Raw genomic sequence first — 72,089 nt, 5'->3', positions numbered from 1 at the left:
TCCTCCAGTAAAATTAATGGGCCAGGATGGAGCCAGTTACACTTTGTTTAAATTAACCCTATATCATAATTAAGTTACAAGATTGATTATTAAAGCTGAAAGAGAATAAATCAACAAAGAAAAAGACACTAATACTGACACAAGGTTGAGGAAATAGCCACTCACTGCCCTTTGTTAAAAACATACTTTACACCTTAGTCAATGCCTGCTCTTTATTATTTCGCATAAATCAGATGTATAGTTCTGTTTCGGCAATACTTTACCCACTTTTAATTTCTTAGGCTTGTCTTTTGCTTAGTGGAGTGGCTGAATTAAACATATTTGCTAAAAAGTTTTTAAAAAATTTAACAGCTTAATCTTTATATACAATAAAACAGATAAGACGTAATTAATTTAAAAAATTAGCAGAAGAAATATTGAAAATACGTATTAAAAATAAATTATAAGTGTCTAAGGAAATAATATTTTTTTAAAATGGAATGTTGAAAGTAAATTATAAGTATCGAAAAAGAAAATATGGAAAAATGAAAAGGGCGAGATGTTTAATAAAAGATGATATTTGAAAAATAATTATTAAAAAGAACAAAAAATATTGTGTAACATTTTCCCAATGACAGTCTCGGGCGCCCAAATGTAGCAAAACGAAACTCACAACTCACATGATAGATTTTAATATTCCCCTCTTGAATTATTTTTAATAAAAGAATGGATTCGATTTGACTGTATTTTTTAATAAAAAAAGACTTAAATAGGTGGGTTGGCTGGCATTTATATAACTTTTTAAATATAAACAAAGAGAATTAATGTCAAACTATTTTATAGTTATATTATGAAATCATGCATCTCTACATTGTAATAATATATATATATATATATATATATATATATATATATATATATATATATATATATATATATATATATATATATAATTGCTACCATTCTTCTGTCTTATTTTTAGTTTAGACATGTTAGTAATGCATATCAAATTTATTTAGACAAAATAATCAAATTAATTATGTTGTCTAATAAATAAATATCTCAAATTTATTTTGGAGCACTCACAATGGTGGTAAATAGGTATGGCAACGGGGCGGCGGGGTGGGTTTTATGTTCCCAGCCCCCGCCCCCGCAAATTTAAATCACTCCCGCCCCCGCTCCTGATACCTGCCGGGCATAAAATATGAGTTCCCATTCTCGCCCCCGTTCCTATTTTTTTTTTATTTTTTTTTCTTTTAAATAAATATAAATAATTTAAAAAAATAAAAGAAAAGTAAAATAATATAAATTTTTACATATAAATATTTATAATTTTGGTTTATATATATATATATATATATAATATTTTAATTATATTATTAAGCAGGGTAGGAGCGGGGGTGGGTATGGTCACATTCAAATCGAGGAAAATTACCCAAATCCGATAAATACGGGTTTTTCCCATCCAAATCAGGGCGGGTTCAAGCGGGTACCTACGGGGCGGGTTAGATTGTCATGCCTAGTGGTAAATGACGATAATGTAACTACGATGACAGTGATAACGACTATGATGATTGTTACGGAGGTATATATAATCATATTGATAACCCTTTGATGATGGTCACATCTATTTCTAAATTATAAGTGATCATAAGCTCTTATTAATAAAAAATGGTAGATAAGAGATGACACTTTTAAGTCTATCAAGGAAATAACTAATGACATGTTGAAAATCTTCTGACTAAACATTATTATTCACTTAGTGGTTAACTAAAATTTAATAGTATCTAATTTGATCAATAACTTTATTTACTGAATTAAAGACTAACTGAGCATCAAACGATAATAACTCTCCATATATGATTACAAATAGAGTGTAGATTCATATGAACTTAAATTTGTATGTAATCTAAGGGTTGCATCATAAAGAATAAAATCAAGAGTTTTACTTTTAATTGGAAAATTAAAGGACTAAAATTTAAACTTTATAATTTATTAAACATGTGCACATATTTTATAACAATCTTAGCCATGATTTTTCAATCAACAATTATAACTTCTCACAATTCACTCTAAAGTACAATTCCTGGTCTCACATTAGAAATGCAAATCTTTATGTAGGCACCCACTTAAAACAAAAAGTGATGTTCTTGGTTAAAATAAGAAGATAAATCCTTATGGATCAACGTTTTACAACACAAATATCAAAGGGGGCTAAATGTACAAGGGTACAAGGAGGAATGGTCCTTGTAGAAATATATATACAACTCATATGAGAAAGTTATAAGATATATATAACTCATATGAGAAAGTTATGATGGAGGAAGTTTAAGGTTTAGGGTTTAGGGTTTAAGATTTAGGGTTTAGGGTTTAGAAAGATAAAGGATAATTCATTTTGGAATCAGAGATAGTTAGGTGAAGAGTTATTGGAGGAAAATAAAATATCCAATATTGTATTCATTAGCAATATTTAAGGATACCAAGCTAGGAAAACTTAGTTCATGGTAAGGGGAGATTGGTGTGGGGATGGAGATGGAGATGATAGGAATTTATTTGAGTGGGAAAAGGGTTAGATGAGTTAGGAAGGGTCACTTGATGAATGGTTAATTGGTTATGAAGGGAAACAACTTGGAATGATACATTGTTAAATCAGCATACAAATTAGTAATGGGGAGGTAGTCATGGAATGGTGAGTGTTAGTCATGTTTGTCTTAATGTTTTTTGGTTGGTAGCTCATACTTACACATGTTGTAATGTTGTTGTAGCATATTACATATGTTATGCATATGTTATTAACTTTAACTAAATTATTTCTTTAAAAAAAGTTTAAATACATTTTTCATCTCTCAAGTATAATAATTATATAATTTTAGTCCCTTAAATTTTAATTAAACAAATTTAATTTCTTAAATATTTCATTTGTGCAATTTTAATTTTTTATTTTTAATTGAAAAATTTTAATCTCTAAAATATTATAATTGTATAATTTTAGTCTATCCAATAAGAAGAAAGAAAATTGGGTAACCACACAAAAATTTATCATAAAGAGAAAGAGGACAAACGTGGAATCCAAAACTCAAACAAAGAAGGTAAGTTTGCCTTGTAGAAATTAATACAATGCAAGTAAATATTCCGAAAGCAATGGAAAATCATTTACATAACATAAATTGGATAAAGAAAAACTAGTTGTTCTTTGGATAATGATAGCTGACTACTGTATAACAAGTCTGGATGATAGTGAGAAAAGTTATCAACGCAGCAGCAAAGTTGTAACCGCGCCTTAAAAACTTGTGAAGATCGTAAAGCCATTCTGGAAATCGGCTCAAATAATGCCACACAATTATGGGAAAGCCTATGACACAATTTGTTGCATTATAGGTATTGAGGGTATGAATCATGTTCCAGTAAGTTGAATGAACAAGGGCACGGTCAACTCCATTTGTGATGGAACGAAGAAGATCCATGAGATGGTGATTACTCATACCCAACTCATCTACGATGATTCCCTTGTTTTTAAGCAGTTGAACGTCGCTTGCACAGCATATCAAATCATCGTAGAGCAACGCCCGAACAGTGAACAAATCTCTTCCAACACTCTTTTTCCACCTGTTATTGTGAAGCTCCCAAGCAATAAAATTTCGCCACTTTGCTTCCATGGTTTGAGTGATATGCAAGGGAGGAACTTCTAGCACCCCATTGCTTCTGCTGAATTTTGGAATCATAGAATTCTCTTCAGTTTTGACTATAGTAACCCCAGCGGCTAAGAGCCTAGTGGCACAAAATTTGGGTTCTATTTGTTTATTAACATTAACTTCAATATCAAAAACACATGAACCATGGTGGCTTTGGGGATTGAGAATGAAGGAGCGAACAAGTTGAAGAATGTGAGAGGTATCAATGGGATGGGGAATAGAGGTAGAACTTGAATCACGAGAGTAGCCAAAAAGAGACAGCGCCAAATCTTGTGTAATACTATTGTAAATCTTACCGCGAAACGGTTTGTCATCAGGAACGAGATGGGGAAAAAACATAGCGAAGACGTTAAAAAGAACAAAAAAGGGTATCTTTGAATAAGGTGAGATCGCTCAAGATGAGTTCCATATTCCCGAGTTGAGCTGCTGGGCTAGGAGGGAATGTGTCATCGTTGGGTGGTAGCTTTGAATTCCATTCCACTGATTGAGAAATGAAAAGCTCTAAGAGAAAGCAAGCGTCGTGTAACATAATGGTGGCTAGACCGTAGCTGTCCAAATCGATTTGTTGCCCATAGCTAGTGCGAACAGCTGCGTCTAACGTCAAGATGTATCTCATATAGACTTGTATAGTTTCCATGGGATCAATGTCTGGTTTTCTATTTAAAAGGTGCAGCATGCAACGCAACTTGATCTCTTCCATTGGTAGAAGTTCCTTTCTTCCCTTGAACCGGGGCCCGATCGACACCACCTTTGGCTCGTACTCTTTCTTGCTCCATTTCCCAAGTTCCTCCCGAACAATGGGAATGCTGTGTGGCTGACAATCATTTACTAGTATGGCACCCAACAATACCCTTGTTGCGTCTAGCCATGTTTCCCAATCTTTGTCCATCGCCTGCAATTATGGAAAAACATAGTGAATGAATGAGTGGTTAGAAGATTGAATATTAGAGGTGAAAGGGAAAAAACACCCACACTGACACACAGTTGAGATAGAGTCACTGCCTTTTGTTATTCAGATGAGGCCACTTCATTACACCCAAGTGAATATATAGAGCTTGGACCCAATGCTGTAATACAGTACCATCTTTATTATTTTGCATACATCAGATAAAATAATTCTTCAAAACCCATGCCACTTATTGGACACAATGGACGAGATAAAAATATAAATATAATAATAATAATAATATGATGCCATTAGATATAGAGACAAATAATGTGCTGACTGCTGAGGGAGAATATACTTTAAGTGTAAAAAAATCAATACTCAATGTGAGTTACGGACACTTTACATACTCCTAGCTCGAAAAAGACATTTAATATCTACACTGTATTAAAATAATTTTTTTTTTGAATAATTATTTATGAGTAATTTAAAATATAAAAAAATGTGTAGTTACTTATAAGTAGTTTTATAATACGATAAATAAAAATAAAAAGAGACCCCAAGAAAAAGTAATTTAAGGATCAAATTTAAAGTAAATTTATTTTTAATTCTTCAAATTTATTTTTAATTCTAGTTTATATAGTTTCAAATAATTTTGTTCTAGTTCTTATACTTAAATTTTGTTAAAAAATTGTTAAATATTATTACATAAAATTTATCTACTAATATTTTTTTTAGTAAAAATATTATATATATTAAACTTAACTGATACTGTATAATTGTCTCTATTTATCACTTTCATAATGTTATTAGTGATTTAAAAAACTAAAATAAGATTTTTGAAAATGATAAGAATTAAAAATAATAATTTTAAATTTGAGAGACTAAAAATAAATTTATCTTAAATTTGATGAGATAAAAATATATTTCAACCAAAAATGAACAAAATTTAAAATGATTCATAATAAAATAGAAATCAAAAGGAATTATTGAAAGAAATATCTGCAACACCAATGAAAACAAGAAAAAAGAAGTATTATAAGTAGGTGATATGTTTTCGCAGGAAGAGAGGCATAATAAGAAATAATGAGCATTATATAAGGTGTGTAAAAGTGTAGAATGCACATCTTAAATTGTGTTTAATAAAATTAATTTATAACTTAGTTCAAAGTTTTAAAAGTAATAAATTAGAAGCTAAAATGTCAAATGTTTGACAAAATCAATTGATTAACGTAAAATAATATGATTATTAATTTGATAAAAGAAGTGAGAGACTAACATGCAGATAAAATTATTTATAAATTAAAAAAACTAAAAAATAATTTTAAGCAAATTAATAACTTTAAAAGAGAAATAGAAAAAAATAAAAATTTATATATAAATTATAAAATAATTTAATTAATTAATAGAAATAAATTATAAACTCCTCAAATCTCTTATAAAATTTGTAACACAAAAATATATGATAAATGAAATGAAGTAATGATAGATGAAAATAAATAATAACTGTTGATGGAGTATTTATAATTAATGTCGGGTCAAATATGACTATTCAAATAAGATATAGTTGACTCACTTTTAATTTATTATTGTTATCTTTTTATTTGAGTAGCTAAAGATTAAACTATAAAAAAAATTAAAAATTTAAACAGCATGTTTTTCTTATATCAAAAGGGATAAAAGTAATTGAAATAAATTGGATTAAGAAATCATACAAACATATTCTCTATCTCTTTTTTTTTTTTTTTTTCATTTTTCTCTCTCCATTCTCTTTTACGAATTCCTCGCTCTCTCTCTTTTTGTGCTCTCCTTTATTCTTAAGTTAAGTAATACACACATTCTCTTCTTTCTTTTTTCATTTCCTCTCTCCATTCTCTTCTCCAAATTCCTCCCTTTCACTCTTTACTATTTTTCTTCCGTGCTCTCCCTTTATTCTCTTTTCTAGCTCTTAACTCTCTCCTTAAGTTAAGTATTTCTTTACTTTTGTTTTAATTTTCTTTTGAATTTAAATAAAAAGTAAGGCAAATTTGTGTAGTTTATCAAGGATTCACACACATATTTCTTCCATATTTGTATGATATTATACACTTTCAGTCTAAACTCTCGTGAATTTTGTATCATCCCAATTTTTAAAAATAAAATAAAATAAAAATAAGTTGTGTTAATAAAAATTATATTGTATCAAAACAAGTGTCAGGGTTTGCAACTCTTGTTCATAGCGTGCGAGGTCTACCTTGTAACACGCATGATCAGACTTGTGTTATTGGTGAACATTAGCTAAGGTGAAACGCCCGATATTATATATATATATATATATATATATATATATATATATATATGTATGTATATATATTAAAATTAAAAGTATATTATTAATAATATTATACTTGTTAACAATGAAATATTTTTACAGATAATATTTACAATAATGTACTATTTTACACATTATTTTTTCTTTCACTTTGATTACAATATTTACATTGATAGTGGAAATAAATTTACAATAACAAATAAAATTATAATAGATTCATTAAACAACCTCCATATTCCAATTCCTTCCAAGGAAGACAACAACTATAACAACTGCAAAATGCTCTGAAATCCCAAGTAGATCCATTTATTTTGTAATATATTTAATTTAAAAATAAAGAAAATGAGGAGTAAGAATAATATTCAATAAATACAATAATTCAAAAGAATGTACAAAAATTTTTATAATCAATATTAAACATATATATATATATATATATATCATATAATAGATTTTCATATTACAATAAAATTTGAATTATATATACTTGTAGTGACTAGTCAGGATAAATGAGCATTATCATAATATCAACCAACAAAAAAGATATTTCACCTTAACCAACAAGAGGGTATTTTACCTTCATTTCTTACTCATTTAAATTCCCAAGGTCAAACCTCTAGCTACAATTAATTCAAACTTTATCTTCTATGGCCATAGAACAATATTTATCTTCATAAATACATGAAGGAATAACAAGATGAGTCCAATATATCAAAATTATATTATAGTTGATCATAAAATATATTTACAATAAATATATTTACGAAACAAGAATATATTAAGAGTATCAATCATGAAAATGTAATCATTATAGAATAATTAAAGAATATAAAATATGAACATCTTATTAATTATTATGAGTAAAAATAATATTAGGTTTTTTCACTCTTTCCTTCTTTCTTTCTTTCTTTCTTTCTTTCTCTCTCTCTCTCTCTCTGATGGAAATCTAATCCCCAAGGATCCCTTTGGAAGAGGTAAGACCAAGAAGGGTGAAGGTTGATCTAAGGAGGCTCACCCATGAAGACCATTGGGCCTTTAATTAGGTCCATGGTTAGGAGGCTTCTACAGAGGAGGTGCTTCTTAGACCTATGCTCAATACGATTATTGAGTATGATTCCTCTTATTAGTCTCTTGAGTTTCCATTGTACATACATTGTATAGTTTGTTTTCTTGTACCTTGTATATAGTAGATACTTGTATAGGTGTATTTTTGCCTTTGTATTTGTGAGGCACTTTATTTCCTTTTATTAGCTATTGTATATTGTTTCTAGGGTAGGTTACTTGGACACTTTGACTCCATTTAACCTAATCTAGAAATACACTCTTTTCTTAGTTTTCTAGTAGTAGGATTGGGAGTGACATTAGCAAGCTAGAGAGTGTAACTAGCAAGCTAGAGAGTGTTACTAGCAATTGGACCTAGAGATGGGCCTAGGCAAAATTTTACATATTAGACTCATTTTACTCCTAATTTTTCATAAATTTGATTTAGCTAGGTTTTATTCACATTGGATGAACCTAACTAAACCAAATCAACATTTTTTCAAAACCGGTTGGAGTAAAATAAAGTCCATGAGCCACCCACCTTGATTTGTGTTCACATTGCTTGTTCACACTCAAGCTTAGAAGCTTGAAGCACAAGCTTCTCCTTAGCTTGCTTACCAAGCAAGCTAAGTGAGTAGCTTGCTCTCCAAGCCTCTAGACCATGGATGGTTAGCTAGACCTTACCATGGTTCCTAGTGAACCATGGTTAAGGCTAGCTTGCTCTCCAAGCTTCCTACTTCTATATTTTCATTTTTCCTTCTTTGTAAAACACTTTTGGATGATATTTTTGAGTGAGATCAGAATTTGCACGAAAGTTCTCTCTTCCAAAAGTCTTTAACCTCTTTGATATTCATTCAATTCTCTTATCCCTTCCATAGAAGAGTGTGGTGAGAATTGAAGAGACTTATCTCTTCACCAAGGAGTGGCGTCTCTTAAGAGAGTTCCCCACCAAACCGTGGTGGTTCTAAGGTCTCTTCCTCCATTGGAGACCTTAGAGAAGCTTAAGAAGAATTAAGGAGCCAAAGATCTAGGGAGGAACTTGAAGAGGATTCTCATCAATCCGGATTCTCCAACAAGTTTTCCATCACTCTCTCTCTCTTTCTCTTTCTAGTTTTCACCTCCGTTTGATTTTTATTTTTCACTGCCCCTCCCTCCTATTTATAGAAGTCTAGAGTGGCTAGAACGGCCCGTTCTGGACCCATTCGTTCTGTGTAATATTTATCACTGAAACGACCCGTTCTCAACACCAGAATGACCCATTCTTAAACTAGAATGCCCTGTTCTAAGGTTAATTTTAACACATGTTGACCATATTGGGAACGACCCATTTCCAACTTGGATTTTAGGTCATTTTATTTGTCTGGAACGACCCGTTCCACTTTTTGGAACGCCCGTTCCGCTTTTGGGAATAGCTCGTTCCAGTTTCTAGAACGATCCGTTCTGGTCTTGAAAAAAAATTTCATATTAAAAAATCTAAAATGTTCTATAAAATGCCTTTAATTAATTAATAACTATAAGAAAATAAATTTCATAAATATAAAATAATAAGTAACTATTGTATAAAATTTGGGATGTTACAATTCTCCCCTCTTTTTATAAATTTCGTCCCCGAAATTTTCCTAAAAATAGAAATGGGTAAGCTCTTCGCATCTTGCTTTCTAATTCCCATGTAACATCACTATCTTATTGATGTATAACTCTATCAATCTCTCCAAGGAATGTCTAATGTTAATAAGTACAGGGTGAGTAAATTTGGTGAATCTATCCGTTAACCAAATAAGATCAAATTTCTTAAGTATATCATACATAACTACAACTAAGTTTTTCATAGATAAAAAATCTTACTTCCAAATTAGGACGTCTAAAGGTTGTAAAAATCTTAAAGACTTCTAGTGTTTCACCTTAGACTTTTGGCATACTATATACGAGTACACAAATTTCTTCACTTCTCTTTTCACCTTAGGCCACCACACGCTTCCGCTACGCTACTTTGATACATTTTAGTAGCTCCAAAATAAATGCTAAGAGTAATCTTATGTCATTTCTCTAAGATCATCTTCCTTAATTCGGAATTACTAGGCACATAGATTCTATCTTTGAACCCCAAAACACTATCAACTTCCACTCGTAACACTAGTGCAAAAAAGAGCTATTACGTCACCCAATTTACGTCGCAAACTAGAAACCCCGACGTTGTAAAAACGCGGTGGCAGTTTCGTAAATATGTGGAGACTAATTTACGTCGGACAAAAGGGGGTCCAACGTAAATTAGGGAATTAACGTCGCAAGTGCCATTGTCTGACGTAAATTAGGGAATTAACGTCGCAAGTGCCACTGTCCGACGTAAATTTACGTCGGACCCCCCCTAGTCTGACGTAAATTTACGTCAGACCAACCCCATCCGACGTAAATATTCCACTAAACTGGCCAACGTCTCATTTTCCATTCTGACGCTCACAGTGTATACGAAATCTATTAGCTTTTCTATGATTTTCTAAGTCTCCCACTACGTTTATTTCTACATTGGACGTTTCCAAGTCTCTAAGTGTCTGCACGTTGCTCGTTTGAGGTTAGTTTCTTGTCCACGCAATTTTTTTGTTTATTTTTTGCTATTTGTTTTTCTGGAACGGGCAGTTCTTCAAGCAGTACGGGTCATTCTGCTTGCAGAACAGGCCATTCTCCTTGCAGAACGGGCCGTTCTACAAGCAGGACGGGCCGTTTTGCTTAAATTTTTGGTTTTGTAAATTGTTGATCTGGAACAGCCCGTTCTGGATTCAGTACGGCTGTTCCAGATGCATTAAATATTGAGTTTTTTAGGCATTGACCTTTAGTTTACCATCGTATTAGTAGAAATATTTATAGATTTTATCCAAAATTACTATCGATTTTTTAGGTTTGTAGTTTAGGTTAGAAAAATTATGAATAACTGAGTCAATAGTTAATTTGTGTTAATATATAGATAATGAATCGAAGTTGGATGAATGCAAGTCGCATTAGTCAAGAGTACAGAAATGGAGTTGAAGAGTTCTTACAATTTGCAAGAGAAAATGGGAAACCCATCAAAGGGGCATATTATTGTCCATGTGTTCGATGTTTGAATCAGATACGTCAAGAAGTTGGAGAAATACGTGATCACCTGTTTATATATGATATTGTGAAGAGTTATACCGTATGGACATGGCACAGATAAATATTAAACATTCCAACAGTGTCAGCAATTGAAAATTTTGAAGGGATGGACGATAACTTAGAAGAGATGATACGTGATGTTGGTGAAGAAAATTTTGAAAGAGCACATGTGTTGATACCTTAAAGTTTGATTTTGAGCAACCATTGTACCCAGGATGTAGTATGTTTACAAGATTATTAGCAACTTTAAGATTGTTTAGTTTAAAAGCAAGAAATGGCTGGACTGATAAAAGCTTCACAAAATTGTTGGAGTTATTGAAGGAGATGCTCCCAGAAGATAACACGTTACCTAATCGCAACTATGAGGCAAAAAAGATACTATGTCCAATGGGTTTGGAGTATAAGAAGATACACGCGTGCCCTAATGATTGCATATTGTATACAAATGATTTTGCTACACTGAAAGTGTGTCCCACATGTGGATTGTCGCGGTTCAAAAAGAAAACTGATGGAAGTAGTGGTGAGGAAGAAATAGAGGGTCCCCCTGTTAAGGTCTTATGGTATTTGCCAATAATACCTAGGTTTAAAAGATTATTTGTCATTAAAGAGGATGCAAAAAACCTCACATGGCATGAAAATGGTAGAAAATGTGACAATTTTCTTCGACATCCAGCTGATTCTCCGCAATGGAAGAGGATTGATGAAACATTTCCAGAATTTGGTGCAGGGTCAAGAAACTTGAGAATTGGTCTAGCTACAGATGGCATGAATCCTTATGGGAACTTAAGTAGTAAACACAGTTCATGGCCAGTTTTGTTGGTCATTTACAATTTGCCTCCTTGGCTATGCATGAAGAGAAAATATATTATATTGTCTATGATGATATCAAGTCCCTGACAACCAGGAAATGACATAGATGTGTATCTTAGTCCATTGATTGATGACTTGAAAATGTTGTGGGACACAGGAGTGGAGGTCTTTGATGCATATCGTGAAGAAAAATTTACCATGCGTGCAATGTTATTTTGCACAATAAATGATTTTCCAGCATATGGTAACTTGAGTGGGTATAGTGTGAAGGGTCGTTCTGGCAAGGCATCAGGCCCAAATGTTGCCAAGTTTAAGAGCTATTTGGGAGTCCTAGCTCGACGACATGTTTCTATTATCATTCCATCATGGGATGACGTTCAGGAGGCTGACAAGATTCTCATGTGGCAAGATATTCAGGTATATACTTTCACATCCCTTCAATATTATATAACTTAAATACATTATTTATTATTTTTTGTTATTTTCATAGCAAAATTTTGACATTCCCAACACTGAGGTCATGAGGAGGAAGATGTTATCTGCCCTTTCCACCAGGTGGAGAGACTTCAAGACTTTCTTGACACGGGAGTATGTATTTGGAGAGCGACAAAATGAGACTCCCTGTCTAAAGTACCAGATCACTGATGAGGAGTGGATGCAATTTCGTGCCACTCGATTGGACCCTTCGTGGCAGGTTAGTTATTGATAACTCTTACATTGACACAAATACTTAAGATATATTTTAATTAATCTCATTTTCTATTTTGTACTATTGCAGGCTAAAAGAATAGCTGCCCAAGAACGACAGGCCAAGAATGATGCACCCCATCTATTGTCAAGAGGAGGATATGAAAGAAAAAGAAGGAAATGAAGAAGGCTAGGGCAGAGGCAGCAGGGGTTGAGTCTGTTGACCGTGTGGAGTCACCTCCCCGCCATGAGATGTGGATAGCAGCCCGAGCAAAACCAGATGGGCAAATGACTTTTGAGTCTCTAAGGGTCGTTGCTGATAAAATAGTAAGTAAAAATATATAAACTAAGACTCTTCATTTCAACTCATTTAATTCATAAGTGTAGTTTAGGGTATACTTATTATTAATATGTTGCAGGAGAGTTTAGTTGAGCATAGCACCCAGGGCTCATTTGTTTCCCATGGTCGGGATGATATCCTCACAACGGCCATAGGAAGGCCAGAGCACGCAGGCCGTGTGCGTGGTGTTGGTGGTCCTTGGAGCCACCGAGATTTTTTTGGTGCACGATCATCTAGGAGCACTGTTGACTCTTGCAGTCAAGAGGCTATGTAGAGAATGGAGATGCATTTTGAAGAGAAATTGAAGAATATTCGAGAAGAGTTTGAACAGAAGTTCAAACTTTTGGCTCGTTCTCAACAACAGACTGCAGCTGCTCATGACCCCCCACGATTAGTGGCTATTGGCCGAGTATTTGAGGGTGGCTCAACCATCCATGGTGTCCCTCTACAGCCAGACTGGACACGAGTTATGGTTGACCAAGTTCAAGATGCTGCTGCTCTAGTGCCTTTTCCCAATACAGAGGTTCAACTAGTGGGGCAGGCAACCAGCACATTCTTAGCTTGGCCAAAATGTTTGGTCATGCCGCTTTCAGCACGGGTAAAGGTAATTATATTATTGCTCTTTTATATTCTTATAATTCTATTATTTTTTAACTAATTTTGATTATTTCTTTAGGATTTTATCAATCGTGGTAAGGAGGTCATGAGAGAACCTCATGTTGATGATGCTAATATCGCAGAAGCTGAGGATGATCCCATATCTAAGCTTCTAATCATATTACCACGATTAAAGAAGAAGCCAATTCAATTACAGTGGGACATTAGAGTTTTTGGAGTTGATAGCTCTGATGTTCCACTATACATATCTCTGCCTGATGCATTAGAGATTGTTGGGGTAAACTCCATGTTAAATATTTCTATCATACAACTGTGGGCCATGTAAGTCATATTTTCTTTTATGAGTCTAAATTTACAATAATTACATTTAACTTATAATAATTGTTTGTGTTAGGTACATGGACAAATTGAGTGTGGATCAAGCACAACCACAAGTATATGGATTTATTGAGCCTCAATCCATCCAAAAATCAGGAAACACTCAGGTCCAGATCCAACAATATATGCAAACATGGATGAGTGACTCACAAAGAGATATATACATGGCTCCATACATTGACGGGTTAGTTTTTTAATTGGTTTTTTAATCATGGTAATTTTATACCTAATTTGTTTGTCATACAATGTAGGTCCCATTGGCAGTTAATGGTGATCATTCCTAAGGAATACACCGTGGTGTGGTTTTGTTTACTACATCAAAAACCAAGCCACGAAATTAAATGCCAATTACAAGGGTAACTAAATTTTTTCATTATGTTTTAAAACTGTAATTATATATATTGGCTAACATCTGTTTTTATTTCAATTAATTAGAATCGTGTCTGGAGCTAATATTTTAAGTGGAAGAGGCAGATCATCAAAGTCATTGCATTTCATATACCTTAAGGTTAGCAAATTAATTCATACAGTCAATAATATTTAAATTTATTGACTTTGGAAATAATAGTTATTTGTTTCTCATTTTAGTGTAATAAGCAACAAGACTCGTTTGAATGTGGCTATTACATCATGTATTGGATGAGAGACATAGTTTCTGTGGGTATTACTGATTCTTGGGCGCAGGTAATTCATATCAAAATTTATTTAAGTATATTTACCTTTACGCTAATTAACATTGCATATTAATGATACTTAAATTAATGTTTCAGGTCTTTCAAGATCCATCTCCATTGCCCGAAGATGAGATCATCAAGATAAGAGAACAATGGTCAACTTTTTTTCTTCAAAGTATATAATAGTTAGATTTTTAATTAAGTTTAGTTAGTTAGATATTATGTTTCTAGTTTGATAGTTAGTTAGTTTAGTTAGTTAGATAGCATTGACAAACATATGTTTTATAGCTTTTTTAGGATAATAGGATTTACATTGTTATAATTTATGCTTTTTAAGATTTATATATAATTTTCTTTTTATCATTCAATGTTGAAATATAATTTGAATTTCTATTCTGGACTGCCTGGTTTAAGTTTGATTCTGGACTATATATATATGCAGGTGTTGGGTATATCAAAAATTAAAAACGTTTTAAAAAAAAACCCCCAGAATTTACGTTGAACAAGACCATGTTTGACGTAAATTCTGGCGTGTTTTTAGGCCCCTTTATACGTCGGGCTATCTAAATCTCCGACGTAAATTTACGTCGTCTTTGACAGGTGACATAAATTTACGTCTCCCGTATTAACTTTGGTTGCATTTACGACGTAAAAAGCTTCAAATACCCGACGTAAAAAGGGTCTTTTGTACTAGTGTAAAGGGCTATTTATACCCCTATCGATCTTTTTCACTTGGTTCACTAAGAAAGGATCTAACTCCTGGGTCCTTTAATCTCATGCATTAATCTATTAGTCCTTTTAACATACTCAATTCAATGTTCCTAAAGGTAAGTTCACACGTCACGCTTAAGTATCTAACCTCCTCAATCTAATCCAATCCTTACATCATCAAAAATGATAGATGAATGATCATCCTACTTAAGGAATTTGTCACCGTATTAGCTTTAATTTTATGATCCTCTCCAAGGATTAGGCGCCTAAGTGTAAGTTCACTACGTACTCATACTCGGTCTTCAAGTCTTACCACTTTATTTATACCCCAAACAAACTCTTATCCAATACCTTGTCCTATAGCCTCATTCCTTGCCACCAAAATGAATCGACTACTTATGCTTCTTCAATACCATTCAAAAATTCACTCGTTACTCGAGTCATACATAGTTTCCCATTACTAGGAGTAATTTCATAAGTCAAACTTAAATTCCTAATGTGAGCCAAAAAATATATTTCTTTAACCATAAAGGAAGATAAATATAGAGGTTTCCTACTCAAAGCATCGACCACCACATTAGATTTACTCAGATAACAACTAAGATTAAAATCCTAGTCCTTAACAAATTTCAAACTATTTCTTTTGTCTCATATTCAACTCCTTTGGGTCAAACAAATATTTAAGACCCTTATGATTACTAAATACCTCAAGCTTAGAATCATACCAATAATGTCTTCAAAATCTTAAGTGTAAATATTACAACCTTTAACTCAAGATCATGGGTAAGTTAAATCCTTTCATGAATTTTCCATTACCTAGATGCCTAGAAACATAAACTACTACCTTTCCTTCTTGCATCAAAAATCCACCCAAACCCGTCTTTGAAGCATCATTATATACCACATAAAAATTACTAGAGTCCAGTAATATTAACACTAGCCAATTTTTCCTTAAGAGTTTGAAAACTACTTTTACACTTACTATTCCATAAAGGCAACTCTCTCTTCCTGGTTAATCCAGTCAAAAGTAATGTTATCTTATAAATTACCTCAATAAATCTCCTATAATAATAAGTTAATTTGAGAAAACTCATATCCACACTAACTGACTTTAGTATCTCCTACTTAAGCACAACTTCTACCATAGATAGATCTACATTATATCTCCACTAGAAATTACAAGACCTAGAAAACTCACTTCAGTCAATAAAAATTCATACTTAGATAACTTAGCATAAAGCTGTCTTAGATATATTTTCACCCCCAACTCCAATATAATGATATCACATCCTAAGGTCAATCTTACTAAATACACAAACACCAACTAATTGATTCATAAGGTCATCTTTCCTCATATCAACAAACATGCATATTAAATGGCCATGAAGGGCTGAATCATTGAGGATTGGTTGGATGTAACTACTAACTCTTCTCCTTCTTAAACATATATATATATATATGCATTTCATTTTCATTACTTGTGCTTGATTCTTCTCTTAATGCTTATATCGGCTTGATCACCCGTTGTATGATTTTTGGTTTTTGAATCTGGTTGAAAAACGCTTTTAAAAACCCGAACTGAATCTTGCATCTAAACATCTCTTGCTCTAGGAATAGACTTGATTTTTTTAGTCACCTTGTTCAAGTCATTGTTCTTAATGCAAAATGTTAATCTCAAAACATAGAGGAATCATGTTTTAGATTAATCACTTTAGGATTCAACTTTGAGGGATCTTGTTGAATTACTAAATGAACGTGGAAGTCATGAAATTGAAATCATATTTATTTTAAGAAGATTTAAGAGTTAGTAAGTGCTTCTGAATATATCCTTGTTTCTTAAAATTGTATTTACTAATTTTATTTTATTGTGTTGTTTAGTTCATCTTTATTCAATTACAATCACATCAACATTCTCACTTAAATCATTAGAGTAAGAATTACTAATCTCCCAAATCCTTGAGGACGATACTGTATTTCTACAACGAAACTTGGTTCGCTTGCCAAGTGGAGTGTTTGCAAAAACCTCATCAAGTTTTTGGTGCTGTTGCTGGGGATTTGGTGCTATTTAGTAATTATTATTCTTGTGATTTTGTAATTTTGTAAATAATTTAGTTTGTGAATATTTATAATATGTAGATATATTTGTTTTGTCGTGTTTTGTGGATTCACCTATCTGTATAGTCTTCTTGAACTTGCATGCGAGGCCTACCATGACAAAAATATTGTGAGAAGGAACTTCCAACCTGGTCAATCAGTGTTACTGTTCAATTCAAGATTGAAGTTATTTCCAGGAAAAACTCAAATCTAAGTGGTCAGGCCCTTTCTTAATCAAGTCAATGAAATCATATGGAGCCATTGAGCTTGAAGATTTTGCCTCTAGAAGGACCTGGGTGGTAAATGGTGAAAGGCTCAAACATAATTTGGGTGGTTAAGTAGAAAGACTCACTACCATTACTCATTTGAAGGAGCCATGACCATGCAGAGATTGTCAAGCTAAAGACATTAAATTAACATGTTCTTGTTTTAATTTCTGGTTTAAATTCTGAGTTTTGTGTTGAATAGTGTGTAGTTAAGAGTTTTTGGTTTATAAAATTACTTGATTTTAGACTGCATGTTGTTTGATGATTGGAATCTTTTTAGATCATGTTAAGATTGCTGATCTTGTTAAGGTTCTGTTTGTGTTTTGCGTGTCACGATATGAGAAGTTACTTTGATGCTTTAGAGTGGTTATGTAGCATTTTGAGTTTTGGGTTTGTGATTATTTTGATGCTTTGTTGTGGTAGTAGAGTTTGTATGTTGAGTTTTGAATTTCATATTTGACTTCAAGAGGTGTTGATGTTTAATGTTTGGTGTTTTGAATGTTATGTAGTGTGTTAAAACTGTTGATCATATTGGTTGCGTGTCTTGTGCTTATTGTGTTAGTAGGTAGGAAATTATTTTGATGTTTTATCGTTGGTTGTGCAGTACTTTGAGCTCTATGTTTGTGATCATTTTGATGCTTTATAATGTGCAGTAGAATGTGTTTTGTGATGTGTAGTGGAGTGTGTTGATGATTATAATACTTTGTATTGTTTTGAGTTTCATGGTCATGTTGGCTGCATACTTATTTTGTAAAGTTTTAATTTGTGAGATGCTGTTTTTGGATGATTTATAGTTGCTTGGGTAGCTTTGAGTGTTGCGTTGTCATAAGAAATTTGACCATTGGTTGGGTTTCTAAGTTGGTGCTCTATGTATGTGTTTGGTAAGTGAATGCCTTGAGGATGTTTTCTTTTGAGTGGTACGTTCATGGTCAATGCTAATCATCTTTGAAAATTGATAGAAATTAATATGAGCTGGTTTAAAGTGTTAAACTTCAAACTCTAAGTCTCACTACTTTAGCGTCACAATCTCAGTTATGGCGCCACCTTTCTGCCAAGATTTATCATGTGAGAAAATTCTCACCGCTACAACGCTGGATTTCGCAGCTATAGCGCTTATTCTCGGATAGTGTTAATATATTCACCACTATGCGTCAAGTTCTACAACCATCACTCCAACTCTTTGCCCATGTTGTTGGTGCAATAAAAATCCCACTGCCCCAGCGCCAGCTCTTACAGCCATGGCGCCAACTTCCTGGAACTCTCTTTTAAATTCAAACTCTAAATCTCCACGGCTCCAACGCCAATTTTCATGGCCATGGCGCCAGCTTTCAGCCAAAGTTTATTGTGTATAATATTTCCACAGCTTGAGCGCCAACTTTCATGGCTAAAAAGGATATTAAGTCATTCCCATGTAATAATAGATACAGTTTGTTAGCTGAGTTGGCTTAGCAGTTTTCTGTTAGCTTCTCTTCTTAGGTGTATATATATAACTCTTGTATTCCTCTCTAAATACACAATTTTACAGATTCTTATTCAATCTTCTTCCTTCCTCTTCTCTGATTGTTTCTAACATGGTATCATGAGCGCTTGAATTTTTCCTCCCAGGCTTTATCATGGCTTCCGCAAAATCTACACATTTCATTCCACGAGCCTTTTCTACTCCTATCTCTTCTAAACTCAGTGAGGATAATTTTCTCACTTGGAGGCAACAAGCTGAATCTACCATCCGTGGGTATCATTTAAAGAACCATATTCTTAGAGCTAGTCATGTTCCATCTCCGTATGTGGCTGACGAAGACAAAGAAAAAGGGGTCATCAATCCAGAATATGAAAATTTTGATCAGCAAGATAACCTGCTCAAATCCTGGTTACTAGAAAGTATGGAACCTCAATTCAAGGTTCGGATGGTTGGATATGAGTGGTGCCATCAGATTTGGAGAAATCTTGAAACTTATTTTGCTTCTCAAACCAAGGCTCGTGTGAAACAACTCAAGATTCAGCTGAGAGCAACAAAGAAATCCACGGCCATAAGTCAATATCTTCTTGAAATCAAGAAAATTGTGGACACTCTTGTAGCAATCGGGTCACCGCTCCAAACAGCCAAGCACATAGATGCTATTTTCGATGGGTTGCCAGAAGAATATGATCCCTTCATCACTTCTGTTCTTACACGAACAGATGATTACTTTGTTGAACAAATTGAAGCCTTGTTAATGGCTCAAGAAGAACGGTTGGAAAAACACAAAAGAAGTGACAGTGTCCCGCTTCAAGCCAATTTGGCTCAAGGTCATTTCCAAACCAAAAAGCAGCCTCACAATCAGAGAGGGGGTCTTACCAACAATGGTCCTACTGGTAGAAGTTATCAACAAGGAAGAGGTCGTGGCAGATCTAATCAGAATTTTGGTAGAGGAAATAGACCACAGTGTCAAGTTTGTGGCAAGTTCGGTCATATAGCCTTCCACTATTGGCACAGGTATGATCAACAATATACTGAACCAAATTTCAATAATCTCTCTGATTCTTCCAACTCAGGAAACTAACAACAGATGCAAGCTATGTTTGCTGGTTCCCAAACCATGGCCTATGATGATTAGTGGTATCCAGATTTAGGAGCCACCAATCATCTCACCCCTAACTTGACTAATCTTGGTTCAAGAACCACAAATTCAGGCCAAGACAAGATTCATATGGGTAACAGTCAAGCAATAAATATTCATCATATAGGTACTTCTTTCTTTCACACTCCTATGTCCTCTAAAGTGTTCACTTTAAAGGATTTATTGCATGTACCTCAAATAACTAAAAACCTGTTAAGTGTTTCAAAGCTCTGTAGAGATAATGAGGTATTTGTTGAGTTTCACACCAATCATTGTCTTGTTAAATCTCAGGATTCGAAGGAAACTCTTTTGCAAGGGACTCTTAAAAATGGCTTGTATGTCTTTGATGAAGTCAATTTTCTGCAACCTGATACTTGTGTGAATACTACTACTCATGTCTTTACTACTCCTACTGTTCTAAATGTTCAAATATTTGACAAATCTTATGATATATGGCATACTAGACTGGCTCATGCCTCTAGGAAAATTGTAGAAGCTGTTATGAAATCCTGTAATATTTCTATGCCTGTTAATAGTAATCAAAATTCCTCTGTTTGCAAATCCTGCTGTATTGGAAAATCTCATGCTCTTCCCTTTCCTAATTCCACTACTATATATCATGCTCCCCTTGATCTCATTTACAGTGATGTTTGGGGCCCTTCTCACTATGTTTCTAGAGAGGGGTTTCGATATTATGTTCACTTTACTAATGCATATTCAAAGTTCACGTGGATCTATTTTATGCAAAATAAGTCTGAAACTGCACATCACTTTAGACATTTTAAAACTATGGTTGAAAATCAATTTGGAAGAAAAATCAAGATGTTTCAATCTGATGGGGGAAAAGAATTCACATGTCTTACAAATATGTTTAATGAAAATGGCATAGTTGTCCTCATACTCACCAACAAAATGGGACAGTTGAAAGAAAACATAGACACATCATAGAAGTTGGTCTAACTCTTCTATCCTCAGCTGGTCTCCCTCATTTATTTTGGACAGATGCTTTTAGTAATGCTATTCATGTCATAAATAGACTTCCAACATCTACCCTTAAATTGAAATCTCCATATGAAATTCTTTTTAAGAAGCTGGCCAATTATTTTTTGCTAAAACCATTTCGTTGTGCTTGCTATCCTCATTTAAGGCCGTTTAACAGTCACAAAATGGATTTTCGATCATCTCAATGCATTTTTATTTGGATATAGTTTACAACATAAAGGGTATAAATGTCTTACAAACAATGGGAAAATCATTATATCCAGGAATGTGATTTTTGATGAAGTCACATTCCCTGGTACTTCTGTTTTCAGTACTAACCAAGTTGCAGGTAAGTCAACAACTTCTTTAGCCCAAGGTGTGCCAACAATACCTACTTTTCCATCCCAACTACCTATTTCACCTAACCTCCAACCTGCCCAACTTCCTACTATTTGTAATACTCAATCCACTGGTCAACTTACACCTATCATTTCCTCAAATTCTTCGTCAACAGATACACACACCTCAACTCTATTACAAATTGAATCTCACACTCAACCCCAATCTGCTTCTCCTGCACAAAATTGTCACCCTTTAACCACTAGAGCTAAAGCTGGCATTTTTAAGCCTAAAGTATTTTTGGCAACCTCTGAACCAACAACTATTGTCCAAGCTCTTGAAACCAAACACTGGAAACAAGCTATGCAAAATGAGTACAATGCTCTAATGAAGAATCATACCTGAGATTTAGTTGTTTTACCTCCAGGTAGGAAAGTAATAACGTGCAAGTGGATTTTCAAGAACAAATACAAACTAGATGGCTCCATCCTCAAACATAAAGCTCGATTAGTGGCAAGAGGTTTCAATCAACAACAGGGGGTGGATTATACAGATACCTTCAGTCCTATCATCAAACCTATCAGTATTCGTGTGGTTCTTGCTCTTGCTGTCTCTAAAGGATGGCCAATTCACCAAATAGATGTGGACAATGCTTTTCTTAATGGTGATCTAAAAGAAGAGATATACATGCATCAACCACAAGGATTCCACCAAGGTAATTCAGATCTTGTTTTCAAATTGCGTAAAGCCATTTATGGTCTCAAGCAAGCTCCTCGAGCTTGGTTTCAAAAACTGACTGTCACTTTACTCCAGTTGGGTTTTACTCAAGCAGGATCAGACCACTCTTTATTCATCTCTACCTCCAGCACCACTTCCATATACATTCTCATATATGTTGACAATATCATCATCACCAGCAATTCATCTCTCGCCATACAAAATCTGATTCAGACTCTTTATCAATCCTTTTCTCTTAAGGATCTTAGCAAACTTCATCATTTTCTAGGCATCAAAGTTAATTCTGATAATGCAGGTGGCATTCATCTTTCTCAAACCAAGTATCTCACAGATATACTTGATAAACTGAACATGTCTACGGCCAAGCCAATTAAAACTCCAATGGCCCCTTCCTTGAAACTTATAAGTGATAGTACTCAAGTATGTCATGATCCTAGTCTTTATAGGTCAGTAATTGGCTTTCTTCAATACCTTACAATCACTAGACCAGACATTGCTTACACAGTAAATAAGTTATGTCAATTCATGCATAACCCTTTTGAAGTTCATTGCAAAGCGACAAAGCGTCTACTACGATATCTCAAAGGCACTCTTCACCATGGTTTACACTATAAGTCCTCTAGTGATACAGAAATAATGGCTTACTGTGATTCGGATTGGGCAAGTGATCAAGATGATATGCGATCAACATCAGGAAATTGTGTGTATCTGGGTTCAAATATAGTATCTTGGATGGCAAAGAAACAAAGAGTGGTCTCAAGATCCAGCACAGAGGCTAAATTCCGTAGTTTGGCAAGCTTGGTTACTAAAATTCAGTATATTCAAAATCTTCTTTCTGAGCTTCATATCAAAAGTAGTCAACCACCTTTAATCTAGTGTAATAATCAAGGAGCTGTTCTTCTCTCTGCCAATCCTGTTATGTATACCAAAACGAAACACTTTGAGTTAGATTTATGGTTTGTTAGAGAAAGAGTGGCCCGTTGTCAAATTCAAGTTAAACATATTCTTGGAAGATTTCAAGTTGCAGATCTCTTAACCAAGTCCCCCAGTTTAACAATATTTTTAGATCTTCGAGACAAACTCACTGTAGACAGATACTCCACATTGAGTTTGAAGGGGGATAAAAAGGATATTAAGTCATTCCCATGTAATAATAGATACAGTTTGTTAGCTGAGTTGGCTTAGCAGTTTTCTGTTAGCTTCTCTTCTTAGGTGTATATATATAACTCTTGTATTCCTTTCTAAATACACAATTTTACAGATTCTTATTCAATCTTCTTCCTTCCTCTTCTCTGATTGTTTCTAACAATGGCCATAACGCCAACTCTCTAGAGCCCAATTTTAATTTAAAATTTTCACCGCTGTAGCGATGTCTTGTCACTTGAGCGGTGGGGCACAGAGACAATCTTAAATAAAAGGGAAAAGACAATTTTGGGTCATTTTTAAAATTGACTTCCCTTCTCTACCTCTTCGTCTCTCTTTTTCTCTCATCCATCAAACCCCTTCACCTCCCACGTCTCATCCCCTCTTCCTTATAATCTCCATCAAGATTTCATTTTTCCTTCATTCCCCACACTTTTGAACAAACAAGCACCCATTTTAGATGTGAACGTACAATTGATGATTTGTTCACTTCTTGGACTATTTTTTTTTTGAACTTTTGGGCATCTAAACAGCCCACATTACACATGCACGACCATTTCCTATCCTTGCATGCTAAGTGCTTGAGAAAATGTATGAGTAAATGGTGATTTCATGTTTTAAATTTAACTAACCCTGTGGTAGGTTGGTCACTTCATTGATGGCTTTGTTTGAATACATGTGAGAGATTCTTGTGGAAGTATTTGCTTGTTCATTGGTGGCTATGAAATAACTTTAGTGTTTCACATGTTAGAATGCTTATTGATCATTCCTTATGCCCCATGAAGAATTGTGTTTTGTTTGTATGATCAACTTGGTTGCAATAATTGGTTGTCAAATTTTCAGATGGTTAGTTCAAGAGGTGGCGGTTCAGGTGAAAGCTCTAAAGCCACTCATAAAATCCCAGCTGCACCAACCCCACCACCACCATCTGAAGTGGCTTGGGACAGTCCTATATTTTTTGGAGGGGGTGGAGATTAAGGAGATCAAGGTGAATAACTTCATGGTGGGGAGGAGGAGCATGAGCCGGCAATGATAAAGAAAGAGATGGTGGAGGGTCATTGTCACCCTCGTTCTGCGGAAGAGAAGTTCCACTTTAATTTTATGCCATTTGAAATTCCAGCTGTTTTAGTTTCTGTTTTGTTAATTGTTTGAACTATCTGGTGGTTTATATACTTTTTGTGAATTAACAATTAACAAAATTTTTTTGGGAAAAATTGAAAATCATTCTTGAAAGGTAGGAAATGAAATGGATTTTAGATCAACAAAAAGCGAAAAACACATATTTTAATTCACTTAGAAATGGTTTGTTTTGAGCTTGATTTGAGGTTGCACTCACCCAATTTATTTGATCATGAAGTTGTGAGACATTTGATTAACATGATATAAAAGATTAGTATTTGAACATTTAGCCAAGCTGGTGAGTGAGAGAGACTAAACAATGCATATATCATATACACTTCTACTTTTGAGAGCCATCATCATAATATATGTGTTTTCATTGATTGAGTCTTGAATGATTACTCTTGTGAGAAAATTTGGACAGGATCAAGGCATTCTAGTGTGCATAATTAAATTTTTCTTAAGCCTATAGCCAAACAGTTAGCCATAATTGAATCCCTTCCTTGAAACCTGTTTGAGCCTTAACCTTCAGTCAACCTTAAGCCTATGCCAAATACCAACTCTGCACCATAACCAAACTCTTGAGAGTGTAATGAAAATGAATTGGAGATTAAGTTGGGGGAGTTGTTAAAATTGCCAAGGTTGAAAGAAAGTATTGGAATCAAGTTAGTGCAAAGTATAAAGGTTGAAAGAAAGTATGATAGACTATGGCCAAGGCCAAGGAATCCAAGAGGTGATATCTTAAAAGAACCAAGAGGAATGGGATGATATTAAAGACCTTTCATATGTTTGTACATATAGTAGTCTCTTTGTATAGGCTTATTTTTTCCTTTGTATTTGTGAGGCACTTTACTTGCTTTTAACTAGTGATTGTATATTGATTTTAGGGTGGGTTACTTGGAGAGTTTAACTCCATTTAACCTCCTTTGTTGATACATTCATTTTATATTTTTCAGTAGGAAAAAAGGGGTGGCATTTAGCAATGCTTGAGGGTGTGACTAGTAATTGGGCCAGAACTGGGCCTAGGCAAAATTTTGCATATTAGACTCATTTTGCTCCTAATTTTTCATAGATTTGATTTAGCTAGGTCTCATCATTATATGATGAACCTAACTAAACCAAATCAAATATTTTTGAAATAAATCATGGAGCATTTTTTAGCCTTGGCCGCCTAGCTCATTCCTTTTGTTCTTGGCCAAAATTTCTAACTTCTCTTACAAGCTTTGAAGCTTGCCTTCCAAGCTTCTAAACCTTAGTAGGATTGGATGACCTTACCATGGTTCTTAAGTGAACCATGGTCAAGGTTAGCTTCTCCTACAAGTTTTAAAAACCATGGATGGTTAGCTACACCTTACCATGGTTCCTAGTGAACCATGGTTAAGGTTTGCTTCCTCTACAAGCTACCTCTCCCTATATATTTCTAAATTTCTCCTTGTACTTCACTTTTTGAGATATGAAATCAGAATTTGACTCAAATTCTCTCCTCTTAAAGTCCTAAATTTTGTGGAGAAACTTTCTCTCTAAGTTTCTCTCAAAGGTTTCCAACCTTTTAGCTTGTTCAACAAGCTTCATCACTCTTTCATGGAGTAACCGAACCTCCTTGGTGATTCTTCTCCATTGAAGCTTCTTCAAAGGAGTTCCTCATCCAAATTTCATGGTCAACCTCAAGAGTTTAAAGGTCTTGGAATGGAGCACTTGAAGATTCATCAATCTTCTCCAAGTAGTTCCATCACTATAGCCAAACAGTTAGCCATAATTGAATCCCTTCCTTGAAACCTGTTTGAGCCTTAACCTTCAGTCAACCTTAAGCCTATGCCAAATACCAACTCTGCACCATAACCAAACTCTTGAGAGTGTATGAAAATGAATTGGGGATTAAGTTGGGGGAGTTGTTAAAATTGCCAAGGTTGAAAGAAAGTATTGGAATCAAGTTAGTGCAAAGTATGAAGGAAAGAGTCACCCCTTTATCAACATCATTGTTCAAATTCAAGTCAAAAGCAGTGCTTGTTCTTTATAGTTTTATTCTATCATCAATTCTCTTCTCAAAAAATAAAAAAGAGAAAGAAAAAAAATCAAAATCAAAATAAAAAAAAAATCAAAAATCAAAAATCGAAAGCAAAATAAGGAAGTACTTGTACATAAAGTCTCAAAAAAGAGAGGGGTCTCTTAAAATCTAGGCAGAGAATTTTGAGGAAAAAGGGTGTGTAATTAGAGGAAGAATTTGGGATGAGAGATTTGGTTGGAGTTGAATATTAAGAGTGAACAAGGTGGAATGTTTGGGTCATTTTCATTTTACTCTCTTAAGTTTAAACATTGTTAATATGAAAAACCACATTCCTTTGTTAACCAAGCCTCAGTAGAACCCTAAAAAAAATCCTTGTGATCCTTAATTTTCTCTCAAAGAGCATAAATGAAGAGATGACATCAATGCTTATATTCATAGAAATGATGAGTGGAATTGAGAGAAACACTCACCCTGGAAGTCATTCTTATGAGAGTATGTTCAATTATTGGTTTGTAATGTTTGTGTTATGATTTGTCTTGCAATCTTTTTGGTTGAGCATGATTGGTTTTGTGGGCACCTCAATGAGTAGAAAATGGTTTTTGATAGTGAATTGATTGAGTATTGGCCTATTGTTGATACAAAAGCAATCTCATGATGGAAAGTTTTAGTTGATTGGTATTTTGTTGGGGACCAACAAAAGATTAAGTTGGGGAAGTTGTTGAGTGTCTTTTATGCATGAATTACACTCAACTTTTGGTACTCTTTTTCGATAAATTGTAAATACATATATATATGATAATTTAACTCTAATTAGGAAGAATTAAGTTTATATTAAAAGATAGAAGAGTAGTAGAAAATTAATGATGATTTCCCTTCTTTTTTGCAGAAAATTTAGGAAGACAAAATTTCATAGCCATAGCTGTGGTTCTGGAGCTATAGCTGTGGAAATTTGGGGAGAAATCAGAAGGTTGGAAAGTTACAACTATAGCTGTGGTTCTGCAGCTATAGCTGTGGAAACCTGTAATGCAAATTTAAGGGTCCAGAGACTTCAAGCTAAAGCTGTAGGCTCATAGCTTGAGCCATGGAACACCGATGATTGAGAGAGAGCACCGTAGAGTCACAACCATAGCTGTGAAATTCACAGCTACAGTGTTGGAGGTTCCTTAACCTTGAAGGATTTTCCACAGCTATGACTGTGAAACCACAGCTGCAACTGTGAAGCTTACTTCACGTTGAAGAACTCTCCACAACCATAGTTGTGATTCTACAGCTACAGTGGTGGGCTTGAAAGTTGTAATTTCTCCCCTGTTTTGAAGCTAATATAAAAGGGAAACGAAGGAGCTTTTGGGGGGACGGAAAAAAATAGAGCAAAAATAAGATTGGGAGCACACGAAGGGGGAATAACAAAGTGGGAATGAAGATTTGGAGGCTGGATCACTTGGGAACGAGGATCAACTCCTTTTCTTCATCTCTTCCTTTGTAATTTCTTCTTCTACTCCTTTGATCTTGTAAATGGCCATGAAGGGCTAAATCATTGAGGATTGGTTGGATGTAACTACTAACTCTTCTCCTTCTTATATATATATATATATGCATTTCATTTTCATTACTTGTGCTTGATTCTTTTCTTAATGCTTATATCGGCTTGATCACCCGTTGTATGATTTTTGATTTTTGAATTTGGCTGGAAAATGCTTTTAAATACCTGAACTGAATCTTGCACCTAAAAATCTCTTTCTTTAGGAATAGACTTGATTTTTTTAGTCACCTTGTTCAAGTCATTGTTCTTAATGCAAAGTGTTAATCTCAAATCATAGAGGAATCATGTTTTAGATTAATCACTTTAGGATTCAACTTTGAGGGATCTTGTTGAATTACTAAATGAACGTGGAAGTCATGAAATTGAAATGATATTTATTTTAAGAAGATTTAAGAGTTAGCAAATGCTTCTGAACCAATCCTTGTTTCTTAAAATTGTATTCACTAATTTTATTTTATTGTGTTGTTTACTTCATCTTTATTCAATTACAATCACATCAACATTCTCACTTAAATCATTAGAGTAAGAATTACTAATCTCCCAAATTCCTGAGGACGATACTGTATTTCTACAACAAAACTTGGTCTGCTTGCCAGGTGGAGTGTTTGCAAAAACCTCATCAATCATAACAAAATCATATTTTATCCTTGCATTGCCTAATAACTCACAAACATCATGATAGTATATATATCCCTTCAACAACTATCAAAGAAAATGATATATAGAGAGTTATATTTATCCACAAGATCTCAAACCTATCAAAAAAGAAAGCCAAGAGAATAAGCTACAACCCTTATGAAGACTAGAAATTCTAGAATGATCATATACTTAGCTAAAAATTTCAAAAATTGTAATAGATATAATCAGCGCTAACAACTAAACCTTTGCTCACTAAAATATTCATAATGGAAGTTATAGATCTCCACAGTACCTGATTTTGGTGCCCTTAGAAAGATAACATCCAAGACTACAACTTTTATGAAGATCATAAAATCCCATTTTGTTCAATATAATATTTGTACTGGCGCAACAAAATTGCAACTAAAACATTCCCTGCACTGATCAGCAAAAGAGCGCACCAAAGTCTAAGGCCACAAAAATACCTTTAAACACTTCCAACCATTATTTAAGCTTCTTCTTACAATCCTAAACCAAAACAACTTACATATTCAAAATAGAGAACTTAGAAACTAAAATAAAATTCTTATACAACCTAATCCATAAAAAAAATAACATGTAAGCATCAAAACTCAAGAAATCATATAATAAAATTTAAAAGTAATAAAGGAAATGTAAATTAATTCCAGTAAAGGTGGCAGTGCCTCCTAGCTAGGAATAATTTATAACTTCCAAATCATGTAATAAAAAAAAATAACAAAGATGCACACTTTAGCCTTTTCTCAAGAATATTTAAAACTCCAATTCTCAACATACATCCTCCTTGGATTCAATCGCTTCAACAATAGACTTCATCTACCAAACAAACATAGTAAACTCATAACTCACAGCCGATTGGATCGACTTGCTCTGATACCACTAAATGAAACGCCCGATTTATAACTCCCAATATTATACGTGTGTGTGTGTATATATATATATATTAAAATTAAAAGTGTATTATTAATAATATTATACTTGATAACAATGAAATATTTTTATAGATAATATTTACAATAATGTACTATTTTACACATTATTTTTTCTTCCACTTTTATTACAATATTTACATTGATAGTGGAAATAAATTTACAATAACAAATAAAATTATAATAGATCCATCAAACAACCTCCACATTCCAATTCCTTCCAAGGAAGACAACAACTATAACAACTGCAAAATGATCTGGAATCCCAAGTAGATCCATCTATTTTGTAATATATTTAATTTAAAAACAAAGAAAAATGAGGAGTGAGAACAATGTCCAATAAATACAATAATTCAAAAGAATGTACATAATTATTTATAATCAATATTAAACATATATATATATATATATATATATCATATAATAGATTTTCAGATTACAATAAAATTTGAATTATACTTGTAGTGACTAGTCAGGATAAATGAACATTATCATAATATCAACCAACAAAAGGATATTTCACCTTAACCAACAAGAAGGTATTTCACCTTCATTTCTTACTCATTTAAATCCCCAAGGTCAAACCTCTAGTTACAATTAATTCAAACTTTATCATCTATGGCTATACAATAATATTTATCTTCATAAATACATGAAGGAATAACAACAAGATGAGTCCAAGATATCAAAATTATATTATAGTTGATCATAAAATATATTTACAATAAATATATTTACGTAACAAGAATATATTAAGAGTATCAATCATGAAAATGATAATCATTATAGAATAATTAAACAATATAAAATATGAACATCTTATTAATTATTATGAGTAAAGATAATCATAGATTAAGCAAATAAATGAGGTTAGAGACACCTCACTAAATAAATATACATAAAATATAACATAAATAAATAAACACAGTAGTATTTAAAATTTTAAAGAGATAAAGTTCTCCTCTCCCTTACCTTAGAACATCGGTTTATCGGCGTAAAAACTTCAAGATCCTTTTCCTACTCACTTTTTCTCTCTTTCCTTCTTTCTTTCTTTCTTTCTTTCTCTCTCTCTCTCTCTAAGTTTTCACCTCTGTTTGATTTTAATTTTTCATTGCCCCTCCCTCCTATTTATAGAAGTCTGAAGTGGTCAGAACGACCTTTTCTAAATCCAGAACGGCCCGTTCTGGACCCATTCGTTCTGCATAATATTTATCACTGAAATGGCCTGTTCTTAACACCAGAACGGATCGTTCTTAAACCAAAACGCCCCATTCTGGGGTTTATTTTAACACATGTTGACCATATTGGGAATGACCCGTTTCCAACTAGGATTTTAGGTCATTTTGTTTGTCTGGAATGGCCCGTTCCACTTTTTGGAACGCCCGTTCCGCTTTTTGGAACAACCCACTCTGCTTTTTGGAACGGTTAGTTCTGGTCTTGAAAAAAAATATTTCATATTAAAAAAATTTAAAATTTCATAAATATTTAAATTATTAAAAAATCTAAAATTTTCTATAATATTCCTTTAATTAATTTTTTTTTTGATTTCGTGAGAATATTAAACAGAGCGAAAAAAAACAAGGAAAAAATTACATAGGGGAATATATGTCCTCCCTTACTACTTGTAAAACAAAATCTAGAGGACTCCTCCATATTACATTAATCGTCGAGTTTTTTGCTCCCCAACTAGCCAAAACATGAGCTACTGAGTTAATCTCCCGATGGATGTTGACGATCTTAACACTCCAATCCCTAGCCACCAATTCCTTAACTGCACCAATGATGTCACTATGCTTGTGAATGTTATCTCTATCGAGGGTGGGTCCCTGTACTGCTTTCACCGCCCCTATGCAATCTGATTCACAGATTATATACCGAAATCCTGCATTCCAACAAAAAGACAATCCTTCCGCTAATGCAAGGATCTATGCTCTGAGAGAATCACCATCCTCAAAAGAACGAGCAAATCCTCCCTTCCAACGTCCAACCACATCTCGCACTAAACCTCCTACTCCTATGATCCTCGATTGACCAAGCCAGCTACCATCCACATTCACTTTAATCCAAGGATATTCAGGAGGAGACCACTTTACATTTTCTTTCCATAACTCTTGCTTCTCTAGATATATGTTGTTTTGTGCAATAGATAATGCAATCATTCATGTCACATACTGCACTGACCAGTTATTTCCATGAAAGACCATGTTGTTTTCGCCATATCCACCAAATAACTATTGCTAGTTTCTTAGCAGCTGAATTAGTTATAACTCCCTTAAACCATGTGAAGCAATCCATCAGCGAAAAAATCTGGGAGGGGGTATTGCCAACCTGCAGCCATACATCCCGAGAGTGTGGACAATCTCGAATTGCATCGAGAATGGTTTCTTGTGGACAAGAACAGCGGGGTAAACTTCCCATAAAATCTAAATGATGAAGAGAACGAAAGTGATTTGTCGGTATGGATGAGTGTAAGCCTTGCCATAAAAGGAACTTAACTTTTTCTGGGATATGCAGCTTCCAAACACGCTTCCATATAGGGTCCACAAGTCCATGATCGGGTTAAAGAAGAAACTGAAAGCCGGAAGCTGCTGTATAGCATCCGGAAGAGTCACCTGCCCAAGAGAACATGTCAGCGCCTTCCGGGGAGGAAGGGATGGGGACTTGTTGAATACGATTAGCCAACTCCATAAGGAGACGAGTAAAGAGTGAATCAAAATTCCAAGCACCCTGTTGCCAGCATTGTTCAACTGTTCTATCTGTTTCACTGATATGTACATATAGCACTTCCCTGCAAAGAGGCCCTGAGCCTAACCAATCTTCATACCAAAGTGAAGAGTTACCTGCACCAAGCTTTGGATAGAAGCCTTGTCACAAAAAGGGAAGGGCTTTGACAATGCTGTTCCACACTTGAGATGCACCGTTGCTCTTCTTTGCGTGCAATACGGATTCCCCATGCAAGTATTTTGCTTGTTGAATCTTGACCCAAGGTTTTTGCGGTGAATGAAGAAGGTCCCATATCAACTTACCAATAAGAGAGATGTTGACCTGTCGAGACTCCCTGATACCCAACCCTCCAAACTCTTTCGGTCGAGTGATAGTATTCCAACCTACTAAAGACCAATATCGTGATGAACCCGCCTTGGCCAAAAGCATGGTTCTGCTGGCTTGATTGATCTTATTACAAACTGCTTGGGGTAACCAAAGAGATTGCATGTTGTATAGAGGAATAGATGTGACGACTGAGTTGATGGGGCATAACCTACCAGCTTTGTTAAGAAGACGTCCCTTCCAAGCAGCTAGGTGGTCATTAATACGGTCAATTACATGGTGGAGATCTGAAATCTTAGCTTTCCCCTTGATCATTGGTATCCCTAGATATCTTTTAAACCTGGGTGTATGTTCGATACCCAGTGTCTGTTCTAAGTGCTCAAGTCTCGCGCTAGGCACCCCTTTCGAGACCACAAGTTTTGATTTCTCTAGATTTATCTTGAGACCTGATACGGTGCAAAAATTATCTAGCACAAATGCCATTACTTGGACTTGATCATTTGTTGCTTGGCTGAAAAGTATAACGTCATCTGCGAAGAGGAGGTGAGAGATGGGTGGTCCTCCTGGAGAGAGATGGATTGGGTTCCAGCAACCCTCGCTGTTCAGTTCATTAATTCTAAGGGATAGTCTTTCCATGCATAATACAAATAAATATGGAGAGAGAGGATCTCCTTGTCTTAAGCCTCGAGTTGGTGCAAAGGAGGGTAACTTACTTCCATTCCAAAGCACAGATAAAGATGAGTTTGTAACGCACCACATGATAAGCTTGATAATCCTCTTTGGAAAGCCAAATCTCCAAAGCGTGGCCTGAAGGAAATTCCAGTTGATTCAATCATATATTTTTTCCAGGTCGATCTTCAATGCCAACGAACCCCTTTTAGACTTGTCCTTTTGGATGAAGTTGATTGCTTCCTGAGCCAAAATGTTGTTGTCTGTCGTCCCCCGCCCAGGTATGAAGCTCCCTTGAAATGGACCTATCATGTCGTTCAAAAAGGGCAAATTCTAGCGACTATTACCTTTGAGATGACCTTGAACGCGACATTACACAAGCTTATGGGTCAGAACTTCTTGAGGTGCATGGGGTGGTCAACTTTTGGTATTAAGACCACAAGAGTTTCTAAGAGAGAAGAATCCGATGAACCATTTACGAAGGCCTCATTAACAGTTCACCATAGCTCATCCCTTGCAATGGACCAGTACTTCTTAAAAAAGAAAGGTTGGAAACCATCTGGTCCCGGTGCCTTAAATGATTTCATACTCATTACTGCTCTACAGACCTCCTCTTTTGTGATGGGTGCCAGAAGCGATGTCACTGCTTCTGCACCAAGCTGCGGTGGTGTGCCGTATTGCATATCTACGAATTGGCCTTATGAGTCATCTGAGAATAAATTTCTATAAAATCGAATAGCTTCACGTCGAAGCACTTCCAAGTCTGTGTGCCATGTTCCATCAGGGAGGAATAAGCCTCTGATTTTATTTCACCTTCTGCGGGACAGGGTCTGTGCATGAAAAAAGGTTGTATTCCTATCTCCAAACCGTACCCATTTCTCTCTCGATTTTTAAAACCAGAGAAATTCCTCCTGTAAAAAAACTTCATTTAGTTCTTCCTAGAGTTTAGTCTCAAGTCTGGTGAGACATTCAGATTGTCATTTCTCTAGTTCAAACTGGGCACCTTTAAGTCTGGCCTGAATCTCTCGTTTTCTTGAGAAAATGGTTCCAAAAACATTCCTGTTAAACTCAATGGCCTCCTTCCAAACCGTGTTCAAACCATTCACAAGAGTTGGTGTGCTCCTTTTCCAAGCATCCTTTATAATCTTTTCGAATCCTTTGTGAGTTGCCCAGGCAGCTTGGAACCTGAAGGGTCGATTCTTTTTTGTCTCAATCAGGCTACCACATCTAACAAGTAGGGGACAATGATCAGAATAGACTTGACAAAGGTTCTCCACAAAGGCATTTGGAAACAGGGTTTGCCACTTTGTATCGCAAAGTGCTCTGTCCAGGCGCTTAGCTAGAGGGAAACCAAGTTGATTCCGATACCAAGTGAATCTAAGGCCCGTGGCACCCAAATCCAATAGGTTGCAGTCGTCAATTAACTGCACAAACTATGATGCTCTAGACATGGAAAATAGACCACCTCTACATTCAGAAGGTGATACTATCTCGTTGAAATCACCTATCAAAATCCAAGGAGTAGAAATCTGACTTCTCAGACTTTTTATATGAGCCCAAGCTTGTACCCTCAGGTTATAACATGGACTAGCATAGAAATCCGTACACGACCATTCCTTGTGGCCCTGATGGACCCGAAAGGTTACGGCTTGAGGAGATACAACTACTTCACTAGTCACTTGTTGGCTATGCTGGGCAATCAGTATCCATATGCCTCCTGAGTGACCACGTGCTTCCACTTTATTGCATAATTTATAGTCAAGCTTCGTCCAAAATGACTCAGCGCTGGAGAACAAACAGTGTGTTTCCATGACAACAAAAATAGTAGGGTGATGCAGTTGCACCAGTTCTATGCTCCGTCTTCTACCCTTCGCATTGACAGCGCCCCTAATGTTCCAGCTGATAATATTCAGTGCTTCAATCATTGCAGACATGAGTAACTAGATCCAAAACAAACAAGGTTAGGAGATCATATCCTCGTTGCAGTCACTCGGGATGTCCTGCATATCTTCCTTGTTGTCAACTAGCATTACACCCTCATGTTCGTTTATAGGTGATCCTCCCAGTTATTGGGTGTGAGACACTTGGTTATTGTTAACTATGTCTTGGATGTCGTGCGCAGGTTCATCCTGATATGAGAAACGACTTCCTTCAACATGGACAATAGGAAGTACAGACTTAAAGTTGATGGTCTTCTTTAGATCACGTGAGGGTGCTTTCATAGTGGCCCAGGAGATATCTCGTTGAGGTTTAATCTCCTCAACCCGGCCCCGCTTTTTCTCTTTCCGTTGCACCATATTCTCGTGTGCCTGATTAGTTGCATGGAACTGCATGGCATGTCCCATCTGTGTTACTGGTGACTCTGATGCTTTGCAAGGCTCATTATTATGATGGGCCCCACTGTCCTTGGTAGTGGAATCAGTCTTATTCTGTGTGCCCATTCTGTTACCAGCCCCTTCAAAATTGTTGGCCATGTGGTTTGGCGCCTCCCCATAGTGGGGTGCATGGTTTTTCAACGAGAGTCTTTTATGATTTTGTTTCCTATTCCTTCGTCTAACCACCAGCCAGTCACCAGGAGGTTCAGGTGCATTGCCTTTTGGAAATTGGGATGTAGTTAGACCATCTTGCAACACAGAGTTCGTTTCATGACCCGCCTCATCTGTGGTCGAAGACTTATTTCCTTCCATTGCTGCATCAAGGGTATTAGGGGACTGTTATTCCTGGGTAGATAAAGTTCTAGAGCAATTCCGCATGATGTGTCCATAGCACCCACATGAAGCACATAGTAGATGAAGCCCTTCATATTCGACATTGTACCAAATTCCGTTCAGGTTGAATTTCCCAACAACAGGTTGATCCAACCTAATTTCAACACAGACCCGTGCAAAGCGTCCCCTTGTCATGTTCAAAGTATTTAGATCCACTTTAATCGGTTTACCAATTGCAGAAGCAATGGTAAGTAAGACACTCTCATCATAAAACACCATCCTTAATCCCGGAAAGCGAACCCAAACTAAAGTGCTATCAACCTTAGCATCCGCCGCCATGAACTCAGGAGACCATGGTCGTACGATCAAATAATGGTCGAAAAGCATCCATGGCCAACCCTGCATGACTTTTTCCCTGTCTGCCACTAGATCAAACTTTACCATAAAATATCCTTGTGATATGTCTATCAGTTCAAACCCACCTTGTAGTTTCCACAATGTGTGAAGCCGATACCTCATAGTGAGATACCCTATGTTCTTCCTCAGTATCTTTACCACAAGGCACTCCTTCCATGGTAAGCATAACTGTTCTAACGTGGGTTGCGCAATATTAAACTTAGGCAACAAACGGTCTCCACCCTCAAACTCCAGAGGTATGGCTCCTTCACTTATGAGATTACGTACATTGTTGGGTTTCGATGGACCACCCAAAACCTTCTCCTTGAAGGTGCTACCCATGCTGCCTAATCCCCCATCATCACCAGGGGCCTCAAGTGGCCGTGAGCCACTTTACAGAATCCGATGCATGTGATCACAGAAACCCTAGCGAGTGCCGCCGCGAGAGAGAAACCCTAAAAAATGATACTTTTAATAGCTTAATTAGGTTACTTCCTTTAATTAATTAATAACTATAAGAAATAATTTTTATAAATATAAAATAATAATTAACTATATTGTATAAAATTTGGGATGTTACATAAGGCTTCTTCGTTATGCTTATATAGTGTGGTAGCCTAACATTGGATGGTGGTGTTGTGGTGGTGGTATTTAGAGTAGGTTCCTCTGGTGGGTTTGTGGCAGTTGTGGAAGTGGGAGGCTGTCGCTTAAGAATTACATTGTCATTTGTTATAAAAATTTATGTTGTGTTGTTCATCATTTGGTTCTGGGTGGAATCCATGTGTGGTTGGGGGATACTTTGACTTCGACTTCACAATGAGTGCCAAATGTTCTTACCATAATTTCTACAAGAGGTCCCACGGTGAGATGACATCCTCATTACTTCAATATCCACGACGGTGGGTGAACACTACAAAGTCATTCTGACGCTCAAGTTGGATAATAGTTTTTGGTTAAGAATCAGATTAGGGTAGAATGATACTTGACCCCATATATACACGTTGATATATAATAAAATGTAGAATCTCTTATGCACATATTAACAAAAATGAGAATTGAAATATAATATGAAGATTAAAATTATGAACATTTAAATTAGAGAAAAATTAACCTAAGAAAAAGGAGAAAAAAATATAAAGAATGAAATGAGAGAAAGAATTGTGAAAATCTCCTTGGATTTCTATAGTGAAAATTATAGTGTCAAATCAAGATTAAAATTTTGAGTAGTCAAAAAAATAAGGAAATTAAGGTTTAAATTAACAATGAGAGAGAATTAATTGTGTAGAGCTTTTAGTAAGAGGCAAATATAATAGAATGCATAATTTCTTACACACATTGATAACGAGTGAAAATAAATTATTTAAAACTTTTAGAAGGAACAAATATAATACAATGTAGAATTTCTCATTGATTGAGGTTGTAACCACAAAATATTATATTGATTGTGGTCACAACAACATGAGAAATGTGAAGGGATGGAAAATGATTGACACAAACAAAAACGTTGATGTGGCAACATGTGATAATAGTTTTAAAGTGACATGTTAATGTAGAAGTGGAGAATAACTTTGTGTGTATAAGAATAGCCGATGTGAGAATAGCCCATGTGGAGATTGTGACACCCTTACTACCCCAACATATATATTGTAATAATAAAAACTTATAAATAAATTTTTCAATTTCGGTAAAAGGGTTCACATGAGAATCTTCAAAATTATCCTTCAATAACCACAATAACAAAAATGAAACGCAAGAGTTTTCAAATTGTTTTCAAAAATAACATTTACAATAAAAACCTATGTTCAAAAAAATCCTTTGCCTCGATGTCACAATATCAGAGCATCCCGACAATTCAACCGTTGGCATTCTAGATACCACTCGTAGCCAGATCTTCCTCACCTAAAATATCCACAAATCGCACGGTGAGAAAAGAAAACACCTATATATATAGCACATAAGAAAACACAACATATTATCTCATTATAATTTAATATTCATAAATATTTCAACATATCGTATTTCAATCAATCATGCATTGTCATCACGTCATAATTCTCAATCACACCAATCATCACAAATCTTGTACTTCACACTATGCCAAGGTCACACTACCCATTTAACAATCTCGGGCCGTGCTCACCCCTGATATAACACTGTGACAAGGTCACGTTATCCCTATCCTAGGGTCGTGCTCACCCCTGACATGTTAACCAAGGTCACGATACCCACGTAACAATCCAGAGCTTGCTCACCCCTAATATAACACTGTGCCAAGGTCACGTTACCCCTAACCTATGGTCGTGCTCACCCCTGACATGTTAACCAAGGTCACGATACTCATGTAACAATCTCGGGTCGTGCTCACCCCTGATCATAGGTGTGAAGAACCATAATCACATCTCATTCACATTCCACACAACATCTCATAGTTCAATTCCATACACATATCAGATAAGTCCAAAATAATGGGTTTCATACACCTCAAGCAATTCACATCTAAATCACCAATTTTTATCAAATAATATAGCAATAACATTCATAAATTAATATGATACTCAACGAAATTAGCAATTTAATATAATTTCAACATAAAACGTAAAACCCCTAATTGTTCCAAAACCTAGCTCACAGGCACTTTTCTACAATTTCGTTCTCTCTCCCAGATCATCATTCTTACAAATTATTAGCATATTTATAATCCTCAACACATACAGAATCTAATGGGATCATCAATTCCTCAAACAGAAATCATCTAATTTTTCACAATCTAACTAACAGGCACTTTTCTACAATTTCGCTCTCTCTCCCAGAGCATCATTTTTACAAATAAATCATATATTCGTAGTCCTAAATATATACAGAATCAAATAAGACCAATAATTATTCAAACAGAAATAATTATAAAATTGCTCATAATCCTAAGGGTTCTTCTTCTACCCAATTCTCTTATGTAACTCTACATATAAATAATTCCCTTTTATAATTATTAAAATAGAAATAATTATAAAATTGCTCATAATCCTTAGGTTTCTTCTTCTACCCAATTCTCTTATGTAACTCTACATATAAATAATTCCCTTTTTCCCCGTACCTGGATATGTAGAAGCTGAATCTAGATATGTAGAAGCTGAATCTACACTAGATCTGGTTGATCTCCCTCGCTGGGTTCCCCTCGGTCTGACGCAAAAAGTAGAGGAAAGAAGAGAGAGAGCAGAAGAAAAGAAATCAGAAATGAGAGGTGTGCCTTTTTGGGAGTGGCAAACAACTTTATTTATAGGCATTCTACGCCGGAATGGGTCGTTCCAAATCTGGAACGGCTCGTTCTAGACCCTTAAACCATGGGTAAAAATCACATCCAGAACACCCCGTTCCCAAACCAGAACTGCCTGTTGTGGTGGGCATTAATTACTCACAACGACCATAATTTTTGGGAATGTCCCGTTCCAAGTCCGTTCCCATTTAGGGTTAAAGGCAAAATTAATAGTCCGGAACGGCCAGTTCCAACTTGAGAACGGCTCGTTCTGGGCTACTAACTCACACTTTCTCTGGTAGTTTGGAACGGCCCGTTCCAATTCTGAAACAGCCCGTTCCAAGCTACTAAATCACCCCTATCACCCTTATAAAATTACCAAAATACCCTCAATTAAAATAAAATAAAATTGAAATAAGAAAAAATGGGGTGTTACAGAGATATGTGTTTATGGAAAAACCCCGATGCACAACAAGTGGTATAAAAGCCAATGGGCAACTAGGTGATTGATTTAGTGAATATGATGGAATTGGCAAGTAGATCCAATTATAAGATCCTTTGTATCAAAGTCCTCCTAACAATGGGTTAATATATGGAAGAGAGTCTTCCTAGTAACATGAAGGACTAGGAGACATGTCTCGTTATTGTGAATTAAAAATGGAGCGATGATGCAAGTACTTAGAGCATGACTAAGTTCTATGTATCACCGTCGGATAATACTTGTGGATTAAGCTGGAAAGGAAGGTAAATCATGGTTCTTTGTCAGAGGGGAGATTGTTGGAATGCAATCAAAGCCCCACATCCTTAGAACATAAGGATGGACATGTGTTTATATATATACACAATTGTTTTTATTGTTAATAGGCCTTTTGGGTGATATCCAAAACTAAAATCACGAGGGTTAAAAGTAAACAATATCTTACCAATATTAAAACACATTTGTGTGGAAACTCTCTAATACACAACTGGTGTTTATAATTCAAATTTTATATTATAAACTAGATAGTCACATTCAACATCATGCGAGCTTAAAATTTTAAGGAAAAATATCACACTTGGACAAATTACATTGTATATTTTAGACCATTGGAAAAGGATGGCAATTATCCAAAAATAGATGTCAAGAAGAAGAATGAGTTTAATGTTGGACTTTTACGATGAATATAATAAAATATTTATTACTTGATCATTGGTCATTGAAACATATTACAAAATAAGAAAAAAGAATATAAAGTATAATGTAGAAACATACCTCCACTTGTAGCCATTTCTGAATAGAGAAGTCTTCTAGCTTTTGCCTTTTCTGAATGTGGGAATCAATATAGCATCACAGACTTTATATAGGCAAGGTTAGGGACCCTTTCATAAACTCAGAAATGTAACTACCCCTTTAATTTGGCTTCTCCATTAAAATGCAATAATGCAAAAATTTAAAATTTATAACAATTATATCAATTTTGATTATGAGTCACTTAATGTTTATATTCAAACATTCTCCCACTTGACTCATATCTTATTAATGATAATCTTTATTTTTGAATATTAAGTATGGCCATAACATGTCAACTCAAACTTGATATTATTGTCACCAAAAAATAATCACACATGAATCATGGTGGTTATATTTTAGATTAAACATTTCCTTCCATGTATTACAATGTGTAACCTTTTCTTAGTGAAATATAAGGTCCTAAATTTATTGATTCAATATGAATTCATTCATGAATAACTTTAATATGCACAAAGTCATAAAATCAAAAATACAAATTTTAACGCAAGCCTTTATGATGGAAATCTAATTGCAAGAGGTAAGACCAAGAAGGGTGAAGGGTGATCCAAGGATGCTCACACTTGAAGACCATTGGGCCTTTAACTAGGTCCATGGTTAGGAAGCTAGAAGAGGCTTCTACAGAGGAAGTGCTTCTTAGACCTTTGCTCTTCATGCGCATTGATTATGATTCCTCTTATTAGTCTCTTGAGTTTCCATTGTACATACTTGTATAGTTGATTTCTTGTACCTTGTATATAGTAGATACTTGTATAGGTGTATTTTTGCCTTTGTATTTGTGAGGCACTTTATTTCCTTTTTAGTAGCTATTGTATATTGTTTCTAGGGTAGGTTACTTGGGCACTTTGACTCCATTTAACCTAACCTAGAAATACACTCTTTTCTTAGTTTTCTAGTAGTAGGATTGGGAGTGGCATTAGCAAGCTAGGGAGTGCCATTAGTAAGCTAGAGAGTGTTACTAGCAATTTAGCCAAAAGGTGGTCCTAGGCTAAAATTTACATATTGGACTCATTTTACTCCTAATTTTTCATAGATTTGATTTAGCTAGGTTCCATTCACATTGGATGAACCTAACTAAACCAAATTAACAATTTCAAACCGGATGGAGTAAAATAAATCCAAGAGAGCTGCCCACCTAGATGTGTTCACACTTGGCCAAATAGCTTGGTGCTTCTCAAGCTTGGAAGCTTGAAGCACAAGCTTCTCCTTAGCAAGCTTACCAAGCAAGCTAAGAGAGAAGCTTGCTCTCCAAGCCTCTTGACCTTGGATGGTTAGCTAAACCTTACCATGGTTCCTAGTGAACCATGGTTAAGGCTAGCTTGCTCTCTAAGCTTCCTACTCCTATATTTTAGTTTTTCCTTCATTGTAAAATACTTTTGGATGTATAGAGATTTCATTTATGAAATTGTGTTCAGATTACTCTCTTCTAAAAGTCCCTAAACCTCTTTGATAGCATCCAATTCGCTTATCCCTTCATAGAAGAGTGTGGTGAGAATTGAAGGGGCTTATCTCTTCATCAAGGAGTGGCGCCTCTTGGGAGAGTTTCTCCACCAAACCGTGGTGGTTCTAAGGTCTCCTCCTCCCTTGGAGACCTTAGCCAAGCCTAGGAAGGATCAAGGAGCCAAAGATCTAGGGAGAAGCTTGAAGGGAAATCAACATCAATCCGGTTCTCCAACAAGTTTCCATCACTTTAAGTCTATGATCCTAAATTAATGTAGCTAGCAAACTTATATTGGATCATTGATTTTGCAACAATATACTCAATAGAGATTAACTCTCTTTTGATGTCTATTTTATATGAATTTTCTTGCCTTGACTTTCACCTTTAATTCTTCAGAATAATACTTAGTCAAGAGTTCTTAATTGGTCTTCAATAGAATTGACAACTTTAAGACTGAAAACATTATGTTTGTGATATAATTTCCTAGCATCCAACAAATATTTTCTTTAAAGTGATATTCAAGAGTATCATATACTCCCCCTTATTTTTTCAAATTTCACTGTTGTCAAGAATTTACTTTCTCTATTTGACTCCCACTAACTTTTGGAATGTTTGTATAGGATGATAAACTATACATCCTTTTCATAATATAATATTAATGTGTAGGATGATAAACTATACATCATTTTCATAATATAATATTAATGCTATGATAAGTCATAAATTAGTAAATTCAAAACTTTTGATGCAACACATACAACAAATTTACAAGCTTTATGTATAGACAATAAATATCATAATAAAATAAATCATGCCTATGAGTATAGAAATATTCTATCATGACATTTAACCCATAACTTTAATTAATTATTTCTTCTTTATGAAATAACTCTTTTGTAAAATTGTCTGAAATGTGATGTCTACTCTCAAACATGAATTCATAACATAACTTTATGATAAAATTATTAGATTATGCTCCTTTTTCTTAATCCTTATAGGTAAATTAAGAAATATAATTTGATATTTATCCTAATTGATTATACATACAATAATAACTCATGTGAGATAAACTTATGAGTTAATCACATATACACTGCCAGTGTAAAGTTTTTTTACACTGGCGACCAATCATATCTTTTAATAGAGTCATGCCATTAATAAAAGTAAATGACATGGCACTATTAAAAGATATGATTGATTGTCAGTATAAAAAAAACTTGACACTGGCAATATATAGGTAATTAACTCTAAACTTATTATATTTAAGTATAATCAATCACAATATTATGTCTAATTCTTTATATGATTTTGAGTAACAAAATATATAATTTCAATTAATTAAAAATGTTATGACTAATCAATAATTAATTGAAATTATAAACATCACTAGACAAATATATTTTTTATAGATATTTTATGATTTTTAAAATCATCAAGATTTGAGACACATTATAAATCACAATTTGAATTACATATATGATAATTTGTGTTCAATACCAATTGTCAACATGAATTAAAATCAAAATTTATAACTCAATTCAAATCATGAAAATAATCACGATAATTTTAATTTATATAAATTAAAATTAAAATTAATTATAACAATGAATATAAATTAAGGCAAATTACAATAGTCATTGTCAAATCATGTAATCTCTATCATGATATTAAGATCTCGAATTAATATTAATTGAATTTCAAAAAATCAACAAATAAATAAATATTAATTTAAATAAATAAAATAAATACTCATGCAAGACTATTTGTAATTAAGGATCTTAATACAATTTTAATATACATTTGATATATTTATTCATAAATAAAATAAATTCTTTTTTTTATTAATCCATAAACGTAAAATAAATTAATAAATAAAATCTCGTATGAATATGATTCTTATAATTATAAGAACATAATTATAATATATATATATATATATATATATATATATATATATATAATAGTTGCAAATTTAGTTCTAATACCAATTGTTGGATTTATATAATGAATATAATAAAATATTCATTACTTGGTTATTGATCCTTGACATGATAAAAACAAAGCATACAAAGTATAATGCGAAAACATACCACCACTTATAGTCATTATTATCACATAGAAACTCACATAAATATTAAATATTTTTTTTTATAAAAATAATAGCAAAATCTTCTAGCCTTTACCTTTTTTAAATATGTGAATCAAGTTATATATGTAAGGTGAGAGACTTCTTCATAAATTCATAAATGTAACTATCCCTTTAATTTGACTCTTCATTTAAAGTCAATAATACACAAATTTAAAACTTAAAATAGTTATATTAATTTTGATTATGAGTCTATTAATATTTATATTCAGATTATGAGTCTTTTAATATTTATATTCTAACATTAAATGTTTATATTATAAAATTTAATGCTTAATTTCAATACATAAAATTTATAAGGCATTCATTGTTTTTGATATAATAAATCGAGCATATGTTAGCACTACAACAAAATTTATTATTAACGACAATTATTTAATGATAATAATTTAATTGCCGCTATTTAATTATATAATAAAAATATTAATGGCTAATATTTAATAATTACTAAAAATGTATTTATATTACATTAAAGTTTATTATTAGTGACAATTATTTATTGAAAAAAACTAGTCTTATATCGATTAGAGATAAGATAATTAAATAGTATATAAGTGAGTAATAACTATCACCTTATAAGTTAATTTTATAGGGTTGAGTTAGACTTTTAATTCACTATAATAAATTAGTATCAAATCACTCATTATTACCAAGTTCAATAGTGCTATAAAACAATTAGATAGCAACTTTCACCTTGTAAATCTCACATCTCTTAAGAGATAAGATAATTAAAAAAATAAATTAAAAAATATATAAATAGAAGACAACCCTCATCTTACAAATCTCACATCAACTAGAGAGAAAAAAAAGTATATAAGTTATTGTACTATCCGTATTGCGCAACCGAACTCCGAGCTCGGAATCTCAGCGCAACATGACCTCGGACGCGCGCTATGCGACGTCAGCTCAGCACTTAAGTGAATCATAACTGATTCCCAAGGATCTCGCCCCAGACGAGATCCGCCATTTAATCATATTATATCTTATCTCAGGCCCAAAGCCCAAAAGCAACCCTAAATCACATCAAGGTACGTGCATTACTTATACGAGACTAGTATTCACACAAACCTAACTTTAACATCGGAGTCTCTTTTGCATGTACCACCCCCATCTTGGAGCACCAGCATACCAGCGAAGAAGGCTCACCAATCTTACCTGGCGGATCAGCTCTACAATAGATTTTTGGTAAGATCATTTGGCGCCCATTGTGGGGCCGATCAAGACAGCTCTTATCGGCCACACTTATGGTATTCACCAGAAGCCAGATGGAGGAATACTCCGTTTTCCATGACCAAGTTCGCGAAAAAGGTCCAACAAAGCCACAACAGGGGCACAAGGATAAAATCAAAGTCAACAATGACAGTCAGTTCAAGAAGTTAACTAGGGCAAATAGAGGGGGGAGATACGACTTCTACACTCCCCTGAATGCACCTAGACTCCACATCCTGGAGGAAGCCAGCAACAACAACCTACTCGCCCTTCCACCCCTAGGTCACACTCCCAACAGTGCCGACAAGTCCAAGCACTGTCGGTACCACAGGAACCATGGTCACACCATAGAGGAGTGTCACACGCTCAAGGACCGTATCGAAGAGCTCATTCAGGCAGGCCACCTCGGCCAGTACGTCCAACGACAGCAGGGTAACCGAGGTGGCTATGGCGGTCGGGGACGAGGCAGAGGCCGTGGTTCAGGAGCTCGCACGGACCTACCCTCAGGCTCTCAGCAAAATGCTAGCGGCGCAATGCAAGCCGAGGTAAGCCAGGAAACTGAGTCAACTCCCCTACGGGGAGTAATCAACACAATTGCAGGTGGTTTCGCTGGGGGAGGCGCCAGCAGCTCAGCTCGGAGAAGATACCTGCGAAGTATCAACTGCGTCCACTCTACCACCTTGAGCCCGCACCAAAGCTCGCCGCCGATCTCTTTCTCTGACGAGGACTACGCTGATGTCAACCCTAACCAAGATGACCCCATGGTCATAGTTGTAGAAATAGCCAACTGGGAGGTGCAGAAGACACTTATTAACCAAGGGAGCTCGGTCGACGTCCTGTACTGGCCGACGTACCTCAAGTTAGACGTCCCCCATTCTCTTATCCAACCTCACACCGAGCCCCTAATCGGCTTCGCAGGAGAGCGAGTCCACACTCGGGAGTACGTAGACCTACTAACAACTTTCGGGGCACCACCAGACACAAGGCGGGTCATGGTCCGGTACCTCCTCGTGGAAGCCAACACTTCCTACAACATAATCATCGGGAGGCCAACCTTGAATCAACTCGGAGCAGTAGTGCCCACCCCGCACCTCACCATGAAATTCCCAAGGAAGGACGGTAAAATCATCTCCGTCAAAGCTAACCAGAAGGCGGCTCGGCAGTGCTACGCCGAGAGTCTAAAGATATCCTCATCCAGCAAGCAAGGCAAGGGGGATCCCCCCACCATAGCTCACACCACCCGTAGGGGAACTACTAACCTCGGCCCGAGGACCGACCTCCATAGTCCAACTTAAATTTCATTTCCTAAAATTTCATTGCAATCAATTTTATATGAACAAGTCGTGCACTCTTTTCCCACCTCAGTCCTTGACTGAGAGGGTTTTTAACGAGGCACACAGACACAATGAATAAAATGACCCATTTGCTTCAATTCACATTCTTATTTCCCTCTATAAAAGTCAAGTCACAAATTTCGAGGTCGAATACGAACCTTAATAAAATCATTTTATTCAAATTCGAGGTCGAGTTTGAACCTTAAGCATGCAAATTCCGAGGTCGAATACGAACCTCGACACTCTCGTCCAAGGTCGAGTTCGAACCTTGATAAAATCATTTTATTCAAATTCGAGGTCGAGTTCGAACTTTAAGAGCGCAAATTCCGAGGTTGAATACGAACCTCGACACTCTCGTCGAAGGTCGAGTTCGAACCTTGATAAAATCATTTTATTCAAATTCGAGGTCGAGTTCGAACCTTAAGCGCGCAAATTCCGAGGTCGAATACGAACCTCGACACTCTCGTCCAAGGTCGAGTTCGAACCTTAATTAAATCATTTTACTCAAATTTGATGTCGAGTCCGAACCTTAATAAAATTATTTTATTCAAATTCGAGGTCTAGTTCAAACCTTAAGCGCGCAAATTTCGAGGTCGAATACGAACCTTGATACTCTCGTCCAAGGTCGAGTTCGAACCTTAATAAAATCATTTTATCCAAATTCGAGGTCGAGTTCGAACCTTAAGCGCGCAAATTCCGAGGTCGAATACGAACCTTGACACTCTCGTCCAAGGTCGAGTTCGAACCTTGATAAAATCATTTTATTCAAATTCGAGGTCGACTTCGAACCTTAAGCGCGCAAATTCCGAGGTCGAATACGAACCTCGACACTCTCGTCCAAAGTCGAGTTCCGGTAAGAACAGTTATGAATTTAGAAAAGAAAATTATAGGAATAAATTATTTAAAGTTTTACTAGAAAAAGATAAAAGTCACTAAATGGATGGAAAAGAGACAATTGAAAAAATAACTTTTAATAGCCTTTAAAATGGGTACTAGAATTGTCATTAAAAAAAATAAGTTTTTCTGATAATTTAATAGGTCTTTACCAACATTTTATATAAATATCAGTAATAGTATTAATGACACTAGATACATTAGTCATTATTTAAATGCTGGTAAAAAAAATAATGACTATTTATATGACTTGCCACAAAAACCTAATTTTAGTGCAGTATAGGACGAACGTGTGTTGAACGAACATTTTATTTTATATCACCTTATCGGATGATGGTTATTCTGCATGACAATATTGATTTATGCTTTACTGATCCAATTGCGATTGAATAGTGATCTAACTATTAATAATTAAATATATATTTTTAAATATATAATTTATTGAATGATTGGTACTGGTACAACGTTCGCGTAGATAAAACTCTGGACCCATCATTATAATAATTAATTAAACAGAGTAACTAAGGATTAGACTTGGAAATCAATTTTTTCTTTGTCTGCAAATGAAAGTTTAAAGTGATAACAAATTATCAGGAAAATAAATGAAATGAAATGGAAATTGGAAAACCACACCAAAAGATTATCAAAACAAGAAACGGGACGAAGATGGAATCAAAACTCAAACCAACAAGGTAAGTTTGTTTTGTAGAAATGAATACAAAGAAACTAAAGATTGTGACACCAATGGATAGACATTTACATAACATAAATTGGATAAGAAACTTGACCAACATATCATCAGAGTTAATTTAATTTAATTCAAGTAACTTGTGGGCTTGAATGTTGCCCTTTCTAGAGGAAGTGTAAATATTATTTAGCATTCTGTAACCACTGTGGAAGGGACGGTCGAGCTGACTCTGATTTGAGTTCAGTATCAGATTTCTCAGTTTCTTTAAACATTTCTGCCACTTCTTGCTCGCAGCTCTGCATACATTGTGGACAACAAATTGATGCCGCAGCAGGATCTATATTCTCAGAGGCACGCCTCAGTGGAGTGATTGTCGTAGTGGGCAAGTTCTTCAACGGGGACAAAGACTCCAGCGAAGAACCCAGCATACCATTGGTCCCAAGCCTGGTTTATTTACAAGTAAAAAAAAATTGATCACACTCACAAACACGATAATACAATACCAAATGCCGGGGACACAATAACCATAATCCAGATCATAGGCTAATCAAGCAAACAGTGGAAAGGTAGACAAAAAGCTAAATATCCTCCTGTCTTAAAACACTGTCGACTAGAAACAGAAACATCACACGTTCTACATTCAAAATGGAATACGTGGGAGTTCAAGTAAGCTACTGGTTAAATATCCTCTTCTTTGGCCTGAGCAATATGTCGAGAATTCGCTTAGCTTCGTCGCCCCTGGGGTGGGAGACAGTCCCCTGCAGGGGAGGAATTAAGCGGAGGCGGACGGAATCCCAATCCGGAGTTAACGGTGGAGGGGACGGCGTTAAGGGAGTGTTCGATGGTGGCCTTGACGGCGGGGCTGGAGAAACTGGCTTCCCGCATGACCCTGCTGACGCTGGGGTCGTCCAGGATTGATATGATGAGCTGTTCCACTTTCTTTATGTTTGAAGGAAAGTCTAAATATTCTAGAGGAACCACTTTCTTTCTATTTATCTACAAATTATATATCTTGGTAAAATTGATACTTACAATATTGATTGCAATAAAAAATCATCATCATATCATTGATCTATCCCTCCTTTATCATCAACCTCCTAACTTAATTTGACCACTTGTTGAGTGTCTTTTAGGCATAATTTGCATTCAATTTTTAGTACTCTTTTTGGTAATTGCAGATATTATATATGTTATTTTACCCCTTTAATTTAAAGAATCAAGTTATAGAGTAGAGGAGTAGTAGCAAAATCTTAAGGAATTTTCTTATTTTTTGCAGGATTTTTGGCAAGGCAAAGATTCTTATTCTTGTGATTTTGTAATTGTGTAAATAATTCATTTTGTGAATATTTATAATATTCTTGCTACCATGAGAGCTGCTAAGTGCATGCCCATCGGTCCCTTGGTTGTTTTCCCATGCGAAGTTTGCTCCCCCTGAGTGCTCAGTGTATTCCTCTGTGGGTTCCAATTGGCGGGGTAACCCACTATCTCAAAGCATTTCGTCTTGTCATGGCCGATCTTTCCATAATGATCACATCTTGGCTTCGGTCCATCACCATTTTTGTTCTTGTTGAAAGTTGAGGAATGAAAAGCTGTTCCAGACTCTATTTTATGGTCCCTGACTCTTTCCGTTAAGACTCGTGTTTCTTCTCAAAGTACGTGGTTGAAAACACAACGCAATGATGGCAATGGATCAGTATTGAGAATGATCCCCTTTGCATGAGTGAATCGATCGTTGTCTAGTCCTCCAAGAAAGAGATGCACATGATGCTCCTCTTCTCTTTGTGATAAATTCTTCACTGCCCCACAGGTACATTCTGGCAATGGTTGAAGTTAGCTCAATTCATCAATGATGCTTTTGAATTTTGTATAGTATTCGATGACTGTCACATTGGTTTCTTGTTGCAGTAGACATACGTTGCGCCATAATTGGTGTATTCGTTGTGCATTAGCTTGGGCAAAACGTGTTAGGTACAGCTGCGTACAGCTGCCACCACCTTTCGGTGGTTTTCTAATTTTTATATTAGAAGCAGGTCCCACATAATAATAAAATAATATTAAAAGTTTAGGAGAAATTACGAAAATGCCATTGGGACTTTCCTATAAATAGGGAAGCTGAAAACCATAATTTTCATCCCAAACCTTCTTCTCTTCTCTCTTCCTCTCTTATACACCTTGAGATCTGTTCTCGGTAGTAGTAGTCTCCTAATTCAAAGGAGTAAGTTATAGAGAGAGAAGTGTTGTAATTTCCTCTCTTTCAGTAAATAATATTTTTACTGTGGTTATTTTCTCCCTTGTCTCTTTTTTACTCATCTCTTATTTTAGCTGAGTAATTATTATGTCTATATTGGTCCTAACAGTGGTATCAGAGCCACTAGGTTGTTTTATTCCGCTGTGATGTACATTGGTATAGTGCCGGAGAAAATTCTTAGTATGCTTTGTGGCTGCAGTATTGTCTGATCAGTCACATCAGAAAAGAATTATTCTTATTACTGGATTTTATCATTGTTCCAGTAGGCGGTACTATTCTAGTGGAAGTTACTTAAGTCGGTTTGATAGAGAGAAATTATGGCAGCAAAATATGAGATAGAGAAGTTCAAAGGGAATAATTTCTCTTTGTGGAAGTTGAAGATAAGAGCAATTTTGAGAAAAGACAACTGTCTTAAAGCAATTGAAGGCAGACCATCAGATATTACTGATGAAAAGTGGAGAGAAATGGATGACAATGCTGTTGCCAATTTGCACTTAGCAATGGCTGATTCAGTTTTGTCTAGTATTGCAGAGAAGACAACTGCAAAGGAGATTTGGGACACTCTCGTAAAATTATACGAGGTCAAGTCACTTCACACCAGAATATTCTTAAAGAGGAAACTCTACACTCTTCGGATGAGTGAGTCCACAGCAGTGACAGACCACATCAACAATCTGAATACGCTATTTGCTTAGCTTACAACAGCTGATTTCAACATAGTGGAAAATGAACGTGCGGAGCTTCTACTTCAGAGTTTACCAGATTCATATGATCAACTCATCATCAACATAACAAACAATAATGTTGTTGGTCGTCTATCCTTTGAGGATGTTGCCGGAGCTATTCTTGAAGAAGAGTCCAGGCGAAAGAATAAGGAAGATAGACTAGAGACTTCTAAACAAGCAGAAGCATTGACGATGATGAGAGGAAGATCAATGGAACGTGGCTCCAGTGGAAGTCAAAATCATGGTAGATCAAAATCTCGAGGAAGGAAAAACCTCAAATGCTATAATTGTGGCATGAGAGGGCACATGAAGAAAGATTGTTGGCACAAGAAGAGTGGAGGAGGAAAGAATTCTGAAGCGTCAACCTCTCAAGGTTGTGTTGCTAGTACCCAAGAAGATGGAGAAATCTTGTACAGTGAAGCAATAAGTTCTAGAGGCGAAAAACAACTCCATGAATGTTGGATATTGGATTCAGGTGCAACCTGGCACATGACTCCAAATAGAGATTGGTTTTGCACTTATGAATCAATCTCAGGAGGATCCGTATTTATGGGAAATGATCATGCTTTGGAAATTGCTGGAGTTGGTACTATCAAATTAAAAATGTATGATGGTACTGTTCGTACAATTCAAGGGGTACGACATGTGAAGGGCTTGAAAAAGAATCTATTGTCCATTGGGCAACTAGATGTTCTCAAGTGCAAGATCCACGTTGAAGGTGGAATCTTGAAGGTAGTTAAAGGCAATTTGGTGGTGATGAAAGCTGAGAAGATCACATCAAATCTATACTTGCTTTTGGGAGAAACGTTGCAAGAAGCAGATGCATCAGTTGCAGCAATAAGTCAAAAAGAGGCAACGATGATGTGGCATCGTAGACTAGGACATATGTCAGAGCGAGGCCTGAAAATTCTTGCGGAACGTAATCTCTTGTCAGGGCTTAAAATGGTAACCTTACCATTTTGTGAGCACTGTGTGACAAGCAAGCAACATAGATTACAATTTGCCAAAGTAACTACAAGGAGCAAACACATTCTAGACTTGATTCATTCTGATGTCTGGGAATCACCAGAAATTTCCATGGGAGGAGCAAAATATTTTGTATCATTCATTGATGATTATTCCCGGAGATTGTGGGTGTACCCAATCAAAAAGAAGTCAGATGTGTTCCCAGTATTCAAGGAATTTAAAGCACAAGTAGAACTTGATACTGGAAAAAGGATTAAGTGCTTAAGGACAGACAATGGAGGAGAATATGCAGATGGTGATTTTCTGGCATTCTGCAAGCAAGAGGGTATTAAAAGGCAATTTACAGTTGCTCATACACCTCAGCAGAATGGGGTAGCAGAGCGGATGAATCGAACTCTTCTAGAAAGGACAAGAGCTATGTTGAGAACTGCAGGATTAGCCAAGTCTTTTTGGGCAGAAGCAGTCAAAACTGCTTGTTATTTGATCAATCGCTCACCATCAACAGCAATTGGTTTAAAGACACCAATGGAGATGTGGAGTGGAAAACCATCTAATTATTCTTCATTACATGTGTTTGGATGTCTTGTGTACGTGATGTACAACTCCCAAGAAAGAACAAAGCTGGACCCAAAATCCAGGAAATGTATATTCTTGGGTTATGCTGACAATGTTAAGGGGTATCGCTTGTGGGATCCCACTGCCCGCAAGGTTGTTGTTAGCAGGGATGTAGTGTTTGGAGAAACTGAACTGCAAAAGGAGCAGGAAAATGACAGCACTATCAAAGACACCAGTATAGTGGAGATAGGAGGAAAATCTAAAGAAGATGACACCTCTGAAGCAGAACAAGAGCACGATGAACAAGAACCAAATGAGGACAATGATGGAGATGTTCGACGAACAACACGTCAGACGAAGAAACCATCTTGGCATTCAGACTATTGATGAGCCTAAATTATACTTGTTTTTATACAAGATTTATTGATCAAATTCTTCCATTCTTTGTATCATTGCATTTTAATTGTTCTCATTTTGGTTTCTTTTGTATATGCAGGTATTCAAGTAGAGAATTGAGGAAAAAAGGGTTAAAGGAGTGGAAAATCAAAAGAATTAAGGAGCAGAGAAGGCAACCGCGCCGGGCGCAGTGTTAATCGCGCCGGGCGGGCATAAAATAGAGTACTCTCAGCCTTTGGAAACCTCGCGCCGGGCACAATTTAGAATTGCGCCGGGCGCAATTCAAGGCCGCGAGCACATTGAGCATCAGGGGAAGCCCGAGCCGGGCGCAAAGTGTAACGCGCCGGGCGCAATAACCCTAATTTGTCTCCTCAGGCTGCATAAAAGGAAAATTTCGAGGGTTTTCTCCCTCATTCACCCAGGGGCGCCTCCAGGAGCTCTGCAGGAGGGATTCTCAGGCTTCGGAAGCCTCCCATGGTGGATCATTCCTTCGGTTCTTCCTTTCCTCTTCCATCTCTATTTTAGTTTTCCCCTCTTTGTTTTGAGAGGTTCTATCCATTGTATTGGGGTTTTGATGTAACCAACAAACTCTATTGTAATCCTTTTTTGTTTAATGTTATATATGTTTTGTTTCATTCCTTGTTGTGTATGATTCCATGCTTAATGCTTGCTTTGGCTTGATCACCCTTTGCATGATTTAAGGTTTCATTGAGTATTGGGAAATATCCTTGAAACTAGTTCTGAACATATGCCTAGTGGGAATTGTACCTAGGGATAGGGCTTGACCCATTAGTAGTCTTAAAATCCTAACCGGTAATGCGGGTGGAGGTATTGAGTACTCAAGGGATTGATATTCAATATTTTGCACCTAGGCTCTTTCTCTAAGGAATTAGGTCTGAGTAAATTTATGGTTGACTGAACAATGAATGTAACAAGAGACATAGGATTCACTAGTGTTTGTTTGGTTAAATCAAACCCGCACAACTTCAAGTGTCCATTTTACCATTTCTCACCCCATTTCATTTCTAATTCATTTATTTGTGTTTTAACAATTCCAGTAGTTTTGTTCTTAAATTCATATTCATATTTATTGGGATTGTTCTCAAGTCACAAGTAGCCAATGAATGCTTAGTTTACCTTCTAATCCCTGTGGATACGATATTTTTACTACTTGTACGGCCGGTACACTTGCCGTGTTTGAGTCCGTTGAGGGAAGTAATCTAATCTATAATTATAATAAAAAGTACTTCAACGGAAATCTCAACAACTATGTTATGGCAAGTCATGATGCGTACTGTCTCTTAACTGAAGAAGGAGAACCATCAACCTTTCAAGAGGCGTTGAGGAGTTCTGATGTTTCTCAGTGGATGGCAGCAATGCATGAAGAAATGGAGGCCTTACATAGAAATAAAACATGGGAACTTGTTGATCTTCCAAAAGGTCGAAAAACCATTGGTTGCAAATGGGTCTATAAGATCAAACGTGATGGCAATGATCAAGTGGAGAGATATCGTGCAAGATTGGTGGTTAAGGGATATGCTCAGAAAGAGGGCATTGATTTTAACGAGATATTCTCGCCAGTTGTTCGATTAACCATAATCAGAGTTGTTCTAGCTATGTGTGCTGCATTTAATTTACATCTTGAGCAACTTGATGTAAAGACTGCTTTTCTTCATGGGGAACTCCAAGAAGAAATATATATGCTCCAACCAGAAGGCTTTAAAGAAAAAAGAAAAGAAAACTTGGTTTGTAGGTTGACCAAATCTCTGTATGGTCTAAAACAGGCGCCAAGATGCTGGTACAAGAGATTTGATTCCTTCATAATTAGCCTTGGTTACAACAGACTGAGTTCAGACCATTGTACGTACTACAATAGGTTTGATGACAATGATTTCATCATTTTGCTGTTGTATGTGGATGACATGTTGGTGGTAGGCCCCAACAAAGATCAGATCCAAGAATTGAAGGCACAATTGGCTAGGGAGTTTGATATGAAGGACTTGGGACCGGCAAACAAGATTTTAGGGATGCAAATTCACCGAGATAAAAAGGATAGGAAGATTTGGCTTTCTCAGAGGAATTATTTACTGAAAGTCTTGCGGCGCTTCAACATGCAAGACTGTAAGCCAATTTCTACCCCACTTCCTGTCAATTACAAATTATCCTCAAGTATGAGTCCTAGCAATGAAGCAGAGAGGATGGAAATGTCTCGAGTGCCATATGCATCAGCGGTGGGAAGCCTTATGTATGCCATGATTTGTACGAGACCAGACATTGCACAAGCAGTGGGAGCGGTCAGTAAGTTTATGGCAGATCCTGGTAGAGAGCATTGGAGTATTGTAAAGAGGATCCTTGGATATATCAAAGGAACCTCAGATGTTGCATTATGTTTTGAAGGATCGGAGTTTGTTGTCAGAGGCTATGTTGATTCAGATTTTGCAGGAGATCTGGATAAACGAAAATCTACTACTGGTTATGTGTTTACACTTGCTGGAGAAGCAGTGAGCTGGTTGTCTAAGTTACAGACTGTTGTAGCTCTATCTACTACAGAAGCTGAATACATGGCAGCTACGCAAGCATGCAAGGAAGCAATTTGGATTCAAAGGTTACTGGAAGAACTCTGGCACAAGCAGGAGAAAATTACTGTGTATTGTGACAGTCAGAGTGCCTTGCACATTGCAAGGAATCCAGCCTTTCATTCCAGGACAAAGCACATAGGAATTCAATATCACTTTGTTCGTGAAGTAGTAGAAGAAGGAAAAGTGGATATGCAGAAGATCCATACAAAAGACAACATAGCAGACGTAATGACAAAGCCTGTCAACACTGACAAGTTTACATGGTGTTGATCCTTATTTGGCCTATTGGAAACATAAGCAACATGAAGTATCAATAAAGAAGAAATGGTGTGAAGATATGATTAACTTAATCATAATCTTCAAGTGGGAGAAATGTTAGGTACAGCTGCGTACAGCTGCCACCACCTTTCGGTGGTTTTCTAATTTTTATATTAGAAGCGGGTCCCACATAATAATAAAATAATATTAAAAGTTTAGGAGAAATTACGAAAATGCCATTGGGACTTTCCTATAAATAGGGAAGCTGAAAACCATAATTTTCATCCCAAACCTTCTTCTCTTCTCTCTTCCTCTCTTATACACCTTGAGATCTGTTCTCGGTAGTAGTAGTCTCCTAATTCAAAGGAGTAAGTTATAGAGAGAGAAGTGTTGTAATTTCCTCCCTTTCAGTAAATAATATTTTTACTGTGGTTATTTTCTCTCTTGTCTCTTTTTTACTCATCTCTTATTTTAGCTGTGAGTAATTATTATGTCTATATTGGTCCTAACAAAACGCTCTTCCAAGTCAAGCCATATATCTTTTTCCGTCATGGCATGTGATATGCTTCCATGCAAAACCGGATCAGTGGAGTTAATGATCCACGCAACTACCATGGAATCTGCCCTCTCCCAATGTTGATAGTCTGGTGATGTAGAAGTCGGCTTCTTAATGGACCCGTCAATGAATCCCAACTTCGTCTTGGCTCTCAGTGCCGTTCTCATGGACCTTACCCAATTTCGATAATTATCGCCTTTAAGCATGACTGCTACCAGCAACGTTCCAGGGTTATCGGAAGATCCAAGATAGTAAGGAGATGATGGCGTGATGGCAGCTGCTTCATCCTTGCCCACAAAGTTATTGGTTTTCTTCTCCAGTCCCTTACTTTCCCGCTCTGATGCCATAATAAAACTTTAGAAGAAACTCTTGTATTTCTTCATTGCTTCAAATGTGTTACATCATTGAGCATTTATAAATCTGAAAATAACAAATTCTAACAGAAAGATAAGGATCACGGCTCCTAAGATCAAGCCACAATCAACTACTTGATAAGATAAAATAAAAACAGAAAAAATAAGAATAATTTGTTGTCTTTTATTAGAGAACGAAAGGGTATATCTGATTTTCTAATAAGGTGAGATCGCTCAAGATGAGTTCCATATTTCCGAGTTCAGCTGCTGGGCTAGGAGGGAGCGTGTCCTTGTTGAGTTGTAGCCTTGAATTCCATTGCAGTGATAGAGAAATGAGAAGCTCCAAGAGAAAGCAAGCTTAGTGTAACATAATGGTTGCTAGATCCTAGCTAGCTGTTGAGTTTGATTTGTTCCCCAAAGCTAGTGCGAACTGCTGAGTCTAAACCCAACATGAGTATCATACATTGTCTTAGAATTTCCATGGTATCAGTGTCTGGTTTTCTCTTAAAAAGGTGCAGCATGCAACGCAACTTGATCTCTTCCATTGGTAGAAGTTCCCTTCTTCCCTTGTACCGTGGCCCCATCGACACCACCTTTGGCTCGTAAGCTTTGTCGCTCATCTCCGAAGTTCCTCCGGAACGACAGGAATGCTATAGGGTTGAGTCGGTTGACAATCTTTGCTGTCAATGGTATTTAACAATGCAACTGTTGCTCGCAGCCTTGTATCCAAATCGTCCATCACCTGCAATTAAGGAAAACCAGAATGATTATAAGAGAAAGGGAAAAAAAATAAGTAAAGATCAAGATTTTTCTTTCTCATAATTAAATATTAAATATTTAAAGTTTATGCAATTTTTTCTATTTTATTTGTAAGTTTAGTTGTAGATTATTTGTGTTAAGAGAAAAGTAAATTACGTACTAAAAAAAATGATGTTTGCTTATTAGTTTAATCATAATTTACTTTTAGTTTTATTGAATGAGAGTTAAACTAGTTTTAATATTTAAATACTTATTATAATATTTTTAATATGTCACTACAAGAAAATTGTCATATAGTGTGATATACACTTTATAGAGACACTATACATGTCACTAAAAATTACTTTTATCTACACAATAACTACAATATATGTTGATATATTATTAAAAAGTATGGGTATAAGCTATAGTGACACAAAATATATTGTTAAATCTCATTCAAAATTAACACTAAAATTGTGTGTAACTATATGTCAAATAAACATATAACTACATATATTGTACCTATAATGACACTTTTTGTATGTCACTATATGTAACATTTCTTGTAGTGTGTGTGTAAAACTTATTTCAAAACTCAAATATATCATATCAGCTTTTTTTTCTCTACATGCAAAGTTATCGATTTTATAATTTCATCCAATTATATTTGTGTTTAGTCATACCTATGTATTATGTTCTATTTTCAACATAATAAAATATCGATACTACACTTAAATTCTAGCATTTTTTTAGAGGAAATTCTAGCATAAGTTTTCTAACTTATTAGCTTATTTTCAATGAAAATTCTTCTTTTTCTTTATTTTTCAGATTTAAATATAATTTTGTTTCATGTAATTTATTGATTTTGTAAAAAAAAATTTGTTGTAGTTTTATCGTAACATTTTATAATATTTCAAAAATAATTAATGTTGTCAATTTTCATTAGAAAAATCTTATTTAACAAATAAAATACATATTATATTTGTTATAATTTACTTCACAATTATCATGTAACTAAATTGATTTTAATATTTTTAAACAAAATTTCAAAACACACTTTATTGTTTCCATTTCACCGTATTATTCATCCGCATCCTCTTTGAATTGTGGAATGTCTGATGGCCTCCTTTCTTCGATGAGGTATCTCATTCATTGTTGCGATGATCGTGGTAGGTAGAAATGTTCTTGAGCCAACTGCCATAGTTCTTCTTGGCCTTGGAGGAGATGACATTGGCGATGACACTAACAAAGTGGTAGACATTCTTACAACATATGAGCTCCTACACGATGGGGAATAGTTGAACATGAAGTCAAACTCCTCCATGAAGATGTGGTGTCTGATGATGACCTTGTAGAGGAAGTGGTCGTTAAAAACGAATTTGGTGTCATTATCGAGATCATGGATTATAAGAAATTGCATTCTTATGAAAAATCTTCTTCTGGTAGCTCCGGATTTGGAACTACACTTTCAAAGAAGTCTTTGGATATGGAAATGAGGCATATGGTATGTCCATTTATTCCATTATTCACGTTTTTTATACCTGAAATCAATTAGATTATGTAGTTTTAATTAATGAATATAATTTCACGAGGAAGCTATTTATGCTTAATCATGATACATGCTTTGAAGTAAAAGCTACGAATTTCAATAGTTTTTCTTTTCTGTGTATTGTCAATAGTTTATGAGCTATGACATGTCTGTATTCCCATGTGTTCTCTAAAATAATGGAATAATCAATAAACTAAAACACGTTGGTTATTTATCCTCATCCCTAAGATTATGGTTGGAAAGTAGTTTAAGGCAAAAGTGTTTGTTCATGTCCGATATTGAGAAATAGATTGAATAGAAAGATTTATATTTTGTTGATTCAGTAGACTGACATTAATATTATTATAGGATTTGAGATATAGTGCAAGCATGTTACAAGTTAGAACAGAATGTTGACATAAATTTCAGAGTATCTGAATTAGATATAGTTTTAAACAGCACTTAAAAGTATGTCTGAATTCGAACGAGTAATACACATTATGGTGCAACAAATAATGTATCCACTATTTTGACACAAAAATGGAATAATTCACTTGTGTTTTACATTAGGTAAGTTTCAAGTGTGTGTTTGGTTTCTCTTCCACAGGACATAAGGCGAAGCACCCACGGTAATCTGCGTCCACTAGTGACAAGCATTCCAGCTTCCTCAATGTACAGTGTGAGATCAGGTAGTTCCTCAAAGAGCAGAACAGTGAGTGTTTCTGATTCCCCACTTGCCACAAGCAGCACTACCAGCTCTGAACCAAGTGTAAATAACAATTCCACCACATCTTATGATGGAAGTGAGATTGAAGAAAATGATTTTGGAAGTGAGAGGGGATCACTGCTCTAGCCACTTTATTTGTATGTGGTACAACAAACAACACATGTGATACCATGTTCTCTAGTTGATGTGGTAATGAAGAAAGTTTGTAGTATAGTAGTACATTGTCTCTGTGCCTCTAGTGTTCTGATACAATAGAAGTGTGCCTCCGGATATTTTATGAGCTTTATTATAGGAGAGAACATGAGCATGTTTGTGTCACGAGGATTGTTTGTACGGAACCTTGAACTATCAATTGACAATCTCGTTCAATTGTTACAAGCTACATCTATTTTTCAAATGTTCATAGTGTAGACTTAAACTTCGATGCACGAGCAAGTGAACATTTGAATTTCTACTTATTAATTATAGGGCTTAAGGAACTGAAGGGCATTGGTTTTATTTGCTTCAGGCATTTCTTTATTGAACCTAATTCTCTAAGGTATCCGAGAAGATACAACTAGTTTTGTTATTCTTGAGCATCTCCCATGCAAAAATTTAATAGACCGATACCTGTTCATTTTTAACAACAAAAAAAAAACATAAAATTGCCTCCATAGTGTTAGTGTTTTACTATGACTCATTATTTGAAAAAAATCAACTCCTTTATGAAATATTTTTTTGTTAGGAGCTATGTTTTTCTGAAATTATATATATAATTTGATTATTTATGTAGTTTAATCCTATTTAGTATTAATTAATGTATTATAACACTTTATTATTGTAGTTTAGAACTTTGCATTTTTATGGAGTTAAAGTGTTGAATTCTTGTTGTATTAAAAATATTATATTATATATATATTTATATATATATGTCTTTAATAGGCTTTTTAATGTTATTTTTATAATAAGTAAACTCGTAAGAGTTTATGAAAAGTTTACATAAACTTTTGAATTTGATAATCTTGACTTCTACAACTTATTTTAAGAAAGAAGGAGAAAGGAGAAGAGAAAGAGTATGGAAAACCTACACCTTTCGCATTATTTAGGTAGCAGAGATATCAATTTGACCAATAACCTTGAATTAACTTAGCCCACTTCTAATTAATAATAGTCATTTATTTTGATCCCATTAATAAAGGAGCTTAAATCCTCCAAAACACACAATCTCAAATAAAAAGAGGTTTAAGATTTAGGGCTCAACACTAAAGAGAGTTTTTGTCATAGGTTTTTCTCTCAAGCTTAATTTTGTTTTGTCACTTCTTAGACACAAGCTTTGCTGCTAGCAATTCTTTCTCCAAGTGCACTTTCACTTTCTTAGCTTTTTGACAATTGAGAGTCACTTTTTAAAATAAATTATGTAAATAAAGTTACTTTGAAACCATTTACACATTTGAAGATGTTGTTGTAGGTGTTGCTATGGATCATAATGACACCCATTACATGTGAGAAAAAAAATTAATTTTATATACTTTTTCTTATAATTATTACATCATAAATCATATAGTGACTTGTAAAATGCAATTATGTGTAAAGTTGATTTTTTTTTTTAAGTTTTTATAGGTCATAGTGACTTGCATTTTTTTTTTGTCTCTCTAGCCCATGACACCACTTTTTTTCTTATTTAAAAAAATTATTTTTTTAAAAAAAATGTGTATATGTCTTTTTTTTATTAGTTAAGCTTATTTTTCTAAATATGTAATATTAAAAAAATGAGGGCATTTATTTTTAAAATTTTGGTATATTTATTAAATAAATCTTACATTTTTTAATTTATTAAATTAAATATTTTTATTTATCAAGTTTTAAAAATAAAAAATGAAGCCAATAGATAAATAAATAACAGAAAAAACAGAAAATGGGAGGGGGGTTGAGGGTTTCGCGAATTTTTTACTAAAATAGAATTTTAAATTTTTTTTACCAAAATAACACTTGTACCAATTTATTTACCCAAGTAGCACCTTTTATTGTTCACACTCGGGGAACCGAATTTTGAGCTGTTAATTTTTTTTTTCCATTTTGGATCTGAGCATGGGGGATAAAAATGGATTCGGATTGGCTCATTCTCCTTGCAGAACGACCCGTTCTCCTTGCAACACTGCCCGTTCTCCTTGCAGAACGACCTGTTTTCCATGAAGAACGGCCTGTTCTACTTTCAGAACGACCCGTTCTACTTTCAGATGGGCCGTTCCAGAGCAAAAAATTCACACATGACGAATGGATCAGAACGGGCCGTTCTGCTTGGACGTTCCAGTTTCAAAAATAATAGACTACGCATGCAACCAGAATCGATCGTTCTGCTTGCAGAACGGGCCGTTTCAATTGCAAAATCAACGCAAAACCTGGACTACAAACTGAATTTTTTTTAAAACACTACGAATTTGAGCACAAAAAAAATTGAAGTTCAGAATTCGGTTCTTCAGGAATTAAATTTTGAGTATGAACAGTAAAATGTGCTACTTGGGTAAATAAATTGATACAAGTGCTGTTTTGGTAAAGTTTTTAAAAAAAATTCTATTTTAGTAAAAAATTTGGGTTTCGCTATTCCTGCCAGCGACCCAAAAGAAACATAATTGAAAAAAAAACAAAAAATTGAAAAGAAAAAATAGTGGAGCAACTCAATGGGAGTTGCTTGTCCCATGAAGCAACTTAAGTCTCGATATGTTGCCATTGGAGGATTCTGACATGGCAACATGAGTTACTTGAAAAAGAGAGAGAGTTGTTTCCTCAAGCAACCGTTCCTTACCAGATTTCAAGCAGATCTTATTGAACATATTTGGGAACGTTTCGAAAATAATAATGATGAAAATTAATTTCCTAATGTTTATGTATTTACTATTTCTTTATTTTATTTTTTAATTTCTACTTATTATGTATTTTTTCTCGTAATTTATTTTCTTTCATCGTAGCGCAATTATCCTTTTTAATAAAAATTTAAATTTGGTTCATAAATGATTAGAAAAAAAATTCTAAAAGTTGAATTTCATGAAGTTTCTTACCATTGGAGTAAATTTGTGTTTGAGTTGCTTAATGCTGACATGACACACTAAAGACTACTTTTTTCATTTTTTAATGCATGAAGCAACTCAAATGAGTTGCTTGCATTGGAGATGCCCATTAATTTTATAAATATGTAATATTTAGAAAAATGAAAAAGGTTTATTTTAAATTTTTTACTATATTTATTAAATAAATCTTACACTTTTTTTTCAAATTTTTTAAAAATAAATTATATTTATTTATCAGATTTTTTTAAAAAAAAATGAAAAACCAAACATAAAAAATAGATAAATAAAAATATATTTTTTTCATTTTTTTAAGATTTTTCAGTTTTTCATAATGGTTCATGCATGTGCCACATTGATCAAATCCTTTGGTGTTATTATTGTTGTTTTTTTTATCACTATATATTTCATCATTTTTAAAATATTTTTTAAGGTAAAAATACATTTTTCTTTCCTTATATTATTTATTAGTGTCAATTTAGTATCAATTTAATTAATTGAATCAATTTAGTCTCACATCTTTAAAATGTATCTCACTGTTTGATTTTTCATATCCTTTGTTTAAATACTTAACAGATTTGACACGTGTTATTCCATATGTCATATTGTTGTGCCACATGTCATGTTGTCATGTCACGTGTTATGTCATCTTGACATATGTTATGTTACGTGTTATAATGTCCAACCATGTAATAATGACAAATAATTATATATATATCGTGGTATACTTGATACGTACAATATAAATTGCAATAAAAATTATGACAAATAGTTAATTGTTGAACAATGAAATAGTATGATTACATAGACACCACAACAAAATATAATATAATTGACAAATTTCAATTTAGATGATGAAATATGACTTCATTTCAAATGGTTCTTTGCTTGCAACATTATTGATATTGCTTAAATATATGGATTGAAAGTTTGAAATGATAACAAATTATCCAATGAGAAGAACAGCAAATTGGGAAACCACACGCAAATTTATCATAACGAGAAAGAGGACAAACGTGGAATAAAAACTCAAACAAACAAGGTAAGTTTGCCTTGTAGAAATTAATACAATGCAAGTAAATATTCTGAAAGCAATGGAAAATCATTTAAATAACATAAATTGGATAAAGAAAAAGTAATTGTTCTTTGGATAATGATAGCTGAGTATTGTATAACAAGTCTGGATGGCAGTGAGAAGAGTTATCAACGCAGCAGCAAAGTTGTAACCGCGTCTTAAAAACTTGTTCAGACCGTAAAGCCATTCTGAAAATCGGCTCAAATAATGCCACACAATTATGGGAAAGCCTATGACACAATTTGTTGCATTATAGGTATTGAGGGCATGAATCATGTTCCAGTAAGTTGAATCAACAAGCGCACGGTCAACTCCATTTGTGATGGAACGAAGAAGATCCATGAGATGGTGATTACTCATACCCAACTCATCTACGATGATTCCCTTGTTTTTAAGCAGTTGAACGTCGCTTGCACCGCATATCAAATCATTGTAGAGCAACGCCCGAACAGTGAACAAATCTCTTCCAACACTTTTTTTCCACCTGGTAGTGTGAAGCTCCCAAGCAATAAAATTTCGCCACGTTGCTTCCATGGTTTGAGTGATATGCAAGGGAGGAACTTCTAGCACCCCATTCCTGCTGCTGAATTTTGGAATAATAGAATTGTCTTCAGTTTTGACTATAGTAACCCCAGCGGCGGCTAAGAGCCTAGTGGCACAAAATTTGGGTTCTATTTGTTTATTAACATTAACTTCAATATCAATAAGACATGAACCATGGTGGCTTTGGGGATTGAGAATGAAGGAGTGAACAAGTTGAAGAATGAGAGAGGCATCAATGGGATCGGGAATAGAGATAGAACTTGAATCACGAGAGTAGCCAAAAAGAGACAGCGCCAAATCTTGTGTAATACTAAGATAAATCTTGCCGCTAAACGAATTGTCACGAAGAACGAGATGGGGAAAAACTACAGCGAAGACGTTATGAAGAAGAAAAAAGGGTATCTGGTTTTCTAATAAGGTGAGATCGCTCAAGATGAGTTCGATATTCCCGAGTTGAGCTGCTGGGCTAGGAGGGAGTGTGTGATATTCGAGTTGTAGCTTTGAATTCCATTCCACTGATTGAGAAATGAAAAGCTCTAAGAGAAAGCAAGCGTCGTGTAACACAATGGTGGCTAGACTGTAGCTGTCCAAATCGATTTGTTCCCCATAGCTAGTGCGAACAGCTGCGTCTAACGTCAAGATGACTCTCATACAGTCTTTTAGAATTTCGTTTTGAAAAATGCTTGCTGTTCTATTTAAAAGGTGCATCATGCAACGGAACTTGATCTCTTCCATTGGTAGAAGTTCCTTTCTTCCCTTGAACCGGTGCCCGATCGACACCACCTTTGGCTCGTACTCTTTCTTGCTCCATTTCCCAAGTTCCTCCGGAACAATGGGAATGCTGTGTGGCTGACAATCATTTTTGTGTATGGATTCCAACAATACCGTTGTTGCGTCTAGCCATGTATCCAAATCTGTGTCAGTGTCACTGTCCATCGCCTGCAATTATGGAAAAACATAGTGAATGAATGAGTGGTTAGAAGATTGAATATTAGAGGTGAAAGGGAAAAAACACCCACACTGACACACAGTTGAGGTTGAGGAAAGAGTCACTGCCCCTTTGTTAATACGATGAGGCCACTTCATTACACCATGATATATACTGTTTTTTACTTTTAATATGTTGAAAAAAAAAAGAAACAGACATCAAAATAAATTAATTACACCTTATAATTAAAATGTTACTCCTGATAAGAGCTGAGACTTTGACTCACTCAGAAGATTTTCTAACTCTAAAAAATAGACCAAAAGTATATTTTAATTTTTTTTAACTGAATGATCTCAATTAAGTTAAAAGACATCTATACTTAAGATAGGTGAGAGAAGTGATTCATTCTAGTTGGGTCATTGTGCACCTACTTCTTGGGCTAATCACTACTAGAAAAATTCATATTTGTGACGAATTTTGTGACGGAAAAAATAGCATCGCTAATAGTGACAGATTTTGTGAGGGAAATTTAAGTTTTGGGACGGACTACAATTTATTGACTTTTGTGACGGATTTTGTGACGGAATATATTCCGTCTCTAAAAATCCGTCACAAATTTCGTCACTGAATCAAAAAAAAAAAAAATTTGTGACGGATTTTGTGACGGAAAAATTTTCGTCTCTAAAAATCCGTCACAAATTTCATCGCTAAATAAAAAAAAATGTTTGTGACGGATTTTGTGACGGAATGAACTTCGTCTCTAAAAAATCCGTCTCAAAGTTCGTCACTAAAATGAAAAAATTTAGTGACGGATTTTTCCCTCTCAAAATTCCGTCACAAATAAGTTAAAATATTTTGTGAAAAATTTGTGACAAATTGTTTCCTCTCAAAATATTAAATTTTATTTATGAAACTTTTATATTTAAGAATTATGCATAATTAAAGAAAATATGTTAATTTTTTTTTAAAAAAATAATAAAATTAAAAATATTTTATTTCATTAAAGGACTGAAAAAATTATGAAATTCATTTAATTAAATAAAAAATTGTCAATTTTGAACATAAGAAACTAAGACATTCATTAAAAATATTTATAAAAAAAACTTGTGAAATTAAAAAAAAAAAAGAATATTAATTTAATTTTGGCTTAATTACATTTTTGATCCCTCAAGTATTGTAATTGTGCAATTTTGATCCCTAAGATTTTAATTGGATAATTTTAGTCCCTAAAGGATTGTAATTGTGCAATTTTAGTCGTTTAATTTTTAATTGAACAATTATAGTCCCTCAAAAATCATAATTGTGCAATTTGAATCTCTCTCATTAAAAATTTAATAATTTTAAAATTTTAATATATATATATATAATAATAATAATAATAATTTAAAATTATACAATTATTTGCTTATTTAAGTTAACATATACTATAATTTTTATTAATGTAACAAATGATATATATTTATTATTATTAAATAAATAAAATTTATATATTATTAATAATTTAATATTGCTAATAAATTAATATCAATAATATTTTTAGTATATTTATAGATAAATTGATAATTTGATAAATATAAGTTAGTATATATTAATATACTTTTACAAAAATATAAATATAGTAGATATATAAGATATGTATATTTATATTTTTGTAAAAGTATATTAATATATAATAAGTTATATTTATCAAATTATTAGTTTATGTATAAATATACAACAGAACAATCAAAAAGCAAAATATAAACTTACATAGTTTATTTGTTTCTCTCAGGTTCTCTTAAGAACCCACAGAGTACTCTAATCCATACAATAAACATCTTACTCATATAATTGTCTCTTACAATTGCATTCCTTTATGGTGTGTTTGGATGAGTAATTTTACAAATTCAAGGAATTTGAAATTCTTGATATTTGAATTACTTTGATTTCAATTTCTATCATTGTTAAAATATTTTGTTTGGATAAGTCAATTCAATTTTTTTTAAATTTTAAATTGTTAATTTGGATATGATAATATGATTCTATCATGATAAAATTGCTTTTAAAAGGATATTTATATGTTGAGATTTTTAAATAAAATTTTATAAAAAAAATGTTAACCAATTTTTAAATATTTAATAATTTAAAAATTAATTTAGTTAATATTTAATAATTTTTAAAGTATTTTTGAATATTCAATAATTAAAAATATGAAGATATAAGATAAAATATATAAGTGAAATAAGGGAAAAAAATATGAGGAATTTCAAATTCTTACATTTTTGGGAGAATTTGAAATTCTACTATTTCAAAGAATTTCACAAATGCTTGGAATTCAAATCAAAAGATTAAATTTTTATTAGGGTTTTCTTTCATGAGGAAGAAGACGAACTGCACGAATATAAGTGCAGATGCGCCGAGTAATCGATTACATTAATATGGTAATCGATTACCCCTTTTCAGATTCTGTGCATTTTGCCCCTGGTAATCGATTACACTACTCTGTAATCGATTACATATATCAGAACAAGCAAACACGCACTGGTAATCGATTACATGACCATGGTAGGCCACTAAACCAAAAGCAGCTAATAGTCAGGGCGCAACTGTTTTTACTTAAGAGCGTAGAAGCCCAAGTTTGAGAACGGCCCGTTTTGGGCTACTTAAAAATCAAAATATTACAAAAATTAATTTTCATAAATATTCATTATTAAAATACTAATAATTATTAAAAACCTTTAAAACATTCTATAAAAGTCATTAAAATAACTATAAGAAGATAATGTCCACAAATATAAAATAAATAATAATTAACTAATTTATTTATATATTAAAAAATATCTTTCTAATTTCATAATTTTTAATTTTATATATTTCAAAAGTATTAATTTAGTTATTTATTGAAAAATATAAAATAAATAATATATATATATATTTCAAAGTTGAAATGAAATAAGAGATCAAACATGTTTAATTCAAATCAAAACTCATCTATTTGTGAAATTAAATAGATATTCATACATCTCATGCAACAAGGAATACAACAGAACAATCAAAAAGCAAAATATAAACTTGTATAGTTTGTTTGTTTCTCTCATGGTTCTCTTAAGAACCCACAAAGTACTCTAATCCATACAATAAACATCTTACTCATATAATTGTCTCTTACAATTGCATTCCCTTATGGTGTGTTTGGATGAGTAATTTTACAAATTCAAGGAATTTGAAATTTTTGGTATTTGAATTACTTTGATTTCAATTTCTATCATTGTTAAAATATTTCGTTTGACTAAGTCAATTCAATTTTTTTTAAATTTTAAATTTTTAATATGGATATGATAATTTGATTCTATCATGATAAAATTGCTTTTAAAAATATATTTATATGTTGAGATTTTTAAATAAAATTTTATAAAAAAAAATGTTAACCAAATTTTAAATATTTAATAATTTTAAAAATTAATTCAGATAATATTTAATAATTTTTAAAGTATTTTTAAATATAATAATTTAATTATAATATAATAAATTTTAAAAAAACTTATAAATTAAAGTAAAGAAATCAGAAGTGTCAATTTATTTTTCTAAGTTATTGATTTGTTATTTTTTAGTTTAGTTGTTTATTGAAAAATGTCTTTCTAATGTCATAATTTTTTTTAATTAAAATATATTTCAAAATTTTAGTTAATTCATTATCATTCACTTATTTTATTAAAAAGTGATCAAATATAATTTATTTTCAATTAATTTAATAAAATAAAAACTTTAAAATATATATTTAAAATCTGTAACAATTTCTTAAATACTAATATTTAATTAATTTTAATATAGACTAAATTTAATATTAGAAAATTTATTGTGATTTTAGTTATAACAAAACCCTTTGGTTCAATTCAGTAATCGATGAATCTGACATGATTTGATCACCTGCATTTTAATTGGATCAATTAAGTATTAAACGCTATTTTACTTGGGTTGGTTTCGTTCGTGATGAATCAGAGTTCAGTCTCAAACTATATATTTAATAATTTTCATTCATATTTATGACACTAAAAGTCATAATGGATTAAAATAATAATTTTCATTCATATTTGGTGATAGGGTTTGAGTGCGCGATTGTGTCACTTTCGTCAAAATAAGTTTTGGTGCCAAAACTCTCCGCACACTAAAAATCCATTTTAGTTTTTTCCCTCTCATTTCAAACCCTTTCTCTCTCTCTCTCTTTAAACGCTTTTCACCTTCCCTCCGCTTCTTCCTTCTTTCAAAACCCTAACTCCCACACCAATTTATTTTCCCTAATTTAAAACCCCAACGCTTTCTCATTCTCCCAATTCAACGCGCTTTCCTCACCAAAATCGTGCCTAATCGTTGTGTTCTGAGCGAGAGGGAGAGGGAGCCATGAGAGGCCTTGTGTGGAGCACGAAAGCGTTTGCTCGGAAGTTGCTGTTCCATGGAATTGGAAGGAACGCTCGTTCATACAGTCTTGTCCCAATGGTGATCGAACACTCTTCCCGAGGAGAGAGGGCTTACGACATCTTCTCGCGCCTTATGAAGGAGCGCATTATTATCTGCATCAACGGACCCATCTCCGCGACACCGCTCACATCGTTGTTGCGCAGCTCCTCTTCCTCGAATCCGAAAACCCTTCCAAACCCATCCACATGTACCTCAACTCCCCCGGTGGCGCCGTCACCGCAGGTACCCCATTGCACACCCTTCTTCAAAATTCCATTTTTAGGGGATCCCATTTTGCAAAACCCTAATTGTCTAAAAAAATGAGAAGGGACACTTCTGTGATGTGTAAAAGCTGTGCCTTTTCTTTTTCTAATATGTAATTGATGTTAATTGTTCAATGGGTAAAAGCTACATTTTTCTAATATATAATTGTTTTAAATTAATTGCTCACAAACATACATGAAAACAAGTGAATAATATGCTAGTTTTCAAGGTATTAGCTTTCAGTTGCTTTGATATTAGAGAAAGGAAAATATGGCAACTAATAGGCACTACTGTCTTGGCCTTCGTGTTCTGATTGTACTAATGGTTACCGGTGTTAGACAACCTTTTACTTGTAGAGATGTGAGTTTTCTTTGTTTTCATTTTCAAAATATCACATTTTATAAAATAAAAAATATATGGTACAATAACTTGATTAAACAATAGTTAAATCTTTAGTTGCCTGATTGTTTTCTTAGATTCTGTGGAAGTATAATTTTAGAGTAGCTTGGTTGTGGTGGAGTGTCATTTTTGAAAATCATTGAGGGGATTATTGTCATCAACTCACATTCGGGTCTTTTTAAATAAGATATATTGGCATATGTAAATTTGATAATCAATTGATGCAGGCATGTTCAAGGCATGTTAATTTTTTTGGTGTGTTGATAGTTTTAATGACTATTTTACTGTAAGGCTTAATTGTATGTGCATGTTCGTAACTTTTTTGGTGTCTTGATATGTTCAATGATGATGTCAAGTTCAATTTTTTTAACATCTAGCAATTGAATTGGTACTTTTGTTGTGTTGGAAGCTCACCTATTAACTCTAATTTGAACTCCAAGTTATTCTCTGGTTTGCTTTCAAGTACTATTGTCATTTCAAATGATTATTTATGCAAGAATTTAGAATGTTATAGCACTGCTAGCAGTTATTTAACAAGATGGTGGCAGGATCAAGCAAATTCCTCGTCTCTTGGGACCTGGTCTCAACAAGGCAGGCACGTTTTATTGTTTTGGGTTTACGATTTTGATCCTCTTGGATGTTCTAGAGTGTACTTGGTGATTTGCTTGTTCTGATCAGTTCACATAATACATTGCTGTGTTCTTGTTAATTTCTGGTCACATTGCGCTATATTGTATTTACTTGGATGTTTTAAACACTAACTACATTGGATTTCTTTTAAGTGGCTTTGGTTATCCTTTTGAATTGGCTCTACTATCCCTTGCTTTTAATTTGATTCCCTGCTTTTTAGAATTGTTATATTTTGGGTTTCTGATTTCAATATTGCTTTAGCTGAACCTTATTTTGATATTTTGCTCTGGTAATCGATTACAAGAAATGGGTAATCGATTACCAGAAAACCTTTTAATAAGTAAATTTCGAACATATGATGTCTGGTAATCGATTACATGTATAGGTAATCGATTACCAGACTCTTAA

General features: G+C 34.4%; 5 protein-coding genes and 1 long non-coding RNA gene across 6 annotated transcripts; 2 read left to right on the top strand and 4 right to left on the bottom strand.

The window, feature by feature from the left end:
- Positions 1-31,848: 31,848 nt before the first annotated feature.
- Positions 31,849-33,693, bottom strand: LOC145957458 (uncharacterized). The gene is made up of 5 exons (XM_083073720.1): positions 33,585-33,693; positions 33,426-33,519; positions 32,691-33,310; positions 32,277-32,528; positions 31,849-32,087 (listed from the first exon to the last, which is right to left on the bottom strand). The coding sequence occupies exons 1-5, from the start codon at positions 33,691-33,693 to the stop codon at positions 31,849-31,851; spliced, it is 1,314 nt and encodes a 437-aa protein (XP_082929846.1).
- Positions 33,694-36,095: 2,402 nt separating this feature from the next.
- On the bottom strand, positions 36,096-36,827 carry LOC109802009 (uncharacterized). The gene has a single exon (XM_020363197.1). It carries the CDS (start codon positions 36,825-36,827, stop codon positions 36,096-36,098), a length of 732 nt encoding a protein of 243 aa, XP_020218786.1.
- A 20,106-nt stretch (positions 36,828-56,933) lies between these two features.
- Positions 56,934-57,365, bottom strand: LOC145957457 (uncharacterized). The gene has a single exon (XM_083073719.1). It carries the CDS (start codon positions 57,363-57,365, stop codon positions 56,934-56,936), a length of 432 nt encoding a protein of 143 aa, XP_082929845.1.
- Positions 57,366-59,496: 2,131 nt separating this feature from the next.
- Positions 59,497-60,749, top strand: LOC145957097 (uncharacterized). Its single transcript, XM_083073315.1, has 2 exons — positions 59,497-59,616; positions 60,248-60,749. The coding sequence occupies exons 1-2, from the start codon at positions 59,512-59,514 to the stop codon at positions 60,491-60,493; spliced, it is 351 nt and encodes a 116-aa protein (XP_082929441.1). The 5' UTR covers positions 59,497-59,511; the 3' UTR covers positions 60,494-60,749.
- Positions 60,750-64,510: 3,761 nt separating this feature from the next.
- Positions 64,511-65,962, bottom strand: LOC109802008 (UPF0481 protein At3g47200). Its single transcript, XM_020363196.3, has one exon. The coding sequence runs from the start codon at positions 65,960-65,962 to the stop codon at positions 64,511-64,513; it is 1,452 nt and encodes a 483-aa protein (XP_020218785.2).
- Positions 65,963-69,263: 3,301 nt separating this feature from the next.
- LOC145956915 (uncharacterized) lies at positions 69,264-71,864 on the top strand. The gene is made up of 2 exons (XR_014433298.1): positions 69,264-70,631; positions 71,600-71,864. It is a non-coding gene; the product is annotated as an uncharacterized LOC145956915 (long non-coding RNA).
- Positions 71,865-72,089: the final 225 nt, after the last annotated feature.

The sequence above is a fragment of the Cajanus cajan genome, chromosome 4 (assembly GCF_000230855.2).
Source record: "Cajanus cajan strain Asha chromosome 4, NIPB_CcT2T_4, whole genome shotgun sequence".
In the NCBI taxonomy this organism is placed as follows: Eukaryota; Viridiplantae; Streptophyta; class Magnoliopsida; order Fabales; family Fabaceae; genus Cajanus; species Cajanus cajan.
This window is presented reverse-complemented; position numbering and strand designations above follow the sequence as displayed.

Excerpts from the sequence above, each read along its gene's own strand:
- LOC145957458 (XM_083073720.1), bottom strand. The coding sequence starts at position 33,693 with ATGATAGGTCCATTTCAAGGGAGCTTCATACCTGGGCGGGGGACGACA. Across the intron at positions 33,520-33,584 it reads AAAGGACAAGTCTAAAAGGG|GCCACGCTTTGGAGATTTGG; the intron begins GTTCGTTGGCAT and ends AATTTCCTTCAG. Across the intron at positions 33,311-33,425 it reads ATCTGTGCTTTGGAATGGAA|CGAGGGTTGCTGGAACCCAA; the intron begins GTAAGTTACCCT and ends TGAACTGAACAG.
- LOC109802009 (XM_020363197.1), bottom strand. The coding sequence starts at position 36,827 with ATGGGTAGCACCTTCAAGGAGAAGGTTTTGGGTGGTCCATCGAAACCC.
- LOC145957457 (XM_083073719.1), bottom strand. The coding sequence starts at position 57,365 with ATGGCATCAGAGCGGGAAAGTAAGGGACTGGAGAAGAAAACCAATAAC.
- LOC145957097 (XM_083073315.1), top strand. The coding sequence starts at position 59,512 with ATGGATTATAAGAAATTGCATTCTTATGAAAAATCTTCTTCTGGTAGC. Across the intron at positions 59,617-60,247 it reads ATATGGAAATGAGGCATATG|GACATAAGGCGAAGCACCCA; the intron begins GTATGTCCATTT and ends TCTCTTCCACAG.
- LOC109802008 (XM_020363196.3), bottom strand. The coding sequence starts at position 65,962 with ATGGACAGTGACACTGACACAGATTTGGATACATGGCTAGACGCAACA.